This window comes from Dendropsophus ebraccatus, chromosome 4 (genome assembly GCF_027789765.1).
Source record: "Dendropsophus ebraccatus isolate aDenEbr1 chromosome 4, aDenEbr1.pat, whole genome shotgun sequence".
Taxonomy (NCBI): Eukaryota; Metazoa; Chordata; class Amphibia; order Anura; family Hylidae; genus Dendropsophus; species Dendropsophus ebraccatus.
In genome coordinates this window covers 61835854-61890422 of record NC_091457.1, presented here as the reverse complement: position 1 = coordinate 61890422, position 54569 = coordinate 61835854, and the positions used below count along the sequence as shown (strand labels likewise).

General features: G+C 43.0%; 1 protein-coding gene across 2 annotated transcripts; it reads left to right on the top strand.

Annotated features, from left to right (window-relative positions):
- Nucleotides 1–380: 380 nt before the first annotated feature.
- TENT4B (terminal nucleotidyltransferase 4B) lies at nucleotides 381–51493 on the top strand. Of its 2 annotated transcripts, none has more exons than XM_069965943.1 (12): nucleotides 381–1330; nucleotides 29574–29697; nucleotides 31374–31420; nucleotides 34824–34944; nucleotides 36205–36312; nucleotides 38561–38689; nucleotides 41301–41514; nucleotides 41596–41722; nucleotides 44262–44365; nucleotides 44912–45096; nucleotides 47018–47182; nucleotides 51112–51493. In XM_069965943.1, the coding sequence occupies exons 1-12, from the start codon at nucleotides 843–845 to the stop codon at nucleotides 51286–51288; spliced, it is 1989 nt and encodes a 662-aa protein (XP_069822044.1). In that variant the 5' UTR covers nucleotides 381–842; the 3' UTR covers nucleotides 51289–51493. The 2 variants fall into 2 exon arrangements, with proteins under 2 accessions (XP_069822044.1, XP_069822043.1); XM_069965942.1 differs by having other exon boundaries at nucleotides 46988–47182.
- Nucleotides 51494–54569: the final 3076 nt, after the last annotated feature.

Here is a 54569-nt window from a genome sequence, read left to right as displayed (position 1 = left end):
GTCCTCTACATAGAAAGGGAGAGATTACTACTCCTCCTCCTCCTCCTCCTCCTCCTCCCTCCACTCCAGTCCTCTACATAGAAAGGGAGAGATTACTACTCCTCCTCCTCCTCCCTCCACTCTAGTCCTCTACATTACAGAAAGGGAGAGATTACTCCCCCTCCTCCTCCTCCCTAGTCGTCTCTATGATGACCAGGCTAGATTACTGGCTGCACAGGGCGACCTCCCTCTAGTAACTCCCTTCCAGTCTCACTCGCTATGGCGGAGCTTCTAGTTGATTCTTTAAATTTGATCTGCGACTTGTCGTCGTGACGTCCCCCGGCCCCGCCCACCTCCCCGCGCTATAGGTTTTGAGCGGATGAATCGTGTGTGTGGTAGGCGTGGACTGTACCGAGGTTGTAACGCATGCGCAGTAAGGCAACGAGTTAGGGGGAGGGAGGAGCCGCCATTGCTGTGGCCGGTGTGACAGGAACCGAGATCTGGAGCGCATGGAACCCCCTCACGTTAACGGGTGTTAGCTCCCGGGGGGCCGCGCCGCCGTCACCGTGAAGCCTCTCGGCTCTTGTCGTGTTTTTACTTCGTGTTGTAGTGTGTAGCCGCGGCCGGGGGGAGGGGACTGGGAGCAGCCAGGAGAGCTAGCAGGGGTGTGGGAGGGCAGCAGTTACTGGGGAGCCTCGGAGGGAGGAGGAGACGGAGCGCACGGCTGGCTCACCGATCGCTGCCGCAAGGACTGAGGGACACGCACCGTACGGACCGGCACTCGGGCACACCGTTATTTTCGGGCAGGAGAAGGGCTGGGGCCGCTCGGGTGACGGGAGGACGGGGGCCCCAGGCTCCGTTTGATGGATCCTCGGATCGCCTGGTTCCAGCCAGAACAGCTCGGCCCCTCGAACAGCCTGTGGATGCAGATCTGGGAGACGACGCAAGGCCTGCGGAACCTGTACTTCAGCCACAGCAGCCCGGCCTCGTCCCCCGCACACAGCGGCTCCTCCACCAGCAGCTCCTCCGGCTGTGAGGCCACCATGTACCGGGACACCGGGCCGGCCCAGGCCTCCTCACCGGCCCCCGCCACCCCTCCGCTGGCCGAGCAGGGAGACTTCCTGGCCCTGGAGACCAACAACAACAACCACCAGCAGCAGCAGCCGGTCAGCCCGAGCCCCGGGGGCTGGAGGAAGGAGCACGGCAACCGCAACAAGCGCAAGCGGGACAACAAGGCCAGCACCTTCGGCCTCAACTACAGCCTGCTGCAGGCCGGGGCCCCCGGGAGTCACGGAGCCGCCTACAAGGGGACACCCTGGAAGAGCCGCAACTACAGCGACGAGGTCATAGGGTGAGTGCCGCCCTCATACCCTCCTGGTCCTGCCCTCATACCCTGCTGCTCCTGCCCTCATACCCTCCTCCTGTCACTGACCCCTGCACCTCACCTCATGCCCTCCCCCTGTCACTGACCCCTGCACCTCACCTCATACCCTCCCCCTGTCACTGACCCCTGCACCTCACCTCATACCCTCCCCCTGTCACTGACCCCTGCACCTCACCTCATACCCTCCCCCTGTCACTGACCCCTGCACCTCACCTCATACCCTCCCCCTGTCACTGACCCCTGCACCTCACCTCATACCCTCCCCCTGTCACTGACCCCTGCACCTCACCTCATACCCTCCCCCTGTCACTGACCCCTGCACCTCACCACATACCCTCCCCCTGTCACTGACCCCTGCACCTCACCCCATACCCTCCCCCTGTCACTGACCCCTGCACCTCACCTCATACCCTCCCCCTGTCACTGACCCCTGCACCTCACCTCATACCCTCCCCCTGTCACTGACCCCTGCACCTCACCTCATACCCTCCCCCTGTCACTGACCCCTGCACCTCACCTCATACCCTCCCCCTGTCACTGACCCCTGCACCTCACCCCATACCCTCCCCCTGTCACTGACCCCTGCACCTCACCTCATACCCTCCCCCTGTCACTGACCCCTGCACCTCACCTCATACCCTCCCCCTGTCACTGACCCCTGCACCTCACCTCATACCCTCCCCCTGTCACTGACCCCTGCACCTCACCCCATACCCTCCCCCTGTCACTGACCCCTGCACCTCACCTCATACCCTCCCCCGTCACTGACCCCTGCACCTCACCTCATACCCTCCCCCTGTCACTGACCCCTGCACCTCACCTCATACCCTCCCCCTGTCACTGACCCCTGCACCTCACCTCATACCCTCCCCCTGTCACTGACCCCTGCACCTCACCACATACCCTCCCCCTGTCACTGACCCCTGCACCTCACCTCATACCCTCCCCCTGTCACTGACCCCTGCACCTCACCTCATACCCTCCCCCTGTCACTGACCCCTGCACCTCACCTCATACCCTCCCCCTGTCACTGACCCCTGCACCTCACCTCATACCCTCCCCCTGTCACTGACCCCTGCACCTCACCTCATACCCTCCCCCTGTCACTGACCCCTGCACCTCACCTCATACCCTCCCCCTGTCACTGACCCCTGCACCTCACCCCATACCCACCCCCTGTCACTGACCCCTGCACCTCACCTCATACCCTCCCCCTGTCACTGACCCCTGCACCTCACCTCATACCCTCCCCCTGTCACTGACCCCTGCACCTCACCTCATACCCTCCCCCTGTCACTGACCCCTGCACCTCACCTCATACCCTCCCCCTGTCACTGACCCCTGCACCTCACCTCATACCCTCCCCCTGTCACTGACCCCTGCACCTCACCTCATACCCTCCCCCTGTCACTGACCCCTGCACCTCACCTCATACCCTCCCCGTCACTGACCCCTGCACCTCACCCCATACCCTCCCCCTGTCACTGACCCCTGCACCTCACCCCATACCCTCCCCCTGTCACTGACCCCTGCACCTCACCCCATACCCTCCCCCTGTCACTGACCCCTGCACCTCACCCCATACCCTCCCCCTGTCACTGACCCCTGCACCTCACCCCATACCCTCCCCCTGTCACTGACCCCTGCACCTCACCCCATACCCTCCCCCTGTCACTGACCCCTGCACCTCACCCCATACCCTCCCCCTGTCACTGACCCCTGCACCTCACCCCATACCCTCCCCCTGTCACTGACCCCTGCACCTCACCCCATACCCTCCCCCTGTCACTGACCCCTGCACCTCACCCCATACCCTCCCCCTGTCACTGACCCCTGCACCTCACCCCATACCCTCCCCCTGTCACTGACCCCTGCACCTCACCCCATACCCTCCCCCTGTCACTGACCCCTGCACCTCACCTCATACCCTTCCCCTGTCATTCCCTGGACCTCATCTCATACCCTTCTCCTGTGAGGGTTTTGGACCTTAAATTTTTTTTTCTGTCATAGACCCGTACCCCAGCCCTCTACCTTCATCCTGTCAGGCACCTGCACCTTACATCCTACCTTCTGTCACTGACATCTGCCTCACCTCATATCCTCCTGTCAGCTACCTGTATCTTACCCCCTACTTTCCTCATGTCACAGACCTGTTTTTCACATCATATTCCTCATGTCACTGACCTCTATCTTGGCTTATACACTCCTACTGTCAGGAACTTCACCCCTACCCATTGCCAGTCACCTCCCTCCGTACCCTCTGCCTGTATACCAGTACCTAATGTTATACCTTTCTCCTGTCATGGACCTGTACCTCGCGCTGTATCCTCCGCCTTTCACATATCAGTACCTCATGTCATACCTTTCTCCTGTCATGGACCTGTATCTCGCCTCAAACTCTCCCCCTGCCAGTGACCTGTTGCAGACCTGTACCTCATTCCATATGTCCTGTCAGACGTGTACATCTTCTTATATCATCCTCCTTTCAGGCACCTTGCCTCGTACACACTTCCTGTCACTGACCTGTACCTCACCATGTTTCCTCCACCTGTTATGTGCCCACACCTGAAGACACAATCTTATCATTATCCATACACAAAGACCTGTACCCTATGTGGTATTTGAAGACACCTACTGCTTCTATTTCATTTATTTGTATTGTGTTCTCTATACACAATAGATGGCCGGTGGGGTTGGTTGATGTTATGACCCGAATCTACCTGCAATGCCGTGACCCTTGGGTCACTACACAGTTTGTGGAAATGTCTGTATGTCAGAAGTTGGAAGAGCAGGGTTTGCATTGCACACATGTCCGCAGTAGGACTCCTGTAGGCTGCTTACTGATCCTGTGCCTGTCACTGAAGCTTTCTATGTTTTTCTCACTCAAAACCCAAACCTTATGATTTTAAAGGGGTAGTGTGGCGGTAAAGAATTATTCACAGACTAACACACATTACAAAGTTATACAACTTTGTAATGTATGTTATGTCTGTGAATGGCCCCCTTCCCCGTGTCCCACCACCCCCACCCGTGTACCCGGAAGTGTGGTGCGATATACATACCTGTCACGTGCCGACACCCATCTCCGATCTTCAGCGAGTGACGTCTTCTTCGGGCGGACGGCGAACAGCTCCGAATGCCGGCCGCCCTCTGCAGTGTCATCCGATGCTCAGCCGCGATTGGCTGAGCATAACTGTGCTAAGCCAATCGCGGCTGAGCACAATTGTGACGCGGCGGAGGGGGGACGTGAGGCAGCGACTCGGCCGTCCGTCCGAAGATGACGTTTGGCACAAGATGGCGGACGGCCCTCGACACGGATCAGGTAATGTATAATGCACCAACACTTCCGGGTACACGGGTGGGGGGGGGGGACACCGGGACCGGGGCGATTCACAGACATAACATACATTACAAAGTTGTATAACTTTGTAATGTGTGTTATTCTGTGAATAATTTCTGAGCGCCGCCCTACCCCTTTAAGTCAGCAGTCCACCCATTCATGTGTGCCTGGACTCCCTAATATTTTGTTTCCTTGTTTAGGTCTCCACATATACCAAGTTTCATCTTGAAGTGTCTTTATCTTTGTGGATTTATAAAATTGTTTTTGTGAATACTGCTCCTAAACGCAACTGCCAACGTAATCCCTTTTAACGGTCACTCTTTTAGATTAGTATTTGTAAAATTGTTTCGGTAAGCCCTTCAAGAAACCCAGTGTTAGGCTGTGATTATTTCCTGAGCATTGTGCAGAATTTGCCGTCATTCACATCAGTCCTGTCCCTAATGGGTCTTCCCATCTCATTTTCCTCTTTCAGCGATGCACATAAACAATTGTGGCTAGTTTCATAGTTGGCAACTAAACCACTTGACAGCTAACTGAAGGGCCACATGTTATTTAGCGCAATCACACAGCCATATAGATGTGTTGATATAGATATATTATATTTATGTCTATGTTGCAAATTCTTAGCATGTTAAGTCTCCCTTTTATACAGAACATATGCAGCTTTTTGTGTTCGTTTCCATGTAAACAGTTGTTCTCATTTGATTCCATTTGTTTCCATTGGATCAACTGGATCTGTCAGCTACAATTTACATTCAAACTGCTGACACTTTATTAAGCCAAAGCCAGGAACAGACTATAAACTGAGAACAGGCCAAAAAGGAAAGACTGGAATCTATCCCCTTTTTAAATCCATTCTTGGCTTTGGCCTAAAAAAATGTCACATATATCTCTCTGTATGAACACACCATTAGAGGATTAGACAGCTGTTAGGTCAGGGAGACACGTGGTACTTTTCATATCTGTGCTTCCTTCTTCCACCTATCCCTGACCCTGATCTGGCTGACTATTAATCAAGAAGGTATAGGGTTGGGAGGAGGAGTGAGGATGGGTCACAGCACTTCAGGAATTTGGAATTGCTGTATGGCACTTGAGAGTAAAAGCTTTTTTCTGCATTTTGGGAGCACAACTGGATATGTGAAAGGTACCCTATGTCTCCTTGACATATCAGCTATCTTAGGCCAGGTTTACACTTATCCAGCAGCGTTTCCCTCCAGTGCAGTAGAAAAGTGCCAGGGGGAAACGCATCTTTGAACTAATCCCATTAATTTCAGTGGAACAGTTTAAAGCTTCCGTCGTGGTAATCGGGCCGCCGGACCCACCGCACATCCCAACGCTGCTTGCTGTGTTCTGCTGTCAGGCCTTAATGTTTCATATGTAAAAAAAAAAAAAGAAATGATAGAGCAACTGATGCATTTCTGCCATCAGTTGTCACAAAAGAAGGATGCCGGATATATGTAAACCCAGTGGTTTGAAAGGTTAATTGCAGCTGACAAATTAAATATAAGTTGTGTTGCATGACATTTGTACAAGAGAAAAACATCAACTATGTTGGTGTGAATGAGGTCAGAGTGATAACTTCGCTTTCTGCAAGTCTGGCATATGGAGAACTGGCAAGTGAAGTTTAAGGTGAATTCACACATGACCAATGCATGCAGTACAAAATATTTGTAATAACCCGAAGATAAATGCCAAAGATTTTCATCCATAAAATGTCTGCAACAAATGTGCTGTGTAAATTAAAGGAGAAGTCCAGTGAAAAGTTTTATTAAAGTATTGTATTGCCCCCCCAAAAGTTATACAAATCACCAATATACACTTATTATGGGAAATGCTTATAAAGAGCTTTTTCCCTGCACTTACTACTGCATCAAGGCTTCACTTCCTGGATAAAATGGTGATGTCACGACCCGACTACCAGAGCTGTGTGGGCTGTTGCTGCTGGAGAGGATGATGGCAGGGGGACACTGAGGGACACAGGGCACTGGAGGGACAATGAGCATCCCTCTGCCATCATCCTCTCCAGCAGCCACAGTCACCATTTTATCCAGGAAGTTAAGACTTGATGCAGTAGTAAGTGTGTGGGGAAAAAGCTCTTTATAAGCATTTCACGAAATAAGTGTATATTGGGGATTTGTATAACTTTTGAGGGGCAATACAATACTTAAATAAAAATTTTCACCAGACTTCTCCTTTAACCTTTACGTTTGCTGCTTTATTTTACCTGTGTAAGGCCGCATTGACACCTTCCGTGTTCCCTTTGTGAAACATGGACAGTAAATTCCTGTCCTGGACTGTTTCTGCTGCAATGACAGCCATGGACATTCAATTTCCTTGCTCCTGGCATGACATTTATACGCTATTTTTACAATAAACAATCGTTTTTGCAAGTACACTATACACTGCATTTTAGTGTATAGAACAATGGCCGTAGTGTATACATACAGTCTCCAAACTGCTGGGCTGGTTCTCTCCTCTCCTTACTCGTTCCTCCTCCTCGGCCCCTCCCCCCTCCATTGGTTATAATGGACTCTGAAACCTGTTTTCACTTCTCTGTAATGGAGGCTATTTTTTCTGATAATGCGCAGATAAAAATGTTTGTGTGTGTGTGGGGGATGTTTGAGTACAGAAAGGTTTTATTAGGCAAAAAATCCTCTATTGCAGGGTTTCTTGTACTATGTGTACTGTAATATTTTATGAGAGTTACACTTAAATGCACCTTGGGTTTGTAAAGGCTGGGGTCGCGCTGTTTTTGCTGTCTGTTTTATTTTTAAATCTGTTTTATGCAAAAAAAAAGTGATGTATTTGTGTGCATCCGTTTTTCCATTGACTTTCATAATAAAAAGATCCAAACACATCAGTTTTTTTTTTTTTTTTAAGTACACAAAAATAGTGGTTGACCACGTTTTTGTGTACGTTTAAAAGTGTGTTCCATTTATTATTTACACTTTTTTTATATATCTATCTCTGGAAGTCAATGGAAAAACAGGTGCACATAAATACATTTGTTTTGCGTCCATTTTTTTTGCATAATACAGATGGGGGAAAAAAATGGACTGAAAAAATGCAGTATAAACCCAGCCTTAGCTGTTTTTGTTTTCTTCACTGTACTGAAAAGCTTAGTGTGTGGTTCTTCCCTATACGGTGTGCTTATCCACGCCTCAGATATTTGTTAGTGATGTGTGTCAAGCAACGTTCACAAAATTTGCCTCGGAGGAAAAAAGTGAGCAGTGCCCTACATGTCCGTTATGTTGTAGTAACAGGGCAAAAGAAATGTTTTTGGAGTTTCCTTATACGGCTGACTACTACAGGCAAGAAGAATAAAGCAGACTGGGGCATTTTACCGGTAACAGCCAATCAGAGCTCCGCTTTCATTTTGCTTGGGTAAAACAAAAGAAAAGCTTTGATTGGCTGATATGTCCAATAAAGAGAATCTTACTAATAAGAATGCTTGATCAATCTTTCTCGTAGGGGTGGTATCTAGAGATAAGTGAACCGGGTTCAAGTCAATTGAAACCCGAACGTTCGGTATTTGATTAGCTGGGGCTGCTGACCTTGGATAAAGCTCTAAGGTTGTCTGGAAAACATGGATACAGCCAATGACTATATCCATGATTTCCACATAGCCTTAGGGCTTTATCCAACTTCAGCCACCACCGCTAATCAAAAGTCGAACGTTTGGGTTCGGATGGACTCGAGCATGCTTGAGGTTCGCTCATCTCTACGTGGTATCAAGAGAACTTGTCACCTATTCACAGGATATATCATACATGCCTGATCGGTTGGGGTTGCACTGCTGGCCACAATCTTGTTAACAAGGAACCTGGCTCTCTGGTCAGAACCGAGCAGCAATCTTGGCCGTACATTGTTTCTCCATTCATTACCTATAGATCTGCTGCAGATAGCCAAAGGCTATACTTTTGTCAGCTGTATTCAGTGTATTCTATTCAAACAGGGGCACAGTGGTTGGACCCCACTGATCACTCTTACCTCCTGTCTTGGGTGATAGTCATTATGGTACACAGCCATGAATGAAGCACTTTCTGATTGAATAGCATATCTGATATATCGATTATCAGCCACTAAATCTGTTGGCTAGCATTAGACTTAGATATGTGTAGATTTTAATGGACTGTGGACTTTGCTGTCTGTACACGAGCCAGTAAGGCCAAAGTTGTCACAGCTGTTACAGAAGCTCTGAACAAGTTTCAGTGGAACAAGAAGTCTGTTTTCCAGTCACATTTGGCATTCTTCATCAGTGAGCTATTAAATAGTCGGGGTATGTTCACACACAGGAAAAATCCATTGTGCAATCCACAGCTGGAGTTTGACATTCTTTCAGTTTTCTGCGACAGATGTACAGTGTGTAGCCTGTGTATTTGCCCAAGGATTTTGATGCGTATATTCAGAATGGTACTCCGTTCACGTATCGTCTGCTCAGTATATGTCCGCACCATGCCCAGTGTTAAAATAAAAAATAAAGGTTAAGAAGACATCTTGGGTAAGTGCAACTTCGTTTTTTGTTTTTTTTTTGTTACTGGATTTATTATGAACTTCTAAAGTTAGCACCACTGATGTAACAGATCCGTCAGTTACACGCTAGTGGTCGTATTCCTTTGTGTATTTGTGGTGCCGCTTATCCGCTGTGCTTGAGGTTCTGCAGTATGAGAAAATGGTATTTAAATGAAACGATCACCCAAAGATATATAACTTTCTAATATAATGTTATTACCAATAGTCCTGGCTTCAGTGGCTTTTCTGGGGTTTCCCCACTGACACGAAATGGAAAATGGTAGGACTACAAAACTTGTATTGACCCCCAGTTTCTCTCCCCCGTGTCAACGCGCCATCTCTGATGTTACAGGAGGTTTAGCTGGAGCTCTCATCCCCCTGAGTGATTCACCAATGCACCATCTCTGAGCAGACAAGGAGTCACAGAAGCAGCTGCTGCAACTTCACTGTGAAAAAGTCTGCAGTAAAATTAGGGCTATGTTCACACAAGTTGGAGTTTCATTGCCGTACTGCAGTCTCTTCACAAAAATGATGCACTATGGCACAGAGGATCAGATCTGGCACTGCCAATCCCACCTAGACAAGAAACAGGGCGTAAACAGTATATGCCATGTAAGATATCGGATAAAGTCCTTATTGTGGGGCTCAACCTCAAAGATAAAAGATGCTTGATCATAATGTGTGTGGAAATAAAAAGGGAAAAAAGGCACAAATTAAATAATAAAAAAATCATCACTTCTAATATCTGCCTTACAGTTAGAGAATACAGCGTGCTGTGGGGGTGGGAACACAATGAAATAATTCAGTAACACAATAAAACTGCAATGTGTGAACACAGCCTAGATGTTCTGCAACAGATTTGGCTGGGAATGTGCAGGGTGAAGGACTGTGATGAACAGCTGAGGGGAAAACATTGCATTCTGGAACCTGTAGTACTAAGCAGCTGCTCAACTAGGAAGTACAGCCACACAATACAGAACTAAGTTCCCCAAAACAAATGGATTTTTGGTAGTTTCAGAACTGGATCAGACAGGTAAGCAATGCTATATGCTTCTGCAGCAGGTTTAATTTTTTTGTACCTGTAGCTGGAGTTCTCCTTTAAGCTCCTTCAAGGTGGTTCTACTAATGCTTAATTGGATTTGAGTCTGGGGAATAAGAGGGACAGGGTGGTACTTGGAAGTCTTGGTTATGTTCTAGCTGGTGACATGTTGCATTGTCTTGCTGGAAGATACTCTGGCTGCGTTCACACTACGTATATTTCAGTCAGTATTGCAACCAAAACCAGGAGTGGATTAAAAACACAAAGGCTCTGTTCACACAATGTTGAAATTGAGTGGATGGCTGCCATATAACAGTGAGTAACTGCCATTATTTCAATATAACGGCTGTTGTTCTAAAATAACAGCAAATATTTGCCATTAAATGGCGGCCATCCACTCAATTTCAACATTGTGTGAACAGATCCTTTCTGTGTTTTTAATCCACTCCTGGTTTTGGTTGCAATACTGACTGAAATATACTGACTAAAATATATGTAGTGTGAACGCAGCCTATGGGTGTAAGTGATTTTCAAGGATGGATTCATACCCAAATCTATTAAGTGCCTTCCACATGGATGAGTGGTCCAGAGAATGTCCAGACTATAACATTGTTACCACCAGCCTGTGTTCTTCCAGTGGTGTTTGTTCTCTGTTCCTCCAATATTAATCGATTCAATGAGGAAAACATGACTCATTTGAGAAGGCAACTTTTGTCAATTAGCAGAGGTTCAATTCTGATACAGCCGTGAAAATTGAAGCCTTTTCTGGCAATTGTCATTACCGAGGTGCAGTGACCATCTATCTGGTTCGCTGAGCTGTTAACCACACGTCTGGTAGCCCCCCCCCCCCCCCCGGTACATTTTGATGGTGAGCTGTTCTACGCTAATGTGTTGGTCATCAGTGGCATATGGTTTCCATATTCCTTATTTGCATTGGTGCCATTTGTCCACTCCTGATACACTTTCGTCGCAGTAGCACGTCAAGCCACCTTTAAAATGAATGTGTTGGGCAGTGGATAGCTAGTGAAGGCGTTGGCAGAGAGATGCGTCAGTAGAGTTGTGGATGGATTGGCGGGGAGTAAGGGTGTTACATTGAAAGCTAGAGAGGAGGATGTTGCAGTAGTATCAAGTGGGAGATGATGGCATGTTTCCAACAGTTTTGAGTCTGTTAGGGTATATTCACATGGGCGGGCTCACAGCGAGATTCTCGCTGGGAGCCCGGCAGGTCCTGCCAGTTCCCATACACTACATACTTGCTGTGGTCTAAACGACCGCAGCGAGTATGTAATTATACCGCCCTTAACCCATTCTGCTCCCCCGCTGTGTATATACTTTACCTGTCTTCGCTGCACGGGTCCGGCGTCCTGCTCTCCTGTCCGGCCAATCAGTGTGTTGCCCAGCCGCAGCCACTGATTGGCCGGGCGGGAGAGCAGGACGCCGGACCCGTGCAGCGAGGACAGGTAAAGTATATACACAGCGGGGGAGAGAATGGGGGCCGGACAAAGGAGATCTTTGTACCATCCCTCCTCCCCAACCTCTCCATCATTAGGAATGCCACTGAAACATTTTCTCCTGTCTGAAAATGTTTCAGTGGCATTCCTAATGATGGAGAGGTTGGGGAGGAGGGATGGTACAAAGATCTCCTTTGTCCGGCCCCCATTCTCTCCATACACAGGAATGTTTGGTGTGGCTTAGTGTTCCTGTGTTCTTTATGGGGAGGGAAGGGTTAAGCTGCAGCTAGAGGGCTCAGGTTATGGGAAATCTCACCCAGAACAAAGTCAGTGATTTTACATCACTTCCAACCCCTATCTCCACTGACTGCTACTGTTGGTTGAATGGTTGCAAAAGCCCAATACACCTTATCCTGATAGAAAATTAGTTGCTATTGGCCATCCCTCTAAAACAAAATCTGACACATTTGTCTTTTTGGACAGATAAGCCTGGGCCAATGTCTGATAACTTTACCATATAACTCTAGGCGTCTGGCATATAAGCTGGAGCAACCATTCCGTTTTCTACCTTTAGGCTATGTTCACACTACGTAAGTCTCCGGACGTAGCGTGTTAACGTGAATAAGCGGCCGGAGACTTGGGTAGTTTGCGTACAATGGAAAGTATACGATGTACGTTTGCACAGTTCACACTATGTACGAACTTACGCCCGGATCGTACGCGGCGCCGTAAAAAATGAACCAGACCATTGTTTGAGGACGAAAATGCCGTAACTTACGCCTGTAGCGTTACATGCGGTCCCGTACGTAGGGGTGATTTCTTCATTTTGCAAGTTTTTTGTGCCGATCCAAAAGGTTCTGTGGGGTGTCCTGAGCTAGCGGAAGCTTTCCAAGTAAAAGACCGCTGTCAGATCGCTACGTAGGGCGCTCGGGAAGCGTAAGTAGACTACGGGCGTAAGTCCGCGGTCCGGACGCAACTTGCGTAAATTCCCGGACGGAGTTTAACACGTATATGTCCGGCCGCGAAAATATGCGGCCGGACATATACGTAGTGTGAACATAGCCTTATTTTGTAAACCAAGCCATAAAAGTTGGGATTTGCTTTGATGGTGCACATGTACCCCAGGTATCTGAACTAGTTCTCATACAACAGAAGGAAGCTTAAAGCGACTCTGTACCCACAATCTGACCCCCCCACCCCCCCACCCCCCCAAAACCACTTGTACCTTCAGATAGCTGCTTTTAATCCAAGATCTGTACTGTGGTCCGTTCGGCAGGTGATGCAGTTATTGTCCTAAACAAACAACTTTTAAACTTGCAGCCCCGTGCCAAACAGGCGTGGCCTAGATTGTGTATGCATTAGGCTGGCACAACCTTTCTGTCCCTCCTCTCCACCCCCTCATCATTAGGAATGCTCCAGGCAGATTGTCTACTATTCATCACCTCTGTCAGCCCGGCACATGGGCTGGATTGTTAAGCATCTTTGCAATGTTCAGACAGGAGAAAATGTTTCAGTGGCATTCCTAATGATGGAGAGGTTGGGGAGGAGGGATGGTACAAAGATAGGGCACAGATACTCCCTTTGGGCACGGGTTAAAAAGTTGTTTTTTTTTTAGCACAATAACTGCATCACCTGCCAAACGGACCCCAGGACAGATCTTGGATTAAAAGCAGCTATCTGAAGGTACAAGTGGTTTGGGGGGGTTGGGTGTGTGTGTTTGTGTGTTTTTTTTTTTGTTTTTTTTTTTAAATAAAAGCAAGACAATATGTGTCAGGACATGGAAGACACTTCATACAGCGCGGTAGCTGGTCACGTTACTTGGAGAGCATCCAATTATTAATATAATGCCTACCCCTCCTGAGCTTGATGATGGATCACCTAGGACAATTAAAAACCATTTCCAATAAATAGTAACCTGATCTGGATTTTGCTCTATATCTGTAACCTTTAGAATATACTTATCATCTTAGTTTGATATTAATAAACTTGATTGTTCAGCCTAGGTTGTAGTGTTCCTAGAGCCATTGTCTATACTTTGAATAGTAGCAAACATTTCAGTACAGTGTTGTGTAAGCAGTGCTGTGGTTGTGTAGTTGGTGCAATGTGAGTAACAAATGTCCTTTCACAGGCGATATAGTCTTCAGAGCTGTTACTGTCTGCAGATCCATGTCTTCAATTATGTTTTTTTGTTCCATCATGGGGGCAGGAAAATACAGTTCGCTGTGCGATGGACGTCAATGACACCTGACAGACCTGGCCTCTGTGGTGGTCATGCTGCATACAGTGCAGTTCTTACTGTCATAGATAGTAAGTGTACGAGAAGAGACATAAGCTGGCCCAGAGGCTTTGTGTAAAACCTTAAGACATTATTGGAAAAAAAGTACCGTAGATGAAATCTGCTCACCTGATAAACCCCTTGGGCTTTGTGTCTATCACCCCTTTTTTTCGGGGTACAGTAGATATATGGATAGGTAAGAGAACTATAAAATATAGCTGAATCTGCAACAGAGCCTCCAACACAGATGTGAACGGAGAAATGAGAAGGTTAGGTAACCAAACGTGACATAACGTATTGTGTAAGAAGTGTTACCCATTATAATCACACATGGAAGATTGTGTTTGAATAAACCTGTTAAACTGTTCAGCTCATGGACATGCTCTCCAAACCTGAACTCCCTGCGGCTGCAGAAGCTGGATGCTACCCTAGAGCTGACAGGAAAACATGTATCTATATTTCCCAGGACTTCCTAGGGCTGCATCCAACTTCTTCAGCCACCGCTAATCAAAGTCTGCACGCTCAAAGTTTGCTCATCTCTAAACCCCACCATAACATCTCCAATGTTCGTAACAGAGTGCTTTCTGATTAGTACCCTAGTAAAATAGAAGAGATCATATTCCTGGCTGATAGAATGGGAACCAACACATATTCTTAAAGCAATATAATAACTAATGGCTGATGTGTAAATGACTTCTCCATTGTGTTTTTTTTAATTTTTTAACGTGGTGATTTCTATGCCCAACGTAAGAGCTCCATACTGATTAAATGTCCTTTATATGGAAAGGTATTTGCTGCATAGAGTGGCAATTCATTATTATTTAGTGACCCACAAAGCATCTGTTTCGTAAGCAGCAAAAAGAATGCTTTCTAGCCGCTTATCCTGGTTTATTAGGCAGTGGCAGTCTTCCGGCTCACACTCAACTGTTTGGCCTTTTAACCTTTAAAGCCCAGGAGAAGCACGTCTCATATGTCCAACTCTTTAAGAATATTATTTTTTTGGGGTAGAGCTGTGCCCCTTAGTACTGAATGGGCCCTGTTGTTCATGTGTGTTAGTGTTACTGTTACTAATATGTTTTATTTATTTAGTTTTGCCTTATTTGTCTTAACCAGACTGGTTTTTGGAACTTCTAGAAATGTAGGCTCATGCATCTCTCTGATCCGTCTCTGCTTACATTCAGAAACCGCCTCATAGGGCAGAAAAGGGGTCACAGTTCTTCTGGTAGGAAGATTTTTTTTTTTCTTCCCCTATATTAAATTCTGTTCTGTTGTAATCATGATGTACTGCTTACCGCCATGGCAGTAAAGGGATTATTGGCCAGTTAATGTCACAGTTTGCTTGTTTCTGAATGATCCTCATGCTAATAAAAAGCGTCATAAAAAGCAGTATAAATGAGAGACTATAAATGGAGATCTTGCTGAATGCATCATCAATAGGCAAAAGTAACACTGTATGCCTGCTAGGGATCATCCTAGTAGACATGCCCTTCAGGTCCTCAGCAAAAAAAACAAAAAACCTCAAACCACTTTCTTTTGTTTTGTTTATATATTTGAGAACTTGTGAGATTCAGATATGAAAATAGTAAATTGTGAGCAATAAATACATGGACCTTGTCATCTAACCTAACTTCCAGAAGTATAAGTTACTGCCAGTGTCCAATGATAAATTCACAGACCACCATGTTGGGCATTTTGCAGTTATCACTCATAACTCTATCTCCCTCTAGTATGACACTTGAGGTGTGTGTTAAAAAGGCCTGGTATCTTTCATATTGTATAAAGTAATTCTGTCATCTCCACCAAACATCTAACAGTTGTGACATAAAGGATACTAGTTATACCTATATTTATGCGTGGCTTTGAAAAATTAACTTGGCAGTCCTGCAGTGTCAGAGAGGTGTTGCTTGGGGTCTGCAGTGTCTTAGGGCCACAGTGCTCCTCCACTCTGGTAGACTCTGATAGTTTTGCTTGCATGTTGGCTAATTGTTCACTGGTCACGAGAGTTAAATGCTTGACCTGACAGTCCTTGTGCATGCCTCACCATCATGCATGCAGAGTCCTCCGACCATCAAACAATGGTGGGCAGGGCTACAGAGCAGGGGGCATTGTGGTCTGGGGGTACTGCAGACCCCAAGCCTCTAACACTTAAAGGGGTTGTCCTGCAATTGGCCTTTTTTAACTTGCTGCTGCTTGTGCATATAAAACAGTAAATATGTTGGGTGAGAGTTATCGAAGGGTGTGAAATATACACTGGTGTAAACTGCCCACAGAAACCAATCACTGCTCAGCTTTCAGCCCTGGTAAAATGAAAGAGTAGCTGTGATTGGTTGCTGTGGGCAGTTTACAACAGACTACATTTTACATCCTTTGATAAATCTGGGCCTTTATCCTTACCTTTCTGCGCTTCTTCTGTGGTTTCCTCTGGTGTCACCAGTGTCCCCTCTGACTGCAGAGCCTCCACTTCCGAGATGAACTTGTCTCAGGAGTGACAGCCCTCTCGGCCAATCGCTGGCTGCGGGGGTGTCCCATCTCAGTCAGTCAGAGTGGGCTGTCACTCCAGAGACAAGTTTATCTCAGAAGTGTAGGCTCTGCAGTCAGCAAGGGGACACCCGCGACACCAGAGGACGACACAGAAGGAGCGCAGACAGGTAAAGGTTTTATATGCACGAGAAGCAATATATTAAAGGCCTACCACTGAGCAGCACCTTTATGGACACTTTTTAAAGTTAATCTCTGTGCACTAAAGCCACGCTGTGCATAAATAAAAGTAAGACGTGTAGCCTTTACATGTATTTTATTCAGAATTTCTGGATGGGACAATGCAGCATGCACTATACATGTAAACATGCAGACTGCAAAAAAGGAAATACCACAAATTTTAATTACAAAGATCTATGGAGAAAGTGTGTCTCCCCCCCCCCCCCCCCCCCCCCCCCAAAGTACAAAGCACTAATAAAAAGTGTGTGAAGGCGTCCATGGCCTTTAAGTGTTCTAGTGGTTAAACGTTGTTCAGTCACTGTTGACCTTATCTTTGGGTGACTGTGCTCCTGGATTGTCTCTTTACTATGAGGTCACCTCTACCGTCCCTGCTCCCGGAGTTTATCCAGGCATTGTTTCCTATTTGCTCAGGACATTATAGAATCTGTCAATCTGAGTTCATGGCATGAAAACACAGTGCTGGCTGTGAAATACTCAGTTTCCTAGAATAAACTTTGGCAATCACACATTAGTTTATAAATGTTGTGAGTTTGTGTGTTGAAGTGTAAATTGTAACATTTTATTAGACTACAAGATGTAGATTAGCCAAAATAAACCTTTAGGGCTCGTTCACACAGAGCAAAAGCCGCTGAATTTCTGCGCTGAATCAGCGCTGAAATTTCAGCCGTTAAAATAGGTGCAGAGCTAATTTCCATTGTGTTGAATGGAAATTCTGCTCTGCAGTTCACACGTTGGAATTTCCGCACTGAACTTATCGGCTTTCCGCCAGAAGAATGAACATGTTCATTCTTCCGCTAGCGGAAGCCTATACAAATCAATGGGGCTCTGATTTTCTGTTTCAGCGCGGAATAAAAGCGTAATTACGCGCTGAATCAGCGCGGAAGTGGGAAAAAAAAGGGGGCGGGGGAGAATTCTAGTATATATTCTGGTATAGTCTAGTTTACTCGCTGAATTTCAGCGCTGTATGCATGCGGATTCAGCACGAATTCCTCGAGTATTCCGCGCTGAATTTGTCAAGAGCTGATTACGAGCTGAACACTTTCCTAGCGGAATACGCAGGGGTTCTGCTTACATTCTGCTTATATTCTGCTCGGAATTCAGCGTCAGTTGATTTCAGGCGGAAATATTTCCTCGGGTAATCCGCCCCTTTTGCTCTGTGTGAACGTAGCCTTAGGGTGCCTTCACATGTACCGGATCCGCAGCAGATTTCATGCTGCAAATTCGCAGCGAAATCCGCTGCGGATCCAGTGCCATTCATCCCTATGAGAGCACATACTCGTAGCGGGATTGACATCCCGCTGTGAGTATGTGCGTTAACCCCCCTTCTGCCCGCCACCGAGAGCATACATTACCTGCTCGGCGGCGTGGCTGCATGTGAGGCTCCCGGCTCCAGTCCCGCTCAGCAGATTAGTGCTGCCTGTCAATCACCTCTGACCAGGGAAAGCCAGCAGGCAGTGGTTACAAGAGCAGATATTTCTAGTGTCTGTCCTAAAGCTGTGGGTCTAACCTGCCTTTTCATTACCCTAGATCCAATATTGTGGTCATATTAATAGGTGGTCAACAGGAGCTGCCTTTATGCAGAACAATGTGGTCAACCTCTCTCTGCACTCAGCATTTTTCACAATAGTATAACCATTGGTTGAAGAGTTAACTAAAGCTACATGCTTATTTTTAAGTATTTATGGCATATTCACAAGATTCACATAAGTTCCTAATGCAAGAGAGTACTATAAGGCTACGTTCACATTAGCGTTCGTCCTTCCGGCACTATTCCATCATCCTTTTCCGTTTTAGAGAAAGCGAAACGGAAATTGTCGGATGCGTTATAATCCCCATAGGTTTCAATGATATTTTATTGTGCTCTGTTTGACCAAATAGTGCTCCGTTAGCATGCAATCCGTTTAAGTTCCGTTTTTCTGAACAGACGAAAAAATTGTTTGCAGTATTTTTTTTTTTTTTTTTCCATTTTCAAAAACCGAACTTAAACGGATCAATGCAATCCATTTTTTTTTTATAATAGTCAATGGTGACTGATCGAAACGGAAGGTTAATCCGTTTGCGTCCAAGTTTCCATCCCATCCCGTTTTCTAGTTGGAGCATGCGCAGAAGGGGAGAGAAGACAGGAAGTTCTTCTGGGAAGGAAGGGGGCTTTAAAAAAAAAACTGGAAAAACTGACACGGACGGAATTACAAACGGATGCCAAGCTTCCGCTAATTTTACTAAAATAAACGGATACACAAAAATTTTTGGCTTTCTGTTGACATCCGTTAGCAAATCCGTCTTTAGCTATTCGTTTACAAAAAAATGAATGGATCCGTCAGTTTCATGTAAAAACGCTAGTGTGGCCGAGCCCTAACTCCATTGTAATGTCCAATGCTTTTTTTTTTTTTTTTTTTACCTGTGACTTGTAAAGACTATTGCCTTAAACTTAGTAGGGTTGCAGACTCCTACCGGGCAGGTGTGTAACTTTTTTTTTTTTTGCACACAATAGTTAAAAAAAAAAAATCTTTTTTAGTATTTTTTACATTGGTGACTTAGACTACTCTGTGCTTGACAGTGATCAGGGGATCAAGGGGTGAAGTCATGTGAGATTTAAAAAAAGGTAGGGGGAGGTGTGCAGCAACATAACAAAGTATACTTACCAGTCCCTGTGCCCTGTAGCGCCACTCCCAGGTCTCACTCACAGCCACTGGCTTCCTGCAGCTCTTCCAGATGCAATGTCCTGTACACGGCTGATGGATTGACCGCTCAGCCAATTGGTGACTAGGTCAGGACACTGCCCCAGTCACTGACTTGCTGAGTGGGCAAACAATCAGCGGGGTTGTGACGTTGCAGAGCTGGGTACGTGACATACCTAGACAGCCAAACGTTCTGTATTTCTGTTGACCTTTTGGTAACGGCAACTTGAGTTTTAAAAAATGTCCACATATTTATTTATTTCTTGTTTTGTGCCACTAAAGTTGCAGTGTAGCCATGTGGCAAAACCAAAACCACATATGGTTTGTGTTGCTGTCATTGGCTGCTCCTTTTTGTTTGTCGTTTCACCTGTACCATGTTGTGTGTGTGTGTGTTTGTGTTTTTTTTTTTTTTTTGCGTGAAATGTATTTTGTGCAAAAAACCTTTCCCACTTGCACCAAAAAGTACCATTAAGGGTAGCTTCACACCACATCTCAGCGGATTTGATGTTGCAAATCCGCAGCAGATTTGATCTAAATAACTGAACTCTGCATCAAATCTGCTACAGATCCTGTATATATGAACGCACCCTACAACAGTAAATTCTGCATTTGTCACGTCAGGAGTATAAAGTTGCATAGGCTAAAAAAACTTCTTTAGATTTATTTAAGCAAATAATAAAATGGCATGCATACTACTTTTTAGGATGCAAATTTGACATATAGTTAATTATACACAATGCACAAATTCAATAATTCCCCCCCCCCCCCCCCCCCCCCCATTTCCAAATATGCATTTCATGTTTCCCTGGCAGCCCTGGGGCGGCATCAAACTTCTCCAGCCACCGGGAGCCATATACTGAGCATGCCGGTTTGGAGAACTTTGTCGAACTGTTGCAGAAGTCTGCTCAGCACTAGTTACATGTGCTTTTAAGGTTCTATTTAGAAGCCATTGGAAGAAATGGAGCAATCTTTTTAGCCCATAAAAACTAATGACAGCTATGACAGTTTTTGTATTAGCCAATAGGCCTGATTTTATTAATCTGCCTGAGAATAAGACTGATTTATCCCATAGCAGTGAAGGCAACTTTCATTTCTCAAATAGCTATTCTGAAACCAGAGCCCGAAAATCAAACACTTTGTTTTTTCCCCACACATTAAAAAAAAAAAAACCCACCTGGGCCAGTGTGTTGGTTCTCCCCCAATGTATTTAAGAAATGTATTATTAGACTGCAGACTCTCATGTCACATTTGTGTACTGTAATCTTTAAAGCAAGAAACGCAGGAAAAATCCCTTGAAAGCTCTGTGTGAAACCTCCCTTACAGCTGTGAGCACAATCTGGAAATGCTTTCTCGTTTTCTGCAAAAAGGAAACTGCTGTAATTTCTAAATCCGGCTCCATGACTCAGGCAGCTGGTATTTCTCTTAGCAGCCAGTTTACATTACTAATGTTATGACAAGTAATATCTGCACTTGTATTTTACATGGAGTCCATGTACACATATCAATAATCTGTTAGTACTACACTAATACACACCCACCCCCCTAGGCGTTGCAGCCACTTTTGGCAGAAGCTTTTCATTCTTGTGTTGCAAGAGCCATAATCACTTTTTTATTTTTTCTATTGACAGAACAGTAATAAGACTATTTTTTGTGTGTGTGTGTGTTTTCTATGTTAATGGAACCATTTACTATGCCACATGATTAAAATGCATTTTATTTTTTCGAGGTGTAGAAATGAAAGAAACCTGCAATTTCACACGTATTTGGTTTTGTCTTAAAGGGAATGTGTCACTAATTAGAGTCGGGTACTAAAAGTTGTTGTTTTGTTCTAATGTGTTTCTTTTTTTTTAAATGTAATTAAATGTACTCCTATGTGTGTATATATTTGAAAACTTATAAACTAGTATGCAGCGAGTTGCGGTGCACTGATCCCTATACGATATCTTTTCCGTCTCCTCAGATGTGGAGTAGGTTAGAAGTGTATTGGGAGCAGGCCCTGGCCAGTAGCTCAGACAACGAAGGCAGCCGAGACTGCAGAAATGTTAGACCCTTACCAGCCACCATACCCACAAAAAGAGTGATGTCGCTTGAACTTTGTGGACTGCATGCAAAACGCTGATTGTTGGTTGTAGTGGAGCTGCCGGCCAGGGCCCGCTCCCAACACGTTTCTAACCCACTCTGAAGAGACGGAGTGGACATCATACAAACAAGCAAGCCTTTGACTTCATCAAAGATACTTAAGTATCAGAGTACGATCATAGGATATGCCATTGTGTTAGAACTATAGGGATCAGCGCATTGTAACTCTGCTGTATACTATTATATAATATTTTTTTTAATTTCACTTTTTGTTATGTGGGCTGCCATTTTGCCTGAGCTGTTTTAACCCTTAGACGACCCTGGACGTAGGGTTACGTCATGGAAGTCTGTCCCCAGACGACCCATGACGTAACCTTACGTCCTGGGTGTTTTTCCCGCTATGAAGCGCGCTCCGGAGCGGAGCGCGCTTCATAGCAGGTGGGGGCCGGCTGCAATCAGCAGCCGGGACCTCACCGGTAATGACACGCTGCAGCGATCGCGCTGCCGCGTGTCATTAACCCCTTAAAGTGTCTTTAAGTGTAAGTGACAAGTGACAGGGGGAGTCCCCTGTCACTTACCGATCGGGACCCCCGCAGTGTGACTGTGGGGGTCCCGATCGTTGAAACGGACTGCCGGAGGTCTCTCACCTGCCTCCGTGCGGTCCGATCGGCGATCTGCTACACTGAGCCTGCACAGGCAGGCTCAATGAGCAGATCGCCGATAACACTGATCAATGCTATGCCTATGGCATAGCATTCATCAGTGTAGAAATCAAACTAATCTATGTACAAGTCCCCCAAAGGGACTTCAAAAGTGTAAAAAAAAAAAAAGTTCAAAACACTAACACACAACCCCAAAGCCCCTCCCCCAATAAAAGTTGAAATCACCCCCCTTTCCCATTATATAAATAAAACATATAAAAATGAATAAATAGATAAACATATAATATACCGTAGCGTGCGTAATTGTCCGATCTATTAAAATATAACAAGCGTCATTGTGACCGGTAAACGGCGTACACGAAAAGAGGGGAAAAAGTGCGCAGATTACCGATTTTATGTTACATTATATATTTAAAAAAATCAATAAAAAGTGATCAAAACGTCCGATCTTCACAAATATGGTATTAATAAAAACTAGAGATCATGGCGGAAAAAATGACACCCCATACAGCCCCGTAGGTGAAAAAATAAAACCGTTATAAGCGTCACAATAAGCCCATTGTATTAATATTTAATTGGCAAAAAAAAGGATTTCATAAAAAAAAAATATATATAACATTAGAGAATCTGTGTAACCTGCATATGTTTGTGTTCGGACTGACCTATAGAATAATAGTGTCATGTCGCTGTTACCATATAGTGCATTACGTAGACACAGGAACCCCCCAAACATTACCATATTGCATTCTTTTTTACTATTTCACCTATTTATATCTTCATAAATAATATATTTGGAATTCCATCGTACATGTTATGGTAAAATGAATGACGCCATTACACAGTACAACTATTCCTGTAAAAAACAAGCACTTACATGGCTTGTAGATAGAAAACTGAGAGTGCTAGAGCTCTTAGAAGGGGAGGAGGGAAAAACGAAAACACTAAGATCAAAATTTGCGTGGTCCACTGGGTCATTTTGGGCCTGGTCCTCAAAGGGTTAAGTGAACAGCATTTAGTGACTTGTGGACATAGATGACAATAGACAGTCTGTCCACTTGAGATGACTGTGAAACATTATTGGGTATACTCTGTACTCTTTGAAGAGGTAATTTCACAGGGAGCTGCTGTTGTCTAAAGTCCCTATTACACAAAATGATCATCGTCCATTCTGGCTGATTGTGGTCTTTTAACATGTCCTGTTACACCCAACAATCAGCCAATATGCATGATGTCTGCAGATCGTGGTCCTTCAACACGTTAAACACGTTCAACAGTCTGCTGTGTGTTACTTCATGAGGTGGCAGCAGACCACCACTCACTTCAATGAGCAGCCCGAATGATCTCAGGATTGTCCGGGCTGCCCCTCCCGCTGTTTGCTATCAGTGCGTGTAATAGCACAGACAGCAAGCGGGAAACATGGGGAAAGTGAATGCAGACCTTACAGGTCTGCGCTTGCTTCCCCCTCATTATCGTTCTGTGTAATACTGCCTTTATACTGGTGCAATCTCTCTACTGGTGTTGCATGCCCCTGTAATTATGTACAGAGCACTTTACAGCAGTCTCTTCATATCACTACAGGCACTGCAGGAAGTCTCAGCTTAGTATTGGCCCCGGTGGTGAGAATGTAAACTTCAAGATTTTAGGATTATTTTATAATATGGATAGAAAAACCTGAAAATTAGAGAATTATTCAAAAATATGTTTAACATGAAAACATAATTTAAACAATGTTTTCTGAAGACCCATTCCCTTTAATTCTGCAGTCTGGTTTAAAATGCCATCCCTTGTCAATGCACATTCTACACCAGTCAGTCTAAATTCTAGTATAATGTATTTCTTTTTGTAACCTGTAGTTATGGTAAATTTTAATTTGAAAACCTATTAGTTTGCCAGAGCTATTTTTTGTAAGCCTACAGTACAAAATTTAAGCGTTCTAATACACATAATTACCCTTTTTTTATTTTATTAACATATAGGCTCTTTTTCAACAAACTGCATAAAACCCCTTAATGACCAGGCCAATTTTCATTTTTGCTGTTTTTTTTTTTCTTCCTAGTGTTTAAAAGGCCTTAGCACTTTTTTCACCTACAGAACGGCATGATGCCTTACTATTTGCAATAACAAACTTAATGTTTCCATAAAATATGTAGCAGAACCGAAGTAGTTTGCGTGGTGAAATTACGCCCTATGGTAAAACAGACATGTTATATATGTTCATCTGGTCACTACGATTACAACGATAGGTAACTTAAATAACTTGTATTTTACTTGACTGCTTTTAAAAATTTATACCTTTTTTTTTTTTTTTTTGAAAAAAGGACATTTTCTTAAGGCCGGGTTCACACTACGTATATTTCAGTCAGTATTGTGGTCCTCATATTGCAACCAAAACCAGGAGTGGATTGAAAACACAGGCTCTGTTCACACAATGTTGAAATTGAGTGGATGGCCGCCATTTAATGGCAAATATTTGCTGTTTTAAAACAACGGCTGTTATATTGAAATAATGGCAGTTATTTACTGTTATATGGGGCCATCCACTCAATTTCAGCATTGTGTGAACAGAGCCTTTCTGTGTTTTTAATCCACTCCTAATTTTGGTTGCAATATGAGGACCACAATGCTGACTGAAATATACGTAGTGTGAACCCAGCCTAAAATTGCTCTGTTACCATCCTTTTAATGCTTTTATCCTTTGATCTGTGGAGCTATGTGAGGTAATTTTTTTTTGCGCCATGATCTGTGCTTTCTATCGGTACCTTGCTTACATATATACTACTTTTTTTATTGCTTTTTATTCATTCTGGATTTGATGTGACCAAAAATCATATCTGCCCACCATACTACCAATGATGATAGGAAAAGAGCCATTTAAATGCAGCTGTCAGTTTTGACGGCTGCATTTAAATGGCTCTTTAGCTGGGTGTGGCAATCTGCCCCTGGCCGGCGTGATTCCCCTACCTGCTCCAGGATGTACAGGTACGTCCTGGGTCTGTCAAGGAGTTAACAGTACAAACAAATTTAAGAAACTTTGTAACATATCTTATCAGACAAAACTGCTTCTTCTTTTATCAAGCTTCCCAACCAGTGCTAAACTCTACTATGAAATATCAGCCTCTGTAGCTAGCATAGAAACTAAGGTACACGCAAGACAACTCTATGTAGAGGGTGAGAGACAGCTCTGTAAGGCTAGGTTCACACTGCGTTTTTGCAATCCGTTTATTCAACCTTTTTTTTTTTTTTTTTTTTTTTTTTTTTTTTTTTTTTTTTTTTTTTTGCAAAAAACATGCATTTGTGTGCATCCGTTTTTCCATTGACTTCCATTGCAAAAAAAACCCGGATCAAAACGGATCGTTTTTTTTTTAACGGACACAAAAGTACGGATGAAAAAACGGATGTAAAAAAAGAATTGCAAAAACAGTGTGAACCCAGCCTAAGCAAGAGATATAACCCAGGGCTTTATACACAGTTTAGACTGCTCACTACAGCTTTATCATGGCTGCCATGCTGCTGCTTTTTAGTCTACACGGACAGAAAAGTACAGGATAACCTCCTCTGTGTACAGAGATGATAGACATTAGACTGTGCCTACCAACTCGAGGAGAACTCAAAATTACTGATTTAGGCCCCGTTCCCACTGAGCAAAGGTAGCGGAATTCCGCAACGGAATTGTCCGCGGCGGAGTGCCGTTAGCCTCCCGCTCATAATGGGAGTCTATGGGAGGCGCGCGCTCCTGCTCTGTACGCCCTGAAGAATGAACATGTATACATGTATACAAGATGGATTATGACTAGTCATACTGTTAAATCACACTAGGCAGCTTATCCTGAAAGGTCACCTGAAACAGGTACTCTTTAATACAAATATAGCAGTGTAGTTTGTACAACCCCTTTTGAAATTTCTGTTTGCTGCATCTTCGGTGTCCTCACTCTGCCTGCACCTGCCACCACTTCAGAGATGAACTTTTTTCAGGAGTAAAATCCCACTCAGCCAATCACTGGCTGTGGCGATGTCACATCTCGGTCAGTAATTGGCTGAGCAGGCGGAAGTGGCAGTGGCTGCAGTCAGAGAGGACACCAGAGATGCCACAACAAGACAGAGGGATTGTGGAGAGGTAAATATAACATGTTTGTTATGTTTTCCAACAGGGCAGAATTATATAAACCATTTCCTAACTGAGGATAACTCATCTTTAATAAAACATGGCCACTTTCTTCAAGAGACCAGGAGTCGAGTTGTTTGTAGAAAAAAGTGTCCATGTTTTTCTAACGCTGGATAACCCCTTTTAAAATAAGACCACCTCTTTTTTTTTTTTCTTTTTTTTTTTTTTTTGTCTCATTCCTCATTTCACCTTGTCTTTTCCTGCTTCCAACGACATACCGACCCTACAGGATATAGCCCCTTAGCGAGTGATTTATATTGACATTCAAGCCTATGTCAACTTATGCAGCTTATCTAAAGATATGTTGAGCCATGTAAAAAGTGAAGGGAGGACACATCTGTGCAGCAAGCTAGGACTTGACTGAATTGCTGAGGATGTACAGCCCTTAGGGCTATGTCTGAAAGACATGCGCTACAAAGGCACCACACTTTTGTGCAAGGTGCGCCTAATTCGTAAACATTTGCATCTTGTATCCCATTCATGTGCCTACTATGATTTTGTGACAACTCTGTTGTTTACTAACACTTAACAAAATGGTTTCACTCCATTTTTTTTCATTAATACAGTGGTGCCTCGGTTCTCAAACTTAGGGTCACTGTCATTTTAAAAAAAATTTTGGCAGAAATCACTAGTACAGACAATTTTAAGAAACTTTGTAATTGGCTTTATTAGCCGAAAAATACATTTTTATCATGAAAAAGCAGTTTGAAGCTCTCCCCCCTGTCTTCATTGTTTTCTATGGAGAGGGGAGGGGTGGAGGGAGATAAAGCACCAAAACAAAGAGTTAATTTACAGCTACATCACCGGGCTATCTCCTCTGAAGTCAGCACTGACCTCTGAATACCAGCTTTCACACAGCTCCCACTGTTTAATTCTTTGTTCTCTGCTGGTGACTAATCTCCCTCCTCCCCTCTCCATAGGTTACACAGGGCTCGACTGATGTAAAAGTTGAGATTTCCTGATAATGAGCAGTGAATGAGCGAGAGGAGGGATGGGGGGGGGGGAATGAGTCTTTTTAAATGTAGATAATGGCATATTTGCCTAATAAACCCAATTACAAAGTTTCTTAAAATTGCCTGTACTATTGATTTCTGCAAAAAACAAAGACACTTTAATTGGTTCAAGAGGGCAGTTTAAGGACCGAGCAGTGGCTTCCCATAGGGAATAATGATGTAAATGTGTTTAATTGGCTCCAGCACACACCAATAATTACCTACAATACTCATTTATTACATTTGAAAAGTGCCCAGTTTAATCACTACAGTACATTACAGAACAGCACTATAGTGTACAGGACAGAACAGCACTATACTCTATAGTACATTTTAAACAATAAACATTCAACAAAACCAGCAATTATAGTACAGGAGTCACTAGCTTACTGTATAGTGCCCCCCCCCCACACACACACACTGTAACAAATGGGAGATGGTGGTGCACTGACTGTAGTAGTACTACTACTGAACTATATATGCACTCCAGCAATCTTATACAGTACTGTACTGTAAGGGAAGCCTCACCAGTGCTAACCTCACCAGGTACACCAGGTTTGAATTCTGAACGTTACTTCCAGGTAAATTTTCCTTAGAATATCGCAGTATTGCTGTACTTCAAGACTAGGTGTCTAAAAAGTGTTTGAGAACCGAGCAAGAGTTTGAGAATCAAAGTAAACTTTCCTTGAAAATACAGTTTGAGTTCTGAGCAGTTTGAGAACCGAGGTACCACTGTACTGTACTCTGCATTAAAGGAAAAGTCCGGCCAAAACTATTTTTTAATATGTTATTACTTATGGAAAGTTAGACAAATTTCTAATGTACATTAATTATGGGAAATGCACATATATGGCTATTTCTCTTAATTTAGTATATCAGGGAGACTTCAGATTCTCTAAAAAAAAAAAAAAAGTGACGTCACGAACCGGGGACACATTTTTTATATATATATATATATATATATATATATATATATATATATATATATATATATATATATATATATAATATATATGTCAATGAGTACCATTGACTTCTATATATAGTGCGCCCCTGCTGGACACTCCATTGGAATTACAATGGATGTGTATCTGAATGTAATATACAGTATTTGATTTTGATTGAATACATTTATGGAATACTTTGGGGAGCAATTGTCCTTGCTCCCCAAAGTAATCCATAAATGTATTTAACCAGTACGTTTGGAGGGCACCGAGCAGAGATGGAGAGAAGTGCATCTTCCTCCCCCCTGCTTGGTGCTGCTGCCGCCACATATACACAGTACTACTACTCCCATTATCTGCTCATATTATGAGCAGATAATGGGGGAGTAGTACCTGTGCTATCCCCCTAACGTACGCCGCCACCGCCGTACAGCAGCTTGTCACAAGAGCTTCAGGATGCCCCCTCTGCCGCTCCCTCTCCTCCTCCCAGCTAACAAGTTCTTACTATCACGCCGATCACCGTCACTGCTCTCTGCGACCACATACCGCTTCCCGGTCCGCACTGCATGCCGGCCGGGGACATGAAGCACCCCCACCCCGCAGGGAGCACGGCGCTCCCGATGCCTCCTGTCCCCGTCCGGCATGCAGTGCGGACCGGGAAGCGGTATGTGGGCGCAGAGAGCTACGACTGAGAGAGACGGCAAGCAACGGCGATGATCGGTGCGATAGTAAGAACTTGCTAGCTGGTAGGAGGAGGGGTAGCGGCTGAGGGGGCATCCTTAAGCTCTTGTGACAAGCTGCTGTGCGGCGGCGGCGTTCGTTATGGGGATAGCACAGGTACTACCAAAGTATTCCATAAGTGTATTCAATCAAAAACATACTGTCTATTACATTCACATACACATCCATTGTAATTCTAATGGAGTGTCCAGCAGGGGCGCACTATATATAGAAGTCAATGGTACTCATTGACTTCTATATATATAGTGCGCCCCCTGCTGGACACTCCATTGTATTTACACCCCCAGATAGTGACGTCACATGTTTTTTTTAGAGAATCTGTTGTCTTCCTGATCTACTAAATTAAGGGAAATAGCCCTATATGTGCATTTCCCATAATTAATGTACATTAGAAATTTGTCTAACTTTCCATAAGTAATAACATATTAAAAAATAGTTTTAGCTGGAGTTGTCCTTTAAAGAATGCCTGCCAGAAGATTAGTGACCTGTTTCAAGTGTGTTCTGTGTTTACGCTGTGATCATTTTACAGGCCTTGGCATGTCAAAGTGAGCTAAATTTTCAGTATTTGATCTAATATGAAAACCTTAGGAAATGTAAATAATTATTTCTTTTTGTAGACTTCATGAAGAAATTATCGACTTCTACAAATATATGTCCCCACGGCCAGAGGAGGAGAAAATGAGAATGGAGGTGGTAAAACGAATAGAAAATGTCATTAAAGAGCTGTGGCCTAGTGCAGATGTAAGTATTCAAGTATCTAATTGTGTGTTCACACCATCTTATTTTAACTGATCACAAAGCCAGGAATAAATCATAAATCGAGGACATGCGTAATGGAAAGGCGAAGCTTTCTCCCCATTTAAAATACATTCCTGGCTTTGTATTCGCTAATTGCACTTTAAGTATAACTCAGAAGTGCGTATCAGTCAGGATCCGGCTGCTGAGAGCCCCGCTAATCGCTAGAACAAAGGCAGGAGTGCAAGCTCTGCAAAAAATAGCGAAGTTATAGGAAAGTTGCATTTACATGCAACTCCCATTGAGGTCTATGGGAGAAAATTCACGTGCAACCTGTGATCAAAAATTTATCAAGGGTGAATTTTTTGTGTTTGTACAATCATGCTATGTTGCAGTCCCAAAGCAAACCCAATCACTAACACCTGCATTGCTACAGGTATTATGCCGCGTCAGTCCCTGCTGTGTGGCTGTTTCTGGGTCTGGTGACATGGAAGCCAGAAAAGCAAGTGCCCCCCTTTTTTTCTTTTCTTTTTTTATTCACCTGCTCCCCAGGCAATTGTAAAAATGTGTTCTATCTAAATGACTGCCTTAAGGTATTTAATTTTACTTGTACTTCTGTTTTTGGATCTATCAAGGTCACAAATGACCTTTATAGGCAAACAATGGTATTTACTGCTCGCCATGATAAGAGTCACAGTTGTTGATTTTTCCACACACAAAATTCAGGTTTAGAGAAGACTGGTATCTACTCCCTTCTGTAGTCTTTAAAGGAGTTGTCCAGAGTTAGAAAAAGCACAGCTACTTTCTTGCAACACCACCACACCAATCCTTAGGTTGTGTGTGGTATTACATTTTAGCCCTTATTCACTTAAATGGGATTTAGCTTCAAAATCACTCTTAAACTGAGGATAAGAGTGGTGCTGTAACATGTAACTTTAAAGCGGGTCATTTGTTTTAAGCTGCTGCATCAGAAAGTCTACTGTAGTAGAACACACTTAAAGGAGAAGTCTGACGATATTTTAAATGTTTTCCATGATTAAATTTCCATTTATCCAATCTGTGACTGGGGCGGGACCCCACTGTAGTCACCGATTGGCTGATGGGATAGTCCATTGGCTGATGGGTCAGACCTTTTCCTCCAAGTTGTGACTACAAAATACTTGTTTATTATGTTCCCCTCTGCCCCTGCCCGCTGTCAAGTATTAAAATCACCAGACTTCTCCTTTTAAAGGAATTCCGGGCAAAGCTCTTTTTTTTTTTTTTTTTCCACAAGTGCCAGGGAGGATATAAGAAATAACATGGGGACCTGGGTTTTGACGTGTCAGCCTCAGCAAGTTAGCGGCCAAGGCAGGACCCTGCTACAGGCGCTGACTGGCTCAGTAGACCTGAGAGTATCATGACCCAGTCCCCACCATTGCTGGAGTCGGAGGTGAGAGCATGTTATTTCTTTTATCCTCACCCTCCCTGGCACTTGTGAAAAATAGAGGTCTGCGCGGACTTCTCTTTTAAATACTCATGCAATTAATCTTGTGCAGGATGACGTATTTTACATTTTTCTGCCACTTAATCAAAATAGTTATACTTCACTATTTTAGCAGGGAACCAGACAGGTGAGTGTAAAAATTATCTCTTGGGGGTTAAAAAAAAACAACTGACATTTTGTGTGTTTTTCTCTGTTTAAGGTCCAGATATTTGGGAGTTTTAAGACTGGCCTTTATTTGCCTACCAGGTAAGGGGTTTTTCTTTGCTATTAACTGCTTTATCTCAGGGTATTATAGAAAATTTTCAGTGGGTAAAGAAATTATGCAGACCCCTATACATTTTTTTACTCTTTATCCAACTTACCAAATGGCTGCAATGAAACAAAGTTCTTTTTTTTTTGCACATTAATGTACACTCTTCACCCCATCTTGGGGGGGGGGGTTAAAAAAGAAATGTAAATATTTTTGCAAATTCATTAAACAAGAAAAACTGTTGTCTTGTTGGAAGATGAACCTTCGGACAAGCCTGGGGTCCAAAATACTCTGGTTTTCATCCATATCTCTGTACTCTGCCGCATTCCTCCAGCTGAAAAACACCCCCGTAGCATGATGCTGCCACCACCATGTTTCACTGTTGGGATTGTATTGGGCAGGTGATGAGCAGTGGCTGATTTTCTCCATACATACCTCTTAGATATAACTTTTTGGGGTTAATTCTATGTCTCATCAGACCAGAGAACACTATTTCTTATAGTCTGGCAGTCCTTTATGTGTTTTTTGGCAAACTGTATGTCTTGCACAGAGGAGAGGCTTCCATTGGCACACTCTGCTGTAAAGCCCCGACTGGTGGAGGGCTGCAGTAATAGGTAACTTTGTGGACCTTTCTTCCATCTCCCTACTGCCTTTCTAGACCTCAGCCACAGTGATCTTGGGGTTCTTCATTACATGTCTAACCAAGTTAAAGATGAATGCGGCCTAGTACAGAGAGAGTTCCTGGATGAAAACCGCTTCCAGAGTGCTCTGGGCCAAAGGTTTATCTTCAACAAGCCAATGACCATAAGCACACAGCTAAATAACAAAGCAGTGGCTTCTGAACAACTGTGACCATTCTTGACTGGCCCAACCAGAGCCCTGACCTAAACCCAATTGAGCATCTCTGGAGAGACTTGAAAATGGTGTCTGCCAACGTTCACTATCCAACCTCAGGGAATCGGAGACGATCTGCTTCCCGGGTGATCGCTAGACCATGGAGCGACGACAGCAGATCGCTGCTATCGCAGTTGCTTGTTTTTCAACATGTTTGAAACAAGAACGACTGCAATGATCGGCCAACATGAACGATGTCGACTGATCGTTGCTTTCTATTCCATGGGTCGATTATCGGCCGCATACGGGCCGTGGAATAGGGCCTTTAGGACCATGTTTGTTTAATAAATTTGCAGAGTGTACATCAATGAGCAAAAAAAAGATCTTTTTTGAACTTACAAAATGGTTGCAATGAAACAAAGTGAAAAATTTAAAGGGGTCTAAATACTTTCTGTACCCTTTGTACTAGATTATGGAAAAGCTTAAATTAAACAGATCTGCAAAATCTTCTTTATAAATTTTATTAAAGTGTTCATTAAGGAATATAAATCTTTGAGTAAATGAATAAACTAATGAATGTGACTCATCTGTGTTATATCTGTAGCTTTTTGTACTTCTGAATTTGTAATCTTTTTTTTTTTTTTTTTTTTTTTTTTTACATCAGTTGTTACCGTAGCATGGATACTGTAGTTCATATATGGTATTAATGATTCAACGCCTCTGGTGTTGGACATATTAAACTACATTCACGTATTGTGAATACTGTGGCAGAATGCCCACATAGAGACAGCTGTTGGGTGCATTTCTAAGGACTATTCATTATTCTAAGAATAATTTTCATTGTGGCAACGCATGTTTAAATAAAAAAAAAATAAAAAAGTTTCAATTACTTAAAGTGCAACTGTCATTTAAATGTCATTTTTCAGAAATTAATACATATCACTAGTACAAGCAATTTTAAGAAACCCTGTAATAGGTTTTATTAAGCAGTTTCCTTCTATACTTAAGAAGAAGCAGGATTTCTGTGTCCTTTATGGTCTATGGAGAGGGAGGGGTCAAGCACCAAGAGGAGAAAAGGCAGCCCTGCAGAGCACAACATCCTTTAATCTTCTGTTACCAACTATCCAGATAAGCACTGACCTTTCTGCCCTGTGAATTCAGTGTTTTATGTGCCCAGACAGTCTCTAAACTGCACAGCTGCTTGTCTCTTCTCCCTGCTCACTCATCCCGCTCAGCCTCTCCCCCCTCCATAGGCTATAACAGACTCTGCAAACCCGTATTCATTTTGCTTCTCTGAAATGAGGACGACTTTGCTTGATAATGCACAGTTATGGTGCCTTCACACATACCGACTCGCAGCAAAAAAACTCGCGAGTTTCTGCTGCAAGCTGAGGTCCTGGAAGGCCCCTATCACTACATACAAGCAGTGGTCTGAAAGACCGCTGCGTGTATGGAATGCAGCCGCCCCCTTAACCCCTTCGGCTCCCGCACCGCTGTCTCCATACATTACCTGGATCTGGCTGCACATGGTCCCGGGGTCCTGCTCTGCCGCCCAGCCAATTAGTGTGTTGCCCAGCCGCAGCCACTGATTGACTGGGCGGCAGAGCGGGACCCCATGCAGCCAGGTAATGTAGGTATGTAGTGATAGGGGCCATCCAGGACCTCGGCTCGTACCAGAAACTCGCAGCGAGTTTTTTTTGCTGCGAGTCGGTATGTGTGAAGGCACCCTTAAGAAGTGAGGGGAGGGTGTCTGTGAAACAGCTTTTTGAGTACAGAAAGAGGCTTTTTTTGCATAATAAAACCTATTACAAAGTTTCTTAATATCACTTGGACTATTAATTTCTGCAAAAATATTTAAAATGACTTTTAAATTACATGTCATAACACATGCTCCACAGACATTCTGTGGATTTTCCAAGCAGCCCTCCTACTAGTGATGAGCAGGATCTGCTGCACATTAGTGTTAGTGATCAGTGTGAGTTTAAGCACCCACATTTTTTACCTGTATCCAGGTTTGTTTGTTTTTTACACTTAGTTTTTTTCAGGTACCTTTTAAATTGACTGCTGCCCAGCCAGGTGCGCAAAATGGTTTGTAAGTCTGTTCCTGCAGAGAATGATTTGTCTTCTCAGGACTACTGTTTATCTCCCCCTATTGGGGCAGGGCTATGATCTGTAACTAGAATATAGCTCTGTTGCTTACAGGGGGGTCAGTGATAGTCTGGCACCTCCTGTCTCATCATTGTTTCAACCTGATGTGCTCTTACCTGCAGCTTTTCCTTCTCAGATCGGTTGTGGTGTATCACAGGTTTATCAGTAAGCTAGTGCAAGGAGAGCTGACTTCCATTACATTATAAACCAAAGGTGGGATAATCAAGTAACTAAGGCACAAATAAAGAGGTGGACAAGTCTTAATTGCCTACTGATACATTTTTGACCACATTGTGTAACAGTAGTTTTAATATTTCAGTTGCTATAACATCTGTTTGTTGCAATAAAGGCAGATAGCCTTGTGGTGTACTTTGCTTTTGCTATGCTGTGATCCAATAAATGCTGTTTTTCTTTTAGCGACATTGATCTTGTAGTTTTTGGGAAATGGGAGAACTTACCACTCTGGACTCTTGAAGAGGCTTTGCGGAAACACAAGGTTGCCGATGAAAACTCTGTCAAAGTACTGGACAAAGCCACAGTGAGTTGTTCTCCTTAGGCATCTTACATATACTTTTTCTTTTTAGGGTTTTGCAAGTACACTAATCTATTTCTCTGAAGACTTACCTGCTGTTATGTTAACGTAGCACACAGGATCCTGAGAATAAATGTGATTTTCTTACATTTGTCCTTTGCAACATTTTAGCTAAATGTTCAGATTAATGTGTTCATTTGATCCATTAGTGGCAGAGCCACCAATCTGCCCCTTCCGCTCCTCAAGAATGTTCATCTGGCGCTCTACTGTGAAGAGAACCGGAGTGACGTCACCGCAGAGCATCGCTTTAGTATTTTTGAGGAGAGGCAGATCAGTGCCATAAGGGTGATAGTCCCGCACTCAGTGTGCCGAACATCATAATTAAAAATATAATTTAAACTTTATAATTTAACGCTGAGGATGAGGGTAAGAAAATTGTTTTCATTCTGTGTGCTGTGGAAATACAAAAGTAAGTTGTAGTCTAACTAGCGTTTTCCCTTTTAGGGTGCTAACACACACACCGTATACGCAGCGTATTTTCTGCTGCAATACTCAACAGATACGCAGCAGATTAGATCTAAGTAACTGAACACAGCATCAAATCTGCACCATCAAATCTGCTGCGTATACGGTGTGTGTGTTTGTACCCTTAAAGCAAATGTATCATCAGAAAGATGATTAGTTTGTTAGGAAACATTCACATTATGTTTGTGTTCTATGTTGAAGGCATACATTTAATATTGATTTCTTGAATATGTAGTCTATTGCATGTTAAAGTGTCATTGTAATTTTCAAAATATTAATCAACAGAGGATGTGATATAAAGCATGTTTGCAATTCACATTTTTTTTTATGCTCAAGCTATACTTGTATGAAGGTCCAGTCTACTGAAGGCTTTTTAGTTTTGTCCTAGTTGGTAAAAAGAGACTAAACACATGAATCATGGTCAGTACAGCTCACCGTTCTGGTGACCAGGACATCCTGTGTTTAGTCTTTTTTTTTTTTTTTTTTTCCCCCAACCGTCACAGGACTAAAAAGCCAGACTTCAGGAAAGAAAGTATAGCTTTGTTTTAAAGCATAACAATAAAAAAAAGAGGGTAGGGGGCTGTATTGGCAGGCTTGGCTGACATTCATCTCATGTGTCAGGCATTCTGTAAGGGTTATCCACTGCCCGTAGGATAGGGAATAAGATGATTGGTTGGGGTCTGGCCACTGGGATTGTAAGTAATCAAGCTAATGTTGTGTTTTTTTTTTGTTTTTTTTTAGGTACCTATTATTAAGCTAACGGATTCGTATACTGAAGTCAAGGTTGACATAAGTTTTAATGTGCAGAATGGGGTAAAAGCAGCCCAGCTCATCAGGGATTTTATCAAGGTTAGAAAATTATTTGTTAATGTGCATATATTTGCATAACCTCCTAACAGCTTATCCAGAGCTCTGTTCAGGCTCAAAGATAAGGCCATAACAGTTCAGCCTAGTGCTGAGTGATTAAATTCAATCAATTACTTTATTTCCCCCCTTTATTTTAAAGTCATGCACAAATATATTTTTGTTTAAAATCATTAATTTAATGTTAGTTCTCCCCTGGAGGTGTGGCTAATACCTGATCAGAGAGGAGGTGGTAGTAGGACAGGCCAAAAAGTTTTGCTGACCCAGCTGATGGATTGCATGCTCAGCCAGTCAGTGACTGGCTGAGCAGGCAGTCCATCAAGCGCATTATGGCAGGGGGTCCCAGAGCGGGAAGAGGTGAATTGTGATAGTTTACCACCCCCACCCCCCAACTCTGCTGATGTTCCAAACAAATTGTGGGGCTGCTTATTAGCAGTAGTGGGTTCAGAAGGGTCTCAGCAGAGCCAAGAGAGTACTGTACATTGACATTTTATACAAAAACAGGATTTATTTTTTTCCATTTTCTGCAAACCCCTTTTAGGCTATGTTCACACAACGTAAGAGACCGGCGGTTCCGTGACCCCAGCCGGGTCACGGAACGGCCGGTCTCTACACGTATCATCCCAGCCGGTACTTAAGTACCGGCCGGGTGATCTTTCCGGCCGCGGAGCTCTGATGCGGGCGCATCAGAGCGCGCCCGCATTAGAGCTTCCCATAGCTCACAGTGAAGCAAGCGGTTGGAGCCGCTTGCTTCACTGTGTGAACTGACAGGGCTTTCTGCGGCCGGAATTCACTGAATTCGGGCCGCAGAAAACAGACATGCCAGTTTTTTCCGGCGCCGCATGGGATCCGGCCGTAGTGCATACGATGTATGTACGCTCCGGCTGGGATCCCATCAAAAATAAGGCTATGTTCCACCCCTCAAAACTACGGCCGTAGTCCTGCTGCGAGAACTACAGGCCGTAGTTTTACGTAGTGTAAACATAGCCTTAAGGTGTTAGATGTTCTTCTACGTAGAGATCTTGTTTTAAAGGGGATAGTTCACAAAAAAACAACTTTCAGATCAACTAGTGACAAAGTGCCAGAGTTTTGTAATTTACTGTTTAAAAAAAAAAAAAAAAAATCTCAAGTATTCCAGTACTTATCAGCTGCTGTATGTCCTACAGGAAGGGTGTATTCTTTCCAGTCTGGAGAGCAGGAGAGGTTTTCTGTTTGGGCAGTTCCAGTTTATGTCATGGACAGAGGTAACAGCAGAGAGCACTGTGCCAGACTGGAAAGAATACACATTTCCTGCAGGACATACAGCAGCTGATAAGTACTAAAATATAAAATACAAATTACAAATTTCTGGTACTTTCTGGCACCACTTGATTTGAAATAATTTTTTTTTTTTTTTTTTTTTTTTTTTAACTCTGAGGGAGAGGGAGGGTTTTTTTCATTCCGTTTGCCTTAGGATAAAACTGACATGTTATGTGACCTTTTGATAAAAATTTTTCTGGATTTGATGCAACCAAAAGTGCGCAACTTTGCACTTTGGATTTTTTTGCCGCTAACGCGTTTACCATGCAAGTTGGGGAATGTGATAATTTAGGAGTTTGTGCGATTACGCACGCGACAGTAAGTATGTACTGTATATATATTTTTTTATTTAAAAAAAATGGGATTCAAACTTGATCGGACCGTGCCCGCTAATTGCTGCGGTCCTGGGCTGCACTTTGCAGCCTGAATTGCGCCGGTTTAGAGCAGGGTTGCCGTGCAGCGTACATTTACATCACGGGTTGTCTAGGGGTTAATACAATTTACACTCAGAACTTTACTTTTTACTAGACACGTGCACAATTTATTATTTTTTTTTTTTCAAATCCGCCTGTCTTTAGTCGTTTTCTTCTTACCACTACTTACACCCTAAGGCCCAGTTCACACTGGGCAAAAATGGCGGAATTCCATGGCGGAGTTCTCCGCCGTGGAATCCCGTGGTGCTGCGTTGTCTAAATGGGAGGGCGCTTGTAGTCCCGCATGCGCCCTCCCATTCAGACACTGAGCATGGCGGAATTCCGCCGTTTCTGCTCTCTGAACTGGCCCTAAAACCAAAGGGGTTATTTACTTTTAAAAAGATTGCATGTATTTAGTTGAGTTTTTTTTAATGCTACAATGAATGGCTTTTTTTTAGGTTATTGTCTTACAAAGTGTTAATTGTAAAATCTCAATTTGTATTTCTGTCTGTCTGTTCCAGAAATACCCAGTTCTTCCATATCTAGTGCTGGTTTTAAAGCAGTTCCTGTTACAAAGAGACCTTAATGAAGTGTTTACTGGTGGTATAGGATCCTATAGTCTCTTTTTAATGGCCGTCAGTTTTCTGCAGGTAAGATGCCCTCGATTCATGTGTCTTTTCAGCAAACTTTGTAAATCGGTGGTAGTGAAGCAAAGAAAAAGCTTTGTGTAATACACCCAATTAGAGAGTGCCATTTTGTGCTTAAAGGCCTCTTCCATTGACTTTGAACTCATTCTAAATCTTGAGAGGGAGACCAGATGGATTCACATAGTGGTTGCTAGGGCTGGGCGGTATACCGCAAAAATACCGATACCGTCACTGGCGTTGGTTAACCGACCTAAAGTTAGCCAGGACGGTATCTGCGGTATTTTTGTATTTTTTTTCTGCTGCTCCTCCACCACTGACATGCCGGCGTCTCTGCACACAGGGACGCCGGCATCAGAGCGGCAGGGCCCAGGTGACAATGCCGCCCGTCCAAGCGCCTTCACCCGTCCAGTCCCAGGCCCCGTCCCGCCGCACCTGTCCATCCATGCGCCCACCCGTCAAGTCCGGTCCCGTCCGGCGTCCCTGCACACACAGCACATTGACATTGCCCTCCCCGGCACCAGTCCCGGCACCCCTATCTGCCCCCCTGTATAGTCATACACCCCTATCTGCCCCCCTGTATAGTCATACACCCCTATCTGCCCCCCTCCTCGTATAGTCATACACCCCTGCCCCCCCCCCCCCCCCCCCCCCCGTATAGTCATACACCCCTATCCACCCTCCCTGTAGTCATACACCCCCGTCCGCCATCCCTGTATAGTCATACACCCCCGTCCGCCATCCCTGTATAGTCATACACCCCTATCCCCCAGTATAGTCATACACCCCTGTGCGCCCTCCCTGTATAGTCATACACCCGTCTGCCATCCCTGTATAGTCATACACCCCCGTCCGCCCTAACTGTATAGTCATACACCCCTGTGCACCCTTCATGTATAGTCTTACCCCCCGTCTGCCCTAACTGTATAGTCATACACCCCTGTGCACCCTTCCTGTATAGTCATACACCCCTGTCTGCCATCCCTGTATAGTCATACACCCCTATCCGCCCCCTGTATATAGTCATACACCCCTGTCTGCCATCCCTGTATAGTCATACACCCCTATCCCCCAGTATAGTCATACACCCCTGTGCGCCATCCCTGTATAGTCATACACCCGTCTGCCATCCCTGTATAGTAATACACCCCCGTCTGCCCTAACTGTATAGTCATACACCCCTGTGCACCCTTCCTGTATAGTCATACACCCCTGTCTGCCATCCCTGTATAGTCATACACCCCTATCCGCCCCCTGTATATAGTCATACACCCCTGTCTGCCATCCCTGTATAGTCATACACCCCTATCCGCCCCTGTATATAGTCATACACCCCTGTCCGCCCCCCCTATATAGTCATACACCCCTATCCGCCCCCCCCTGTATAGTCATACACCCCTATCCGCCCCCCTGTATATAGTCATACACCCCTATCCGCCCCCTGTATATAGTCATACACCCCTATTTGCCCCCTGTATATAGTCATACACCCCTATCTGCCCTCCCTGTATAGTCATACACCCCTATCCGCCCCCTATCCCTATGTGCTGCCTGTATAGTCCTGTAACCCGATCCCAACCTCCTGTATAGTAATCCACCCCAATCCATCCCCCCCATATAGTCATACACACCTATCCCTCTATGACCTGTGTATACCCTGTAGAGGGTGTATACCTGTATATACACATGTACAGGTCTCTGCTGAGACCCCCTAATAATGACAAATAATAATAATGATAATAGACTAACCATGGGTTGCTGCTCAGTGAGTTCTTTTTAACTTTTTTGGAATCAAAATATCGCCAGTTTGGCACGGCAAGTGGGTGTGGTTTGCAAAAAGGGGTGTGTCATAATGATCGATCAATTATCGTTACCGCGGCTACATGTGCGATAAACCGCGATATTGATTTAGGCCAATATCGCCCAGCCCTAGTGGTTGCCCACAAAAGTCTGACATCTTGCAATGCAAAAGCAAGAAAGATGCCTTGTCAATTTATCATTCTGTCTCAGCCTGTTTGGGGAATTTCTCAAAGGTGCATCGGGATTCCGCCATTTTCCCCAATGTACATCCTGCTCACAGAAAACTGCCAAAAATGTTTGGAGCAGGTATAGATTATTGTGCCTGCCATGCACCAGCCTCAGATCCACTGGATTTACTGATAGGTGTGCGCCTCCAAGTAAATCCAGCATGAGCGGGGCTTTATTTGCAAGTTTATTTGCAGTTTGAATGGTATGGTCAACTTAACAGGGTCAATTCAAGGGTACATATACAGGTACAGGATCTGCATTGTTGCAGGATCTGCATTGATGCATTGTTGGTTCATTTAGTGAAATTGAAATCAGCTGCAGATGTACCCTAAAGGTCTATTTACACAGAAAGATTGTCTGACAGATTATCTGCCAAAGCTTTGAAGCCAAAGCCAGGAATGGATTTGAAAAGAGGAGAAATCTCAGGCTTTCCTTTATGACCTGATCTCTGTTTAGTCTGTTCCTGGCTTTGGCTTCAAATCTTTGGCAGATAATCTGTTAGATAATCCTTCTGTGTAAATGGACCCTAACTGTGAACCATTTATTTTTACATTTCAAGTATTGATCTGTTTTTTTCTTGTATTTGCAGCTGCACCCGCGAGAAGATGCCTGCAGTCCAGATGCCAACTATGGCGTTTTGCTGATAGAATTTTTTGAACTTTATGGAAGGCATTTTAACTATTTAAAAACTGGAATCAGAATAAAAGATGGAGGTTCATATGTTGCCAAGGATGAGGTACAAAAAAGCATGTTAGATGGATACAGACCATCTATGCTGTACATTGAAGATCCTTTGCAGCCTGGTAAGCATGTAACAGTCTGTGTGAAATATCAGAAGTTTGATTATACGTGTACCAAGTGACTTTTCTTTTGATTTTTCCTAGGCAATGATGTGGGAAGGAGTTCATATGGGGCCATGCAGGTGAAGCAAGCCTTTGATTATGCCTATGTTGTCTTAAGCCATGCAGTGTCACCCATAGCAAAATACTATCCCAACAATGAAAGTGAAAGGTAAGTGTTCGCTACATTACACTGTAAGAGTTTTATATGTAGGGTTCAATGGTGAATCTAATTAAATCTGCTGACTTGCCAATTAAGCTAAGGATTATTTTAATTTCTGATTCCTGTAGTCCACATAGGCCCCCTCCTCTGAAGCATTGGCTAACGGTGAGGCAGGATATGCTGTCCTGAGTGCACTCCAACACCGCTCTCCTCAAATAGTCTGGCCATTTTTCCAGCCTTAACAATTATGCTGACTATTTCTTAAAGGCCTTAACGTCCCAGCCCCTATGTAGAGATGCTTGATGTTGTAAGGGGGACAAATGGTTTAATACCAAGATTTCCTGGTCTTCCATACCCTGTTAAGTTGCGCTATTGCACATCTTTACATTAAATCCAGTACGGAGAACATTGTATACGCCTTACCCAGCACTTGCCATGTTTTATCACTCGTTGTCTGTGCTCCGAGCCTCCCTTTAGTACCTATCCTTCTGTGATGACGCCACATCTGTCCAATCACCATACACGGGAGCTGGGTGAGTATGGAGTGGGCTCCATACCCACTTGGTGTCGGCTGGTATCTGCAGCTGACATCCCCAGTGATGAGACATCTGAGGTCTCAGCAATGATGGTGATTTAACTTTAAAACTGTTTTTGCATATGTCATTAGGGGTCCTTTGGTCCAATCACACCCCTGTGAAATACCCCCTTAGCTAATCCCCTGTGCCCACTATGACAGCTGTTTTGATACACTCTACCAGTATATGCTGGTCTAAAAGATGAATACAATACAATGCATTGATCTATATAAGCAATTTTAATAAGGAGAAATTCAGCCTTTTTGAAAATGTGGCAGCCAACAGGGGGGAATTTGATAACGAGTACGAAATTACCTCTCCCCGTAACCCGCATTGAGCGCCGGGATATCCTCTGCTGCTGATGTCATGAGCCAGCTAATTAATAGTCTGCTCAGCCAGTCAGTGACTGGGGCAGGACGTGGCTCCAGTCACTGATTGGCTGAGGGGGCTGTCCCATCAGTTGGGTCAGGCATTATCCCCCCCACTTGTGGCGTCATCACAACTCGGGGAAATAACTTTCGTCGGGGGTCCCGTGGCTGTTGCTGCCACTCAATGCAGGCACGGGGAGAGGTAAGTGTGCACTCGTTATCAAATTCCCTCCTGCTGGCTGCCAGAATTTCACAATGGCAGGACTTATCCTTTTAATTGCTGAGAAACTTATTTCTAGTTGCGCTAACATAGTTCTTAAAAATGTATGAACCATTGGCTAACAAATTCAGATCACCTCCAATTTCGACATAAAAAGGAATTAACGTATTTGGTAGCGTTGGTATAGAATTGATAAAAATGTTGATTTGAGAAAAAAATTCAGAAAACAGGAAGTGTCGTGTTTTCCATGATAACCAAAAAATAAATAATGAATGTAAATTGCATTATCTCACATCTACTGCTGATTTACATTTTAAAAGTTATAACGACAGTGACACTTCAAACATACAAGCTAAATGGATTGCAAAAATGCAGTGTGGCTCTAGCCTAAGTTGGGTATTGCTGTATTTGTACTGACCTGAAGAGTAAAGTCTCATTGCAGCGGATTTGAAAGTGCGTATTTAATGCTGTGTTCATTCATTTCGTTAAATCTGCTGCGATACGGTAGGTGTGAAGGCACCCTAATAAAACATGTTGTTTATAGACCCATAATAAGGACACTTGTGTGCCACTGCATAATTCTCCTATGAGGATGCCCCAACCTGATAAATAAATTCCCTTTTCTAACAAAAGTAACAGGTTCTGTTCACACCACTGTCAAGCTTGAAGTATCTCCATCTTAAGAGCAGACAAAATAAAAATCACATTGTCAGCTCTTTCACTCCATGGACTCAACTAACACCTAATCGACCCCACTGACTTATAATGGGGGTCTGGAAGGTTTCCTCATGGTGTCTTTTTTATTTAGAAGATTAGCAATACCTGTTGTGCTATCTCTAATGCTGCGTTTAGACGGAACGATTATTGCTCGAATTTTCGCTATAACGATCGCATTTGAGCTATAATCGTTCCGTGTAAACACAGCAAACGCTCAAGCGATGAGCGAAAAATCGTTCATTTTGATCTTTCAACATGTTCTCAAATCGTTGTTCATCGTTTGCTAAAATTTCGCAGATCGCTTAGTGTAAACAGTCTTTCAAAGATTCACCCTATGTAAAAGATGGGCTTAAGCGGTCTTAAAAGCGATCGCAATAACTATTTTTCTTACGAATCTTCTAACTATTTTTCTCCATCTAAACGCTGATCGTTATAAAAACCAAATCATTGCTTCAAAATCGTTAATCGTTCGATTGGGTGAATTATCGTTCCGTGTAAACCCAGCATACCTGAGCCTCTGATAGTGTAAACTTGAAGTGATTTTGTACCATTTGGGAGACCTAAAAAAAATTTTTTTGAGAATCCCTGATGTCATGATGTATGATTAGAAACCCCTATGGGACAATTTACCACTTTCAAATTTAAACAATTCTGTGCATGTTTTTCAGCATTTTGGGACGCATTATTCGAGTCACAGAAGAAGTAGTTTCTTACAGAGAATGGATATCAGCGAAATGGGGTCAACAGAATAGGTCTGAACCACTTTACAATGGTAAGAATTTATATTTTCATTGTGACTGATTCCTTCCAGCTCAGCCTCTCACTGCAGCCAAATAACTTTTCAAAAATGTATCTGCTGTCAGCTGCACATCTGTGTAATAGGGGTTGTGCGGCTGGCATCTTATTAAAGCAAAAGCACCACATAAACAATCTAAATTTTTCATGCAACTCTGGCCTCACAATCAGGCCCTCTAAACGAGCTCTCATCTTAGCAGATGAGTGTTAATTAATATCATAGCTCAGGCCATCTAATAGTGTGTTTACACAGAGATTTATCTGACAGATTTTTGAAGCCAAAGCCAGGAATGGATTTGAAAAGCGGAGAAATCTCAGTCTTTACTTTATGACCCGTTCCCAGTTTATGGTCTGTTCCTGGCTTTGGCTTAAGAAATTTTGTCAGAGAAATCTGTCTGAGAATTTCAACTGAAAAGTTTGAGTGTTTTTATAGTTTTTAATAAATAATAATTCTTATGAAGAGCATATTTTTCTGTGTTGCATGGAGTCTCATGATGGTATTATGATTTCATCACCCCCTTAGGGAATGATGTGACCTTGATAGTGGACGTTCACCATTTGGATCAGTGTAACAATAACGTGTCTAGTCAAAACTCTGCCTTGGGACAAGCAAAGAGTAAGACCTCTGAAACCCTTGCTAAACACTCATCCAATTCATCTCGTCCTCTGTCGTCTTCCTCTTCCACCCTCTCCAGTTCCAGTGATGTGGTGAGTTTACAATACTTATTTATGATCTTAACTTTTTTGGGAATAGCTACCTTGATATCATGAAATTAATCAGTCAAAGCCATAAACCCATTTATTAAACCGAATAATTAAAGGCACTCTGTACCCACAATCTGACCCTCCAAACCACTTGTACCTTCGGATAGCTGCTTTTAATCCAAGATCTGTCCTGGGGTCCGTTCGGCAGGTGATGCAGTTATAGTGCTAAAAAAACTTTTAAAGTGTCACTGTCACTTTTTTTTTTTTTTTGCAGAAATCAATAGTACAGGCAATTTTAAGAAACTTTGTAATTTGGTTTATTAGCTGAAAAATGAATTTTTATCATGAAAAAGCAGTTTGAAGCTCTCCCCCACTGTCTTCATTGTTCTCCTATGGAGAGAGAAAAATAAGAAACCAAAACAGGACAACAAAGAGTTAATTAAAAGCTACAACACAGGCTTTCGCCTCTGACAGTCACCGCTGAGCTATCTGACCTCTGAATTGCACTCTGAATAGCTCCCCCGCTGTGTTATCCTTTGTTCTGTTTTCTGCTGCTGACATTTCTGCTCCGTCTCTTTTCCCCCCTCCCCTCTTCATAGAACAAACAGGATGCGTCTGATTGAGATGTCCTGATTCTGAGCAGTGGATGACAGAAAGGAGAGGAGGGGGGGACCTGGGAAAAGGCTTTTTAAATGCAGATAATGGCATATTTGCCTAATAAACCCAATTACAAAGTTTCTTAAAATTGCCTGGACTATTGATTTCTGCAAAAAAAATTCACGACAGTGACTCTTTAAACTGGCAGCCCCATGCCCTACGGGATTTTCTGTGCCCTAACTTTGCACCACCCCTCCGTCCCTCCTCCCCACCCTCTTCATCATTAGGAATGCCACTGGAACATTTTCTCCATGCTAAACATTTGCACAGGTGTCTTAACGATCCAGCCCATGTGCCTGGCTGACACAGCTGACGAATAGGAGGCAATCTGCCTGGTGCATTCCTAATGATGAGGAGGGTGGGGAGGAGGGACAGAGGTTGTGCCAGCCTAATGCATACACAATCTAGGCCACTTTTGTAGGGCACGGGGCTGCCAGTTTAAAAGTAGTTTTTTAGCACAATAACTGCATCACCTGCCAAACGGACAGCAGGACAGATCTTGCATTAAAAGCAGCTATCTGACAGTACAAGCGGTTTGGGGGGTCAGATTGTGGGTACAGAGTCGCTTTAAACCTAAAGATCAGTCTTCATCACATCCAAATTGCCTGACCTGTTCTACTGGAAAGGCTGGAGGCTTCTAAGCTAAAAGTTATCTAAATCCACCGTTTTTTGTTGGCATGATTGGCCAACTTTATTTAGTGTTTGGCTAGCTTTAGTTTACATTCGCGTTGGCAACTCAGTGTTTCTGTTAAATCATAGGAGCCCTGAGTTCTGAATTCATTGCACTATGGATGCCATTAAATAATAATGACGTCCATAAAGTTGGCAGTGTTTGGAAAAAAATAGTTTAGCATGTTCTGTAGCTCTTTTCCACAATACACATATGATGGAATCTGCAACAGAGACTCTGAAGCAAGCCTCTGCCACAGATGTAAACAGTCCTTTTAAAATGGGTATAATTTGATAGGTCAGAAGGTTGTTTAATTGTGAAAAAAATTTACAGGTATAAAGTTCCCAGGTTAGATAAGTAGGCCCTGACTATTTGAGCAGGGTTTAAAAATTTTTTTTTAAAAAAAAATCCAATATATGGATTCTGAAGCATATAATCTTATAGTGAAAAAACCCTTTTCACTAAAGTGTTATGCAAACACTGTTTTGTGTGGGTTTTGTACTGAGATCCACTGTTTAGCCAGTGGTATGAAATCTCCTTGCATGACACATCACGTGTCTCCCGTAGAAGAAAGTCATTAAACGTCTGTGCATTCAGGACTCAGACGGAACTCCATTCAAGACATCAAAGCAGCCAAGTTGTCGGCAGGCAAGTGATAGTCGAACAGGTCCTCAGGAATCCTGCACCAGCTCATCGCAACCCAGCAGCAAACTGCAAGCTAGCCAGAGTGTCAGCTCCTCAAACAGCAACAACAAGACCCAGGTATGAAGAGATATCTGTGTTATGTATCAGATCACTGCTCAGCACTTCTTCCTACAATCCCTATATATATGTTACAGTATATATTTTAAATAGAAACTGGTTTTAAGTCATCAGAGAAAATCTTAACATTTCCTAGAGAAAGATGTTTTCACCTTTACCAACCAGAAGGAATTGTTGACATATGGTGTCCCTCCCAAATTTTAGTAAAACTTACTTATACAAGTGGTGATGGACTTTAGTTTACTGTTTTTAGTTTTTCAAAAAGAAGTCATAAAGCATCAAAAGAGCAGTATTTTATGTGGCTTTTTGCAAACCAAAGAAAGCCACAAAATTGTGTGCAAAGGCGATCTTAAAGAGACAGTGAAGACAGCGTACTCACTGAGGCAACAGGTTACAGTGCCGCTATAGAACCCTAGGGAGAGGAGGAGAGGCAGTAGACACTGCTCCTTGGTAAGTGTTTTACTGTTTCAGTCCAATGATGGGCTTCATTCTATTGATGCTTCTGACAGTAATAACTCTGCCTGGGGAAATCTTGCATGATTGTCATTTAGGACTTGGCTTTTAGCTCCAAGCCCTGTCTCCAAATCACACCTGGAGTCCCAGCCCTGAACATAACTCAAGCAAGCGAGGGAGAGGCAGGGTGATGCTGTAGCACACAAGCGGCCCTGCCTCCTTGGCACTTTGTCACATAATGAACTGAAACCTCAAATCCAATTAAAGGGTAGGCTAGGTTCACACTGTGTTTTTGCAGTATGTTTTTTTCATCTATTTTATGCAACAAAAAAAAGGATAAACTGATGAAAAACTTTAAGCATTTGTGTGCATCAGAACAGGTGTACACAAATGCATCAGTTTTTTTCATCCACATTTTACATAAAATGGATGAAAAAAAATGGATTGCAAAAACGCAGTGTGAACCCAGCCATATTCTCTGAGGAAAAACGCTTTTAAACAAACTGGTGTTAAAGTTTCTTTGATTTGTATGTTACTTCTATTTAAAAAATATCAGGGTTTGCAGTACTTATCAGTGCTTACCACCTCTGTCCGTGTCAGCAACTGTCCAGTGCAGTAACAAATCCCTGTAGAGAACCTCTTCTGTTTGGACAGATCCAGTTTATGTCATGGACAGAGGTAACCGCAGAGAGCACAGTGTCGGATGGGAAAGAATACACCACTTCCTGCAGGACATACAGCAGCTGATAAGTACTAGAAGACTTGATATTTTTAAGTAGACATAATTGCAAATCAATATAACTTGATGACTCCACTTTATTTGAAAACATTTTATTTTTTGAGTGCCCCTTTAACTTCATTTAAAGACAGGCACATTCAACTATGTGTGTGTGTGTGTGTGTGTGTGTGTGTGTGTGTGTGTGTGTGTGTGTATATATATATAATATATATATATATATATATATATATATATATATATATATATATATATATATATATATATATATATATATATATAATTTTTTTTTTATTTACTTTTTTTTTTAATTTTATTATTATATACACACACACACCCTGGCAGAATTTTTTCTTTTTTAGGCACACATGAGCTGTTAGTTGGGCATCGCTGCATTATCGCAAAAAGTAAAACTTTACATAGTTCCTGTACGAGTGACCAGCAGCACTGTAAAGTCCTTATACTGTTGGTCTTGCTTTTTAACTATGAGGCAGTATAGCAAGCACAAGAGCTAAGAAGTCTTTATTATGTTGAAGATCCTAATGTGCTGCTTGATTTCCTGTTTCCAGTAGTTGAGTATCCTGATCCTTCCCACTCCAGTCACACTTTGATATACTTATGATTGGGGGTTGATACCCCCTGACCACCAGACCACTGCCCCATTTCCTCCTGCCCTGTCAAAGAGAGTGCAAAGCTGCGCTCACCCATCCCACATTTGGCATTGGTCGTAAAATGTAGAGCTGTGTTTGCACTGTCCTGTGCAGTCGCTGTCTTTGAAGATAGTTTTAGCGCACACAAATTTATTTAGCATGTGGACAAAAAAGTAGACAACTGCACATTGGAGTCCTTCTAAATGAATGCAGAAGTGGTACTAGCTGACTAAGTTGAATGGGCTCGCTGCAGTACTCTGTGTCATATTGGCATCTTTTTTTTTATTTGATGCCAACATATACCTTTTGGACTCTTTATTAGACTTATCTAGGGTTACTTCTTCTAAAAAAAAGCTTGACTGTTTAATGGGATGGAGTTGCAGTGCCACTCAAACTAATTTCTTGAAGAAAGCAGATGTGTTTTTTTTCTAATCCTGGATAGCCCCTTAACCCTTTGAGGACCAGGCCCAAAATGACCCAGTGGACCGCGCAAATTTTGATCTTATTGTTTCCGTTTTTCCCTCCTCCCCTTCTAAGAGCTCTAGCACTTTCAGTTTTTTATCCACAAGGCCATGTAATGGCTTGTTTGTTACAGGAATAGTTGTACTGTGTAATGGCGTCATTCATTTTACCATAACATGTATGATGGAATTCCAAATATATTATTTATAAAGATATAAATAGGTGAAATCGTAAAAAAGAATGCAATATGGTAATGTTTGGGGGGTTCCTGTGTCTACGTAATACACTATATGGTAACAGCGACATGATACTATTATTCTATAGGTCAGCCCGAACACAATAACATGCAGGTTTACACAGATTCTCTAATGTTATATATTTTTTTTAAATGAAATCCTTTTTTTGGCAATTAATTATAAATAAAATGGGCCTATTGTGACGCTTATAACGGTTTTATTTTTTCACCTACGGGGCTGTATGGGGTGTCATTTTTTCCGCCATGATCTCTAGTTTTTATTAATACCATATTTGTGAAGATCAGACGTTTTGATCACTTTTTATTTATTTTTTTATATATATAATGTAACATAAAATTGGTAATCCGCGCACTTTTTTCCCCTCTTTTCGTGCACGCCGTTTACCGTTCGCAATGACGCTTGTTATATTTTAATCGGACAATTACGCACGCTACGGTATATTATTTGTTTATTTATTTTTATATGTTTTATTTATATAATGGGAAAGGGGGGGGTGATTTCAACTTTTATTGGGGGAGGGGTTTTGGGGTTGTGTGTTAGTGTTTTTAACTTTTTTTTTTTTATCCCTTTGGGGGACTTTTACATCCGGTACTTGGATTTGTACACTGATGAATGCTATGCCATAGGCATAGCATTGATCAGTGTTATCAGCGATCTGCTCATTGAGCCTGCCTGTGCAGGCTCAGTGCAGCAGATCGCCGATCGGACCGCACGGAGGCAGGTAAGAGACCTCCGGCAGTCCGTTTTACCGATCAGTGTGACTGCGGGGGTCCCGATCGGTAGGTGACAGGGGGCTCCCCCTGTCACTTACACTTAAACGCCGCGGTCGCACCGCGATCACGGCGTTTAAGGAGTTAATGACACTTGGCAGCGCGATCGCTGCAGCGCGTCATTGCCGGTGAGGTCCCAGCTGCTGATTGCAGCCGGCCCCCACCTGCTATGAAGCGCGCTCCGCTCCGGAGCACGCTTCATAGCTGGAGAAACACCCTGGGCGTACAGTTACGCCCTAGGTTGTCTGGGGACAGACTTCCATGGCGTAACTATACACCCTGGGTCGTCTAAGGGTTAAAATAGTCTTAAAACAGCCTAAGGGGAATAAACAGCTAAGCTTAGGGTTTTCTCCCCTGCTGCTGATCACACAGGCACAGTATTACGGCTCACAGTCAGCATAGATGCACAGTAATTGGGTCCGGTGGCTGGTGGAGGTGCCAAACAGGACAACATCAAACGTTAGACACCCGCCCTTTCCATGTTAAGTTTAGTATATAATATAGTGTATAATAGAATTGTTTCACAGATAACATTATTTGTTGTTTTGCATGAGTTTGAATACTTGCTTGGACTAATACATCTTTGCCTCATTTTTTTCAGCATGGCACAACTAGACTTTTCCGTTCAGTGTCCTCCAGCAAAGGTTTTCAGGCTCAACCCAACACAAGCCAAGGCACATCAGTGCCAAGCCGACATCTACAGAGTGGCAAAGCACAGCACCAGCACTACCATAGCAAAAAACGCAAGCACAAGCGGGAAACGGACCTCTGTAGATAGCTGTCAGAGCTGGACACGTGTGTGACCTTCCTCATTGTGCCGCAACACAGTTCAACTGTATCCAACGGCTTCATGACTGTACTGGAAGCTTACAAACTTTTGAGTCGGTTTCTTTTTACTTCGGTTTTTCCCAGCTGACCACAGAATTGGATCATGAACACTTTAAAACAAAAAGAAAAAAAAAAAAAAGAAAAAAAACTAAAAATCTATATATAAAATGGCTGCTCATTTGATAAAACATAGGGAGCTAAAAAAAAATTATTTGCACTTCTTTATCAGCACCTGTGTGCTGATTTATAGGACTTAAAGATAGAAATAAAAGAACAATTCAAAGTAAAATTTCAGAATGGGGTGCAATTTGCAGAAACCCCTTTGTTATTTGGGAACTTTATTTCTGCATGATTTTTTTTATCGTTTTGAATATTCTACCATTTTATTGTGCATACCACAGTATATGAAATTGCACTTTTGTAATGGTGCAAATGCTTTTTACATAAATCTTTATTAAAAAAAAAAAAAAAGAAAAAAAAAAGTTGGACTAGTTTAGGAAAAATGTTCATCCGCATTGAGATTAAGTTGATTTTGGTCACCTGAAAAGATAATTTCTACTCTGTTGCCCATTGTCATTTATTTATTTATTTTTATATATTATATATTTAAATGGCAAATTATTAGAAGGCAGATGGCCTGACTATGGGAAGAATGTAGCACATTTTTAAATAACATGTCATTTTGACAGTCACAAATGTTTTTCTGTCATTCATTTTTTTTTTCTGTTGCATCAGACTTGTGTTATGATTGAATGAATGAGGGACAACACCATAAAAAGTTTCAGCATGGGTGTGTGGCTTCTATGCAGGTAGAAACTCAATTACTGGTGCATACCTACCAATATATGGGACATTTAAGCCCCATCCAAGATTGCCCTCAAAACAGCCTTCAAAAATAAAGATTCATATGCCTCATCTTATTTTCGGTCTGATTCCCTGGATAGTCTTATGATAAACTGGGCCATTGGCAGGTATGCTAGAATTCTGATTCCTTAAAGGGGTTATTCAGGCTTACAGAAATATGGCTCCTTTCTTCCTGAAATGGCACTACTCTTGTCTTCAGTTGGGATGTGGTGCTGCAGCTCAGTTAACTGTAATATCAAACCCAGGGACAGGTGTGGTTCTGTTTTTGTAAGAAAGTAGCTGTGTTCTTTCTAGTCCTGGATAACACCTTTAACTGGTAATGCTATAATGCTTCCTCGCTCCACAAAAATGTAAAATCAGATTGTGCTTTGATTAGCCTCTGCTCACGCTTGCCTTGTGGGAACATGATCCAGTGCTGGATCCATCACATGCAACATGGATTCAGTTAATTGTAAATCAAAGCCCAAGTGTGAATAGAGCCTTATGGTACTTTTACACGGGACGATTGATCATTCGTTTTTGCGCGATAACGGTCAAATTCGAACGATAATCGTACGTGTAAACGCAGCGAACGATCAAACGACCAGCAAAAAATCGTTCATTTTGATCTTTCAACATGTTCACAAATCATCGTAGATCGTTCGCAAAAAATTTGCAGATTGTTCAGTGTAAACATTCTTTCAACAATTTCCCCTATGTGTGTGAGAGGCTAAAACGATCGCATAGCGAATTTTCCGTATGATGTATCGTTCAGTCTAAACGCTGATCGTTAGAAAAAAAACATTGTTCATTTAAAATCGTTAATCGGGCGAATTATCGCACCGTGTAAAAGTACCAGTAGGCTACTTATCTGATGTGAATGTAGTCTGTTTAGCTTTTCCATTAGACTTTTCTAATGGAGTTAATGAGGAGACTTCTCACCAAAATTGCAGCTTATCACCATATGTGAATATAGCCTGTGTTCAGAATACAGAATATAGCCTGTGACTACATTATACATGGATGCTCCTACTCAAGTGTGTTCTACATAAATATAGAGTACAGCTCCAAGTAAATTGTCATTACATACCTAACAATTTCTAGTATTCTATTGGAATCTTGCTCCTTTTACATAGAGGAGGAGTTTGAATTTCAGAGACTCTGCTTGCTGTATAGTAGCTTTTTTTTTTTAGAACACAGGCTGACATTTGTTGCAGTCATTGTCGGCACATTACAGCAGCCATTTGATCTCTCCCATCACATCGGTAAAAGGAATGTTTTTGAAGGAAAATAGGATTTTTTTATGTGTTACCTGCTGTAGTTTTTAATGAGTTGGAGCTTTCCTGTAAAGCCACAATGATGTTGGAGAAGGAGGGTCTAGACTACTTTAATCTTTTGGTGCTTATAGTTTTTACAACCCTTATATCAATTTATGGATTTTTTTTTTTTATCAAGTAGAGGAAAGATTATGGAAGTATAATAAAAAAGGCTTTATGGCCATGTGCCTTGCCTGAAGAATAACTTAAATACTCTTTGCTCTGTGACATGATTCATAATTATTCTAAAAATGACACCAAAAAACCTATTTTCTGTTAATGAAATGAGAAATTGACTATTATGACTACTATTCTCTAGACTGGGAATATTTAGCTTTGTTCAGCCAGCCATTGTAATATTTCATTAGAATGGCATTGGATAAAAATTCTAGAATCTTCTCATTGGCCAGTGCAGATGATTCATCCCTGACTCTCACTTTCATCCAATTCTCCATGATCACTTATTACCTCGCAGTAATTCATTTTTTATTTTTTTATTTTTTTTGAGGTTTGTGTGTTTTGTCACAAAACCTTGACTTCTGTTCCTGTCCACTTGTTTTGTTGTACATTTTCTCTTTTTATGCAATATGCAAACTTTTATGCAATACTGCTACTGCAGTTCTTTAAGGCTAAAACAAAAGTGAATCCAGTAGGAGGGAGACATCTTAGTCCTTCCTGAATATTTCCAATTCCTCTTGAATTCACTCTGAGTTTTGTCTCAAAACCTGCAGTGGCAGTATTCCATAAAAAGTACTGTGTGTGACACCAGCCTTATATATTCCTGTTTTATTTATATCAATTTTACACACTGCTGACCAGGAACAACCACCATCTCTTGCTACACTTCGGTCTTTTACCTGATGGAGTTTTGTAAGCTCTTCCTTGTTTGACATGGCAGCTCTCTTGTTGGGGCAATGTTTTCTTTAAGTTAGCCAAGACCACGACTGTGGGAGGTCTGTAAATATTTTTCATTTTACCTACAGACTAAATTGTATTTCTAGACCTTTGCTGGTATTTGTTTTAGAAAAGGGGGATTCTTTATTGTTTTGCTAAAAATTTAATTATTCCCTAA

What these genes read in the sequence shown, in the direction of transcription:
- TENT4B (XM_069965942.1), top strand. Translation starts at nt 843, where the DNA reads ATGGATCCTCGGATCGCCTGGTTCCAGCCAGAACAGCTCGGCCCCTCG. An exon ending in TACAGCGACGAGGTCATAGG is followed by an intron (nt 1,331 to 29,573) that starts GTGAGTGCCGCC and finishes TTCTTTTTGTAG; the next exon opens with ACTTCATGAAGAAATTATCG. An exon ending in GGCCTTTATTTGCCTACCAG is followed by an intron (nt 31,421 to 34,823) that starts GTAAGGGGTTTT and finishes TTTTTCTTTTAG; the next exon opens with CGACATTGATCTTGTAGTTT.